General features: G+C 47.8%; 1 protein-coding gene across 4 annotated transcripts; it reads right to left on the bottom strand.

The window, feature by feature from the left end:
- Positions 1 to 14,173: 14,173 nt before the first annotated feature.
- SERTAD2 (SERTA domain containing 2) lies at positions 14,174 to 40,208 on the bottom strand. 4 transcript variants are annotated; one of them, XM_054177299.1, is made up of 3 exons: positions 40,125 to 40,208; positions 37,399 to 37,506; positions 14,174 to 15,517 (listed from the first exon to the last, which is right to left on the bottom strand). In XM_054177299.1, the coding sequence occupies exon 3, from the start codon at positions 15,511 to 15,513 to the stop codon at positions 14,572 to 14,574; it is 942 nt and encodes a 313-aa protein (XP_054033274.1). In that variant the 5' UTR covers positions 15,514 to 15,517; positions 37,399 to 37,506; positions 40,125 to 40,208; the 3' UTR covers positions 14,174 to 14,571. The 4 variants fall into 4 exon arrangements, with proteins under 4 accessions (XP_054033274.1, XP_054033275.1, XP_009899588.2 ...); XM_054177300.1 differs by lacking the exons at positions 37,399 to 37,506; positions 40,125 to 40,208 and adding exons at positions 34,724 to 34,811; positions 35,082 to 35,226; XM_009901286.2 differs by lacking the exons at positions 37,399 to 37,506; positions 40,125 to 40,208 and adding an exon at positions 34,044 to 34,363.
- Between the last annotated feature and the right edge of the window lie 20,740 nt (positions 40,209 to 60,948).

Raw genomic sequence — 60,948 nt, 5'->3', positions numbered from 1 at the left:
ATGGGATATTCCCATCTTGGGTGCTGCAGTGGTGGTCAGGGTACTTGCAGAATCTCAGCCTTTTGTCCTCTGCCCAAAAGAAAACCAGTAGCACCACATCATGTCTCCTGGAGGTTCTACCTGGTGTGATGTCCAGCAGCTGCTGTTCTCAAGGCCTTTGGTTCTCCAAGAGATCACTGAGTCTCTAAGTGCTGATGGATCCTGGGAGGGTGTTTGTGCTCATCTTGGGCTGGAGACCTCTGACAAGAGGAAAGCTCAGCTTCCAAGAGGTGGTGAGGGGAGACTTGGAGCCGGGGGATGCCTTAACTCCTCCAGTGCAGCACACAGCAGCAGTTTTAGGATAGGAGGTGTGGAACCAGGAGTAAGTGCAAGCCTGTCCGTCTGGAAGGGCAGGAGAGTGCTGGGAGCTCCCCACAGGTCATCTGCCCTCCTGGGATGGGACTGCAGGGGTCCTGATGTTCAGAACCTCATCTCTCCACACTCTTCTGCACAGGACCAAGCACTTGTATTCTTTCATTTAACTTAGACTAGCAAGCTGCTGTCTAAAACCTGGGTAGTTTGTGGGGTGCTGTGAGCTGGAGGGGGGATAAGATCCTGTCATCTTTGGATGAAGGACAGAAGTAATAGCTGGAGATACTAGAAGTAGAAGCAGGTGGTGGAGCTCCCTGGGCCTCTACCCTTAAGCGTGTGCAACATCCCCCTTCCAGCTCCTTTCATTTGGAGGGGAGTTGGAGATGGCTGGTTTCTCCCTGGTGTGAGAAAGGAGTGAAAGCTGAAGATGGTCAAACAAGACAGCCCTCATCTGCTGGAAAACACCATTGTCTAAGGACCAGAGGTGCCATGCTGCCCAGCTGCTCACCTCTGGTGCCACTGGACCAGCCATCCAAGCAGGAATTAAAGGTGCTTTTAAAAACAGAAATAAATCAGACCTGCCTGCAGCCTTGTGTAGGGCCTGCAGTATTCAGATGAACTTGTGATAAATGGGAGTGCTGGCTCATTAAATCTTGCTTTGCAGTTTGCCCTTGGGAAGGGCTATGGTTTCAGAGTGTAGTCATGATCTGAGATAGTCCTAATTCTAATCTCTTGGGTGGGTTTTTTTGTTTCTTTTTTTTCCCCTTCCAAGGATTTCTCTGGGTTCAAATCCACTTTCACTTGTGAGCTGAAAATTCTAGCAAACTCTGGCTGCCCATACTTGTATGTTTATGGACTAGGAAAACCAATTCTATGTTGTTTGCTGTTGGTCTAAAACCAACGCCTCAGTGTGACATTTGGAGTATCTGCTGGTTGCTCCATGGAGGAGCATGGTGGGATGTGAGCAGGTTGAGAGGTTCTCCTCCCGCTCTCCTCTGCCCTGGTGAGGCTGAATCTGGAATATTGTGCCCAGTTCTGGGGCCCTCAGTTCAAGAAGGGCCTCAGGGAACTGCTTGAAAGAGTCCAGCACAGAGCCACAAAGATGATTAAGGCAGTGGAACACCTCCCTGCTGAGGAAAGGCTGAGGGAGCTGGGGCTCTTTAGTGTGGAGAAGAGGAGCCTGAGAGGTGCCCTCATTCATGTTTGTAAATTTGTGAGGGTCAGTGCTGGGAGGACAGAGCCAGCTCTGATCAGGGATGCCTAATGATAGGACCAAGGGGCAATGGGTGCAAGCTGGAGCAGAGGAGGCTCCATGTGAACATAATGAAAAACTTTTTCACTGCCCAGAGAGGTTGTGGAATCATCTTCTCTAACTGCCAAGTCTGAGACTAAACTATGTCCCTCAGTGCTGCATCTCTGCATCTTTGAAACACCTCCAGGGATGAGTATTCAACCACCTCCCTGGAGAGCCTGTTCCAGTGGCTGAGAACCCTTCCAGTCAAGAAGTTTCTTCTGATACCCAACCCTTCCCTAGTGCAACTTGAGGCCATTTCCACTTGTTGCTAGAGAGGCGAGAAGGAGAACTTGCACAGGTAGGTACAACTACAGGGCACAAACAAGCAGACTCTTCTAAAGAGACAGATCAGGAAATGAGAATCTCACTGTGGTATGGGGTGAAATCCTGCAATTACATGAATTTGAGTGGAAAATCACAAACCTGCATAGAATAACAGAATAGTCTGGGTTGAAAGGGATCTCCAAAGGTCACCTAGTCCAACCCCCTCTGCAGTCAGCAGGGACATCCTCAACTAGATCAGGTTGCCCAGAACCCTGTCAAGCCTCACCTTGAATATCTCCAGGGATGGGGCCCCAACCACCTCCCTGGGCAATCTGTTCCACTGTTCCACCACCTTCATAGTAAAGAACTTGTTCTTAACATCCAATCTAAATCTGTTCTTCTCTAGTTTGAATCCATTGCCCCTCATCCTATCACCACAGGTCTCTCTCCATCCTTCTTGTAGGCCCCCTTAGGGTACTGGAAGGCTGCTATCAGGTCTCCCTGGAACCTCCTCTCCAGGTTGAACACCCCCAGCTTCCTCAGCCTATCCTTATAGCAGAGGTGCTCTAATCCCCTGATCATTTTCATATCCTAAGATTAGAAGTACCACTGCCTTTACAGAGTGCCCTGCTAATTGTTGCTTGCAGGAGAAAAGCAGCAACAGGCTGAAGAATTGGCTCACAAGAGCAGTTGCTGTACCATAATCTCCCAGTTCCTTTCTTGCCTTGCTAATAAGAAGTAAGACTAAATTAATTTTTACAGCGTTCCAAATCTGTGTCTCTGCGATTCAGAGGCTTAATAAGATTCTCCTGCTGAGCCAAGGAAAGCTTTAGTAGTGCTTTTTAGCTTAACTTTTTCTAGGTTTTAGTTTCAGGACATTTGTGCAGTGGCTGAGACCTTTGTTTTGGTTTAAAGCCTGTATTTCATCAGGATTTACTAATGTCTCTCAGTGACTGTGTAAATTGGTGGTGCTGGAGCTGGGCAAAACCTTGAGAAACAAAAACCAAACCCATCAAACAAACAAACAAACACAGGAAAGAACCCAGAATGAACTAAATTTTGTCCAAAATTAACTGTTTTATGAAATGTTTCTCTTTGCCAGAGCTTTTTGGGTTGTGCTTGGTTGGTTGATTTTTGTTGGGTATTATTTTGTGGGGGGTTTTTTGGGGGTTGTGGTGGGGTTTTTTTTAGAGGAAAGGGAAAAAGCCTTCTCTTTTGTTTCAGCATTTTCTGAATGAAAGGCTTTGTGACGTTTCTCCTGGAGGCAGCTAGCCATGGTTAGTGATGTTCAGTGCTAACTTTTGTCAGGGGCTGGGCATGAGCAGGCCAATGGCATCCTGAGCTGCATCCAAAGATGTGTGGCCAGCAGATCCAGAGAGGTGATTCTGCCACTCCACTCTACTCTGGTGAGACCTCACCTGGAGTACTGCATCCAGGTCTGGAGCCCTCAACACAGGAAGGACATAGACTTGATGGAGCAGGTCCAGAGGAGGGCCACAGGAATGAGACCTTCTCACTCTGTACAACTTCCTGAAAGGAGGTTAGAGTAAAGAGGGGCTCAATCTCTTCTTCCTAGTATCAAGTGATAGATCAAGAGCCAATGGACTCAAGTTGCACCAGGGGAGGTTTAGAGTCTGTCTTCTTCCCTGCTTCTCATTAATTTCACCCTCTGTACCTCCACTTCCCACAGGGGCCTGTTTTCTAGGCTCCAGTTTGATCTCTGAATGCCAGCTCCTGCCTGGAGGGAGTGGCTGTGTGGCTGTGTGTGCTGGGAGGAAGGTCGTGGCAGGAGCACACCGTGTGGGAGGGGAGGCAGGAATAAGAGTTTCTGGCAGGAGGGAGCAAGTTGGGACTTGCCACCTTTCCAAGCACATCCCCAGGGCCACATCAGAGAGCCATCTCTCCTGCCCAGGATGTTTTGCTCCCTTTCTCCCCCACTCCATTGCCAGGAATTAGAGTCCCAGGGGGTGTCTGTGATTTTGGGTGTGGGACTTCAAACTGGTTGAACCAACTCGTAGCAGATGATTCACTGGATGGATTTTGGCCCTCCCTTGTGTTCCCACAGCATCTGTCTGTGAGTGGTGCTGGGTGTCCTAGTGACCCCACAGCCATTGAGTTGAAGCTTTCTAATATCCCAGTTTGAGTGGCAGAGGGGAGGGTTATTTATTTATTGGTTTATTAGTTTTGTTGTTGCTGCATTAGAGGCTGAGAGACCTGGAGCTGTTTCGCTTGGAGAAAAGCAGACTGAGAGGGCATCTTCTCAATGCTCAGCAAGACCTAAAGGGTAAAGGTCAAGAGAGTGGGGCTGGACTCTTCTCAGTGGTGCGCAGTGCTGGGACAAAGGGACAGGAGGCACAAACTAGGACACAGCAGTCTGCACTTGAACTGAAGGAAAAGCTTCTTCCCTGTGAGGGTGCCAGAGCACCAGACAAGGCTGCCCAGAGAGGTTGTAGAATTTCCATCTCTGGAGACTCAAACCCCACCTGGATGTGTTCCTGTGCAACCAGCTCTAGGCATAACTGTGTTAGCTGGGGGTTGGACTAGATGAGCTCCAGAGGGCCCTCCAACCCCCACCATGCTGTGATTCTATGATGAGGCTTATTCACTTGGATTGGCCAAATGTAACCATCCAGCACTGGGTTTACAGTAATAAGCAGTGAGACTGGTGAGGCCACATAGTGTCTGGGGGAGTAATCTGTAGCTGGAGGGACAGAGGTGGTGTTTGGAACTTGGCTTAGAGCTGCTGCTTCTCCCTGCATTTCAGGCTGTTGCAAAGTGGTGGTGGTGGGGATCATCTAAACAAGGGTGGCTTCACTGCCAGCACTGCTTCTCCCAGAGATGCCACCTGCATCTGAGATGGCAAAAGGAGCAAACTGCAGGCACAGCTCTTCCCCTGCTCCCCTGAATTCATTTCTTTTCCAAGGTGGGAGCAACCTGGCTCCTACTGCAGCAAAATCCACTTTTCCCTCCCCAGCTGAGGCAGCTGTGAGTCAGTGTGCTTGTGGGGTTCATCAGCAGGAGGAACTGGTCTGAGGAATCATGACACTGGCATCGTTGGAACGCAGCCAGCTGGAATCTGTGCTGATGGTGCTTTGCTTTCTCCGTGCCTGACAGTGTTGGAGAGGAGGAGACAGAGCAGCTGCGGCTCGTGGAGGCCACTAAGGTCCACAGGTAACCCCCAAAGACTTTTGAGAACTTGGGGTTGGGCTGCTCCTATGTTGACCCCCACACTCCTCTGTGAATAAGGATAAAATCTTGCTACTGGAGCTTGTGTCTCTCTGGACTGCACTGAGCAGTCTCTGGGTGGGTTTTGGGTATTGCTGCTGCATACATTTGAATGAATTTCCTCCTGGGTCCAGACCCTGCTGTTGCTTTCATCCAGTGAAAGCTGTGGTCTCAGCTCACCAGACCTTCCTCAAACCAGCCTGGTGCAGCCTAAAGCTGTGTCCTTGTGGCCATATTCACTGAAGTCCATACCTGTAGCCTTGGGGGTAAGTGAGAGTTTTAGGGGCACCCTTGCTGGGTGGTCTGCTACTTTAAAAATGGAGTTGTGTACAAAATCACCAAAGGACAGGGATCAGCAGGGACTTCCAGAGACCATCTACTCCAACCCCCCTGCCCATGCAGCTTCACCCAGAGCAGGTTGCACAAGAATGCTTTGAGGTGGGTTTTGAAAGTCTTCAGAGAAGGAAACTCCACACCCTCTCTGAGCAGCCTGCTGCTGTCTACTCAACAGGCAGGGCTCGAAGCCCCTGCTCATACACAGCCCCACATTTCCTGGCTCCTGGTGATAAAATTCCTCTCTGGATTCTTCACAGTAAGGTCTCCCACTCCTCCTCTCCCTTTAACATAAGGTTCTGTTAGGAAGTTGAGCTTCATAAAGCCTTCCTACCAACATCCTGCCTGGGATCAGTAATGGTGTGACCAGCAGGACCAGGGTAGTGATTGTGCCCGTGGGCTTGGCACTGGTGATGCCACACCATGGGTCCTGGGTTCCGTTTTGGGGCCCTCACTCCAAGAAAGATGTTGAGGTGATGGAGCATGTCCAGAGAAGGACAAAGAAGATGGTGAAGGGTCTGGAGAAGTTGTCTTGTTCAGTCTGAAGAGGATGAGGTTGAGGGGGAGACCTTGCTCTCTACAGCTGCCTGAAAGGAGGTTGGAGCCAGGTGGGGCCTGGTCTCTTCTCCCTATTAACAAGTGATAGGAGGTGAGGAAAAGGCCTCAAATTGCCCCAGGGGAGGTTTAGGTTGGACATTAGAAGAAACTTCTTGGCTGAAAGGGTTGTTCTCCAAGTCTGGAACAGGCTCCTCAGGGAGGTGGTTGACTCCCCATGCCTGGAGATGTTTCTAAGAGGCAGAGATGTGGTGCTGAGGGACATGGCTTAGCTCCAGACTTGGTTGAGTTAGAGAATGGTTGGACTCAATGATCTTAAAGGTCTTTTCCAACCCAAATGATTATGTGATTTAGGAGGAAACCTTCGACTGAAGTAAGGTGCCACCTTGGCTGCAATAATAGGTGCAATGTTTCCAGCCTGAGGCAGGGGCAGGGCAGTGGTAGGTGACAGCATCAGAGCAGAGAGAAGGGGGCTTGGTACCTCTGTGCCACCCAGCCCAATGCAGCAACCCCCCAGCAGGCAGTGGGAGCTGGCTGACCACATCATCTCTGCCAAGTGGAGCAGGGAGGGCAAGGCTGATGCTGCTCTGCCCCAGTGTCCTCTTCCAGCAAACTTCCAGAGTTTCATGGTGCTTCCCTTTTTTTTCTCTCTCCTCCCTAATAAACACAGAGCTTGGCAGAGGCACAAACCCCATCTCATCCCTGCTCACAGCAGAAAGGGAGGCGCAAAGGCAGCGAGCACTGAGTGCTGGAGCCAAAACCATGCAAGGGAGAGAAAGCAGAGGGGGAGGAAGAGGAGGGGGAAGCCCAGTGAATAGGGGGAAAAGGAGAGGAAACTGGAGAGGAAATAGTCCGGAGAGAGCAGCAGGAGGTATGCGAGGCAGGGCCAGAAGAATGGAAGGAAATCCTTGCAGAAATGGGTGATTGGAAATCTGTTCCTTCTGTGCCCTGTGACGTGCCTGCTCCTGGCAGATGCTCTGGATCTGGCAGCCTTTGGGGAGGAATCGGCTTCTCTTTTGGAGATGTCTGTTATGAAAGGGACAGGGAAGGAGCACTAGAAAGAACCCTCCCTGCTCATGACCCTGGAGTACCTGGAGGTTTAGTCCCAGAGGATGAGTTTTGGAAGTGGGTGGGTATGCCCAGCCAACACAGGGCTCCTGTGGCCACAGCACACTGAGGTCTTACAGCTCCTTCCCCCTCCCTGGCTGTCTCCTTATCTGGAGAAGCAGGGGGTGGGAGGAAAAACCCATGATCTTGCTGGCCTGCTGCCAGTTGCTAAGGCAGCTTCTTCAAAAGGGAGAGGAGCTGGGGAGGGAGGGAACTGCCTGGAGAGGAGGCAGATGATGCAGGCAGGGACCAGGCAGAGAGAGGAGCCAGCAACCACCAGAGATGGAGGCAAGTGGGGCCATAGGCTCAGCAGGAGCAGAGACAAAGGAGCCCAGAGGAAGGAGGGGGTAAAATGGAAAGGGCTAAAGAGGTCACCAGGGAAAAGGCTCTACCATGGAGCTAGCGTCCCTCTGCAGACCTGAGCTGATGGCTTAGCTGTAGCTCAGAGCAGCTCTATCAAGTGTTGCCTCAGGCTGCAGGGGATGGTTCCCCCTCTCCCCCCTGCCCCCCCGATGGCTTTTCCCTTATGTGGTTTCTCTGATGAGGAGAAGACACATATGCCCTGGGAAGCCAGCTCTGCTGTACACACAGGGACAGGAACAGCACTTGCTCCTGTTGCCAGCACTTGGAGGAAGAAGTGTCCTGCTGAGCACGAGTCAGGTGTGCAGGTGAGAGGCAAGGAGCATGGTCCCTCCTAGGGGAGGTCACCAGGAACGCCATGGGACAAAGGTGCCTTTTGCTTTCTCCTTGGTGCTGTGTTTGCCCGCATGGCAGGTACCTGAGCAAGGACTGTGAAACCTGGCCACACCACCTCAGTAACTTTCCAGTTACTTGGGCCCAGAGAGGAGCTTAGTGCCTGTGGTTAGTTACGAAGTTGCTGCTTGTGGTGATGCCAAGCAGCTGCAAAGCTGATTGCAGACCTGGGCCAACTCTGAGCCATCACTCCCAGCAAGGAGCCACTGCTCAGCACTGCTGTAGCTCCTCTGCTGGGAAACCCAGGACACATTGGCCAAAAGAGGACTGTCCTTCAATCCTGAGGGCACCTCAGGTTCTTAAGTGCTTTAGCCCTCTGGTGTGGGGTCAGTGTGAGATACTTCAGATGTGAACCTCAGTCACGACAGGTCGGTGTCCAAACCTACTTTCTGTTGGCTGTGGAGAGATGTCTGGCAGCTGCTGGGGAGCCCTCCAGTTAGGGCAGACACTGGAGGGAGGTGCAGCTTACCAGCTGCCTGCACAGGGACCCTGCTTTAAAAGCCTAGTGCCGTGCTGAAGGGTTTGGAGTGGATGGAAGAGATAAGCAGGGCTCTAGCTGTAACCTCGATGTTTTGGGCTTGGAGGCCTCTCGTAGTGATGAGAGACATGAACTCTTTCAATGCTAGGTTGCAACACGAACCAGGCCAGCCTTGGGAGTGCAGCAGCAGCAGCATCTCCACTGGTCAGTGCATGAGCACTGGAAATGCCTGGGTGGGAGCTGGCAGTACATCAGGGCAGGGTGGGCACCGCTGTAGCCTGGCAGTGGAGCCACCGGGGGAAGCCACCACCCCACATTGTCCTGGGCATGTTTCACCGCTGAGCAGACAAACTCAATCCCTGGGCTGGCTTTAATCCTTCTCCTCCTTTCTTTGCATTTCTCTTGCCGTGTGTGCCTGCAAGTATTTGTCCCCGAGCGGCAGCTGGTGTGCAGGGCCCTGTGCCCTGGTTGCTGCTGGCAGCCGCAGGGGTAATGTGAGCCAGTTCACTGCAGCTCAGCTGCTCTGTGCAGCGTGGCATGCTGGGCAGAACTTGCTGCCTTTCTCGCTGGGCTTCTGGTTTGCTGTAAATCTAAAATGGAGCAGTGTTGTTTCTGTGGGTGCAGGAGGCTGGGAGGAAGGGCAGGAAGAGGGGTGACTCATTCCCTGCATGCTTCAGCCGGGGCCAGCCCGAGTGGCACTCCTGGCCTGCGCTCCCTGCTTCTTTGCCACAAAAGGCTGCAGCCAAAAAAAACAGGAGCCAGATCTCCCTCCTCACTGGCCCTGAAAGCAAACACCAGTCAGCAGGGGTGGGGGGAGGGAGAACAGGGCACTGATAAATGAAGCAGTGGATTAAGGTGTCAGCTGTTTCCTGCTGGGATTTAATGCCCTAAAGGACAGAGCATTTTATGTATTAAACCTGGCCAAATTCTGCTCTCAGCCAGCCTGCCAGCACCCCACTAAGCTGCGCACAGCGCACAGCCCCACTCCGAGCTGCGGCTCCCAGCACAGCAGGGCTCAGCATCCCTCAGCGCTCCCAGCACGGGAACAGGTGCAGAAGGACATGGCCAGTGAAGGAACCTCTCTACTTCGGGAATAAAAGCCCCAGGTCAGGAACAGAGCTCCCACAAGGTGACATTTCTCTTGTTCCATAGGGTGAGACTGGGCCGTCCTTCCCTCATCCCTCCCTGCCACCTCCTGCAGCAACCCAGACCCTCTGTTGCTGCCCCAAGGCATCTGTCTGCACCTTTAACCATCATCTTCTGTGAAGGCAAAAGAATCAAGCCAGAACTTCTTTTAACTGTTTATTGTATAATATAAAACTACAAAAGTAAGACTGCTCATTTCCATGTACATCTGTCCAATCGGGGGTTGATTACAGCCCATCCCTACAGGTGAATACAGTAATCTGGTTTCAGATGTATATGTCTGTAATATTGCATAGAAAAGGCACAGCTCTAAGGTCTGTGGGAGGGGAAAGGGAAATTCAGCCTTTTGTTTTTCTTGGAGGTTTTTTTTTTAGCTTTTTTTCCTCTTTTTTTAAAACTTATTCATTTATTTGACAATAACAAGCCCTGTTCAAACAACCATGCACTGAACATATCACACTATTTACACCTTTTCCAGAATCTTGGCCTTTGTAGGCACTAGGTATGGATTACACTCAGAACTAGACAGGCGTCGAGGTTGGGATTTTCAGCTGCGATGTGTGTTGTGTTTGGGGTTTTTTTTTTAAAGGTTCCAGAATCTGTTTATTTTCAGAGAGAAGTGCTTAAAAATGAACTACTTCCTTTTACAATGTTCAGTCTCATTCATTAATTAGAAGCACTGAAAGCAACTCGCACAGAAGCAGGGCACTGAAACCTGACTGGGGAGGGGAAGGAGGAAAAACCCAACCAAAATCCCCAAGCAAAATAAAAACAAATAAAACCCAACCCTGTAACAAGAACAAAAAGTTCACAAGATGCTGGAGTGAATTAAACCCTTTGTCAGACAGGACCCATTGCCATTGACTCCATTTAATGATGATACAAGTGTAAACTTTGGATTCAAAACATTGGTTTTTCAACAACCCAGGCTGTGACCACACAGCAGCCAGGGAAAAAACCAAAATCACCTTTGCGAGGTCCAAATCTGTTCTTACAGTGACTGCTTCAGACATTGGCTTCATTGCCTTGCTGTTGGCGCTGGCTGCAAGGAAGATGTCAGACTGAGGCGCTTTTATGTCACGCTGCTCAACGTTCTCCAGAGGAGATTCCCTTTCCTTTGCATACAGGGCTGTGCAGTCCCGCTGGGCTCCGGAGGGCACCGCTGGTGGCTGAGGCCGGGGCCGGTTGGACACACCGAGCCACACAGGTAGTTTGAACTTGAGCAACCAAACCCTCTGCCACTTGTGCAGAGTGTAGCCAGGACTTCTTGTCTGGCCTTACCCTCTGGCAACGAGGCAATGGCAGCTCTGGCACAGCTTCTGGGGCTGGAGGTAACATCCTGCAAGCTTCTTCAGCTCTCCAGCCCCAGGGACTTCAGCTGAGCTTCGTTTACCAGGCCAGCAGGATGGAGATGAAGGCATTTGCTGTTGCCTCCTGCTGCAGATTCCAGCAGAGTGCTGGGGGAGGCCCATCTTGAGATGCTGACAGGCTAGGAGCCTGATGAGGACTAATTTTGACCACAAAACTGTCCCTCATCCAAACCTTTTTTTTGCATATTTCAAACAACCAGACCCAGATTAGAAAAAGGGGGTGGGGAGCGGGAAGAGAAAGTCACATGAACCATGCATATCCTGATTGGAACTCAATTAATTTTCTCTGACTCTGGCTCCCATACCATTGTTCATACAGATTTACATTCCTACAAGAGAATACATTCCTACCATACATTCTGTACACGTTACAATCCAGATGTTGTTAGCTTCACAATAAAATAAATATATTTACAGAAGGGAAAAGGGGGGGGAAAAATAAATAATTTATGGAGGGGGGAGGGGGGAGAAATCACTTCAAATCCAAAGCTCTTCTGTTCTGCTCCCATCTTGTCACTTCATTGCACATTTGTATCAATCTCCACCCCTGCTGTAGTTCTCAGAGAAGTCCCCCACGTGGCTGCTGTTAGGACCGTGGCAAAGGTCACGCTACAGACAGCAAGTGACTATGAGGGGGGGGAGAGCCACAGCTGAGCCCTTCCCGCGGTAGCCTGCCGCCCTCACGGAGCAGCACCAGCCCTCCAAACCCTTTGCCTAGCCCCACAGTCAGGTATGGTTGTGTCCTCATGGACTCCCCAGGAGGACTGCCCTTCAGCACCAAGGATACACAGACATCTTCTGAGAGGTAATGTGGATTTAGACCTCTTCTCTTCTGAGGCCACACAAACCTCAGGCTGAGCTCGCTCACCAGTGAAGCTTTCCACAAAGCTGGCAGTGAGATGAAGTGTTGCCCAGCAGTTGGGATTTGTTTAAATGCATGAAGGAATCCCCAAAAAAAACCCCCTCAGCATCTCCAGCATACTGTAAGTCAGGTTTGACCATGGTGAGGCAACTGCTTACCAAGATGTTCAGGCAGCATGGTAGTTGTGCAGACACACAACCCCACATGGCCAACGTGTTGCCAGTCACTCCCAGGAGGGGCAGAGTCCATCAGGGCTGTTTTGTTTCACAAGAACCGAGGAGAGCAGCTGAGTGAGGTCTGGTTGCTGCTGAGTGCAAGACCACCTCACACCATCTCCTTCCTCGCCCCCTTGCTTCTGATGGTCCCTACACTTGGTCATGTTTTTCTTAGCCACAACAGTAACTTTTCATCTAGGTAAGGAAACAACTACAAATCTATCAGCATCCTGTTCCTGCACTGAGTTCAGGTTGGAAGAGAGACAGAAGCAAACCCACCCCCCCAGACCCAGCTTGCCCCAGCACACCCTGGTGATGAATTGCAGTTTCATCACTGCAGGTGACAGCTCCGGTTGGACAAGGACTTCCTTCACTGCTAAACGGTGTCCATGTGCACATCTATGTCACAGCTACCTACCTGTACACTAATAAATACATCTATGGCCTGCTTTAAAGTGCCACTTCAGAACAAAAAGCCGCCTCTTCGCAAAGGCAGGCAAGACCCAATTTCATCCATGAGAAGAAGGGAGCAGAACTGACTGAATATTGCCAAATGACATCAAACATAATTTAAAAAAAACAATCCCTTAAATAAATACAAAAAGTTACTCCTAAAGAAGCCATAGGGGCATGTCAACACTATAGGCTGCTCAAACAGCTAAAAGTACCATCGGAGAACTCAAATGCGGCGGTGATGGCAGCGAGAGGCATGGTGTGTTGCAAACGGTTTCCTCTTAAATTAAATGTACACCACAGAGGACCGAAACAAAGAAACGACGACGACAAAGCAATCGGTGCAGTAATGAGAGGACTCCTGGGGCGTTGGGGGGGCGGGGACGGGGGACCATGCATAGAAAAAGCTGTGTCTGTCTCTTGGTTGTAAAACAGGTCCATAAAGTGTAAAGCAGGTAAGAGGGTCGGCACGAGAACCCGACCCTAGGCGAGGTGCCGAGCAGTGGAACACGACTGGGTTCCAGTTTCGACAGCAATGGATATTGAAGCGAGTCCATCCAGTGCAGGTAAGAGATGCTTCACTGCAGTTAATACTGAAGTTGCCTTTTTTTTTTCAGCACTTAGCACAGTGAGGTGGGGAAGAGGGAAGGAGGAATGCTCCAAGAAAGGGCACGTGGATGCTGTCGGCACCAGTCCTCTGCCCGCTCCGCGGGTGTGCACCTGGCCCTTAGGAAGATCACTGCCAGATGTTGGTTCTCAGTGGGCAATAGGCACCTTCCCCCTAAAAAACCATTCCCCGCAGCTTCAGGGGAGGAAGTGCTGATTTGTCGCCGTGCTAAGGCGCTCCGTGTCACACAGGAGGGATATCCCCAGTGAGGGGACACCATCCCAGCGCCGGGGCAGGGAGGCTGCAGCTGCAGTGGTGGTGGCGGCGGCGCTCAGGGACCTCTTCAGGTGAAGTTCCACAACTGTTTCCTGCCAACTGCTTCACGCAGATGTTGGAAAAGGACATGGCTCTAAGTTTCAGGAATCACAGTAGTGTGCAGTGGGTAACAGCAGGGAGCAAACACTTGTGAAACTCCGACAGAAGTAGCTCCCAGCCCTTTCTTAAAGCACTTTTTGTTTGCATTCGGGGAAACCGGCCGCAGGCTTATTTGATCCAATTCTTTGCACCATACAGATATAAAACATTACAGCTCTGTATAAAAGTACAAGTGGCTCTTGTACACTGGAGTTACGCAGAAACTACAGGAGCAAATCCTATCAAAGTAGCTTTTTTTTCTCTCTGTGTGTATAAACAGCATTTGTTTGGGTGTTGGTTGTTGGGGTTAATAATTATTATCTTTTGTTTGTTTGCCTTTTTCTTTTTCCTTTTTTTTTTAAGCTTTTTTCCCCCTTTTTTAAGAAAACCCAAATCTCATAAACTGCAGAATCTGTACAAAAATAGAAAATAAATTTGGGCAGCAGATTTTTTGTTTTGTTTTTTGTTTGTTTTTTCCCTAACCAGCCATGTAAATGCGACACACTTAAAAGAGGAGCAGGTTAATGGCTCCCAGCAAGGCTGAGTTGCTAAGTCAGCCTAAGCAGGGCTAAAATGGTACTGAGATTATCTAAATAATAATAATTCTTTCTCTTCTTTTTAACCTCTTGCAATAAAACTTATAGAAAAAATAGACAAATATGCACATGCAATTTACAGCTTTCCCCAACATAATCCTTGTGCTTAGCTCTGACAATTTTTTTTCTTTTAAATATTTTTCCTTTTTTTTTTCATCTTTTTTGTTTTTCTTTTTTTGTTGTTTGTTTGTGGTTGGTTGGTTGTTTTTTGGTAATAACATTGTTTTACAATATCCTTTTTCCCATAGCAGGATTTTTTTCGGTCTTCCTTGAGGAACCACTTTAACAAAGTAAGAAATAAAAATTAAAATCCATCAGAAGTGGTCATAAGTGGATGAAGGCACTCCAACTCTGCTTGAAGCAAAAAACTAGTGTGGGATCCTTTTTCTCTTCCAAAGAAAGGCAAGCAAAGGATGCATGCACAGTGCTGCTGTGAAACCGGCACTGGGAAGGGACTATGGAACACTACCAAGTGTGGAATATACTGAGGACTTCAAATGAACATTAAACAAAACAAAACAACCCAAAAGTTGCTATATCTCTACGTTCTAAGACCCAACGAGCACCTCCATGATGTGATCCAGTTCTGTGAGGTCCATTTTGAAAGGCTGATTTGGAGTTACTGGTTGGCTGCTGTAGGGAGCAAGGGTTTTGAGGAGCTCGTCCGCCGAGACGGGAGCCATTTTTGAGGCAGCCCCCGTGGCAGACGTGCAGGGGTCAAAATCGTACATGGACGTGTCAATGTCAGCAAACAGGATGTCATCCAGGGTCAAGTCTGTGAGGAACCCTGTGGAAGTCGTGATCTCGAAGTTGCCAGGTAGCGAGTCCATGAGTTTTGATTCAGCTGTTCTGCTCTCCGGGAAGCCCTCAGGCTTTTGAAGGTTGGACTCACCAGGGTCCTCCTTAGAGTCCTGGGCTCCCGTGTCAGCTGCTACTGCCTCTGCGGAGGTAGGTGCTGGACAAAGCTCCTCGATCTCGTCCAAGGCTGAGGAGAAGCTGTCCTTTACTGCTTGGAGAGCAGGAGGGGCCAGTTTTGTGGGCCCATCAGGCTGGACAGCCGGGGAAGTGCAAAAAGTGTCGTCCTCCAGCAACGAGGCTGGGGTGAGGCAGGACTCCAGGGGCGTAGTGCTTACGAAGTCGGTGGTGAGGAGGGGCTGGGAGAGATGGCTGAATGCTGGCTGGGCCTCGCGGAAGTTGTCGCTGAGGGGGTCGGCAGGCTGTGATGCGGTCACGAACACGGGCCTCAAGCTGCCTTCTTGTTTCAGTTCTTCCTGGATCCGCCTTAACATGTTGTTAATTAAAACTGTCTTTTGCAAGCTGGGCTCGGTTAATGGCCTGTGGTTATACAGCTTCATAAGGGAAATGTTGAAGATAGTCTGACGCTGTAAGGTGTAAGACACCTTAGAGGGACCATCAGTGGGAGACACCACTTTGCCTTCCAACCCATCTTCATGCTCCTCAAACTTCCGCTTTCCTCCTTTCCCCAACATATATCTGAAAGGAAAGAGAAGAGACATCAATGAAGCCAACAAAGCTTACAGCCTCCTCTCCCCACCTGAATCACTACCCCAAGTCCCCCTGCTCCCTTGCACAGACATGAGGGTGGACAGATTGGCCACGCTTGTCCCTTCCTCACATATCCCATGTGTTGCCTATAGCAGAGAGCTGTCATTGAAAACATCTGGTTGGAAGAGACCTCGAAGATCATCCAGTCCAACCTTTGACCCAGTTTAGTGACAATCCTAAACCATGTCCCTAAGCGCCAGGTCCACACACTGGCTTAAACACCTCCAGGGTGTCCATGCAAGTCTCTTGTGGCCCACAGTGGCCTGATGAGGACACAGAAGCCACCTGAAAGAAGTGCTCTGGCTCAGGGTGTTTAAGCACAGCTGTGCAGGGATTCAAACAGCATCTGTAATCCTCAAGCTCTTGTACACCTGACAGCAAATTTCACTCCTGCCTACATTAAGCACATGGTCCTCAATGATCTGTGCAAATGTGCACAAGCTACAAGTATTACAGAATCATAGAATCATTAAGGCTGGTGAAGATCTCCAAGATCAAGTCCAACCAAGAGCTCAACACCACCATGCCCACTAAACCATGTCCCCAGGTGCGATGTCCACATGGTTTCTGCACAGCTCCAGGGATGGTGACTCCACCTGGTCAACCTCCAAGACCATTCTCTACACTACACTCTGCAGCCAGAGCCCTCAATCCTGACAGTGCCTGGGTCCCAATTTGTGGACAGGAGCACCTGCCTCAAAGCTCTGAAGCTTTGGAGTCTCCTGAAGCACAGTGCACACCCCTCCAGGAACCGGGTCACCAGGAGGCACCCCTAGTCCCTCGCTCCAAATCCACATGGCAGTACAGGGCCCTGCGCATCCCTTAATACCGCAGGGGACACACTGTGTCCCCACCTGGGCATGAAGCTGGGGTGGGATGCACTCTGATCTCCCCACTCTTCTGGGAAGGAGCATTTTCACATGGTGGTGTTTGAAGCTCTTTCCTTATCTTTCAGCTGACTAAGGCAATGGCAGCAGCCTCTGCTTCCACTGGAAAGGCACTCAGAAGCTTGCTAGCCACAACCAGAAGAGCATCCTAACTCATTTCTGAGCTCAGAGTAAGTTGGGCTGTTCAATCCCCAGCACTGTCTCTCCCAGGAAGTTTCGGGGCACTTGGAGGTGCTCCTCTGCACAGTGTAGTCCCAGCCTCATTTTAATGCCACCTGAAGATCCCCCCAAATGCAAAGGCATGAAGGAATTAGAACACTCTGCCCCACACCTCCACCCATCTTCTGTGAGCCAGGGTTTGGTGTCTTGAGATACCTGCCATTGCCTGGGTGAAACAGGATGGTCCCTGTCACAAGCACTTCCTTCAGTGCTTGTGGGGTAGCAGGCTCTCTCCCCTGCTCCTTGCACCCACCCTATTTACCAGACAAGGTCGTTTATCACATCAAAGTCTAACCCAGAGTCAGAATTTTTTTGGTTGGAAAATATCTCTAAGATCATCAAGTCCAACTGTCAACCTAACATCACCATGGCCATCAAACCACATCCCAAAGTGCCATGTCCACACATTTCTTGCACACCTCCAGGGATGGTGACTCCACCACCTCCCTGGGCAGCCTGTTCCAATGCCTGACCACTCTCCGAGGAAAGAAATTTTTCCTAATATCCAACCTAAACCTCCCCTAGTGCAATTTCAGGCCATTTCCTCTTGTTCTATCACCTGATACTAGGGAGAAGAGACCAACTCTCACCTCACTCCAGCCTCCTTTCAGGGAGCTGCAGAGCTCAGCCTTCTCTTCTCCAGACTAAACAACCCCAGTTCCCTCAGCCGCTCCTCACCAGACCTGTTCTCCAGACCCTGCACCGGACAGGTTCAGGCACCTCAATGTCTTTCCTGTAGTGAGGGGTCCAAAGAGAAGGAACAGAGGCTGTTACTGTTCCTCACTTGCCTGTGCCATGGGCCAAAAAGAAGTCTTGTGGAGATGGGTATTGGACCATGGGTGCTTCAGAGCAGCACCTTATGCTTGGCCTGCCTCTGTGTCTCCGGGCAAACATTTGGGAACTGTCTCTCTTTCTCCCAGGCAGAGGGGTGAGGTGCTGAACACTAACCCAGTTGCCTTTGTAATAGGATCCCAGCCAGCTCCCCGTTCACCCCTGCACCCCTCTCTCCCTTTGACAAAACGCAGCAGGAAGGAATCTGCCTCCTTTTTAAAACTAAATGTGGAGAATGCTTCCCAGTCCCAGCTACCCAGAGGGAAGTTCAGAAGACACAGACACTTTTAACCCCAAACTTGACTCCTCTCACACAAGCTTTGTGGTGCAGCTATCATCTAGGAGACAAACCTTGCCTTCCTTATTGGGATGCAATTCCCAGTTCATCCATCAACATCCCTGCCTGTGAAATGACTGCACCAGGCAGATCTAACAGCAGTTTGATCACCATCCACCTGTTCCACAGACAGATAGCCTAGCTAAGGACTTGCAAACAGCCCCAGCAGCAGCTGGCAGAACATTCTAAAGCCCTTGCGGGGGGGGGGGGGGGGGCAAAAGAAGTCAACATTTCCATGCAAAAAGCAAAGAGCTCTGGAGCATTTGCTAGACATTAAATCCAAACCCAGATTGGGTGAAGGGAGCCTCTTCTGGTTAAAAATAAGTCCCAAATCCAGATCATTTTCTAGCATATTATGCAATTAAAAAAGGGTGGGGGGAGGAACGAGCTGAGCAGAGCTCAGAACGAGTAGGCTGCCATCCAAGCTTCTTGGCCAGCTCCCAACGATCCCCACGCCTGGAATCTCGGCTGAACAAAACCTCTGAAATTTAGCACTGCTGCCGAAGCCTGTTTTTTCTCCACTCCCGAATGTCACTGGCATGGACTACTCCAGAGCACTGCACGTGGTTTGGGGTGGGGGGGGGTGGTGGCCATTGCTGTTCCAAGGTTGATGATGGACACGCTTTCTTCTACCTTGGACAGGCAGAGCAAGAAAGGGAGGAGTGGGCCAGCAAGAACCAAACCCCCTGCCCAGCCCAGCGCATTTGCAAAGCAACGATGAGTTAGGAGGAGAGCTAGCAGCTTTCCAGCCCTTCCTGCTACCTCCTCCCGCTGAAAAAAGGCAGACTCTGTTCCAAAGACATACCAATGCTCCTTCCACAATGCTCTATTTAGAGGAGACTCTTTTAATGGCTTAGGGAATAGGAGAGTTCTGAAGTTTGCCACGCTCTGCCAGGAACGTATAAAAATACAGCGCAAAACAAACCTTTTTCCCCTGACAAAGGCAACAGCCCACTCGGGTGGCCACACTCCTTTCTCTTTGCTTTAGTATTAATCATTGTTGTCAGGAGATGCCAGCCAGCGTTTCGGATGGACCCAGCTGAGCCTATTTGCACCCAAGACTGAGGTGCTGCTGGCTCAGGTGGTTTTGAAGCTGACCAGCAAGAGCTGTGGGATTCACAGCGAGTAAAGGCAACGATCATTTCGCTACGTCATTTTCCAGGAAGCTCAGAAACGATTCAAGGTTTCCTGTACGTGTGACTGTCAAGCTTTCACATCTCACTCCATCTTCACGCAGCCTGCTTGAAAGCTTGTCCTTTTAAAAGATAAAGTAATTCAGGCAACTCCCAATTTCACTGACTAGCTTTTCAGCATGGTTTTTGGATTCCTTTTCCTCAGCATCGCTCTCTGAAGCACCTTTAACCATTAAAGGGCAGAGCAGGATGCCAGCCTAAGCTGGGGGGGTTTATTCCCCCAGAGAGGGAGCTCAGAGGAGCACTACTAGACTCAGCTTTACCAAGTTTTATTTTATCCCCTTCTCTTCTGGCATACAAATGGGAATTGTAAACACATTTTCCTACAGTTTCCATAAATCACTTTATTCACTCTAAGCGAGGCAAGGAGGCAGACTAACTGATAGAGCTGCTGAAAACAGACATGCTTTCAGGCTTCCGAGCCCTCCTCTGGATGTCCATAAAGCAATTTTGTAGTTTCTGACTATCAAAGCTTAAGACCACATTGCCTGTTTGTTCTCTACAGTTCAAACCATCTCTTCCCTTTTCTACAGTTCAAACCATCTCATCCCTTCCCTGGTCCCCCTTTTCCTCCAGCTACATGCCTACAATAAAGAAAACATTAAAAAGAAAACACCAACATTTGATCTGGTTCTCTTCTGCTAATCTCAAAAACTTTGCTCCCTGACTTTTCAGATGAAGCTCCTGCTAGGAAAATGACAACACCAAACTCAGAGATCATCCACACCCTTCCAAGTGTCAGAAGACAGAGTTGGCCTCATACGGCCATAATGGCGACACCTTGTCAATAGCAACCCACCAAAAACACAAGACTTGACAGGCAGCAAAGGATCACATGCATGGATGATCTTCCATGCTGCTCTCTACAGTTCAAACCACCTCTTCCCTTCTTTCAAACCATCTCATCCCTGCCCTGGTCCCCCCCTTCCTCCAGCTACATGCCTACAACAACGAAAAAAAGGGAAAAAACACAACAAACAAAACAAAACCACAAAAAAACCAAACACCAGCATTTGATCTGGTTCAGTTCTGTTAATCTCAAAAACTCTGCTCCCAGTCCTTGCAGATGAAGCTCCCGCTAGGAAAATGAAAACATCAAACTCAGAGATCAGGTTGGTGAAGGATCAGTGCAAAATGAGATACACCCACACGCTCCCAAGTGTCAGAAGACAGACTCGGCCTCATATGGCTATAATGGGGACAGCTTGTCAATAGTGACCCAAAACACAGGACCTGACAGGCAGCAAAGGGTCACATGCATGGATGATCTTCCACGCAGCTATTTTGGCTGAGCAGCCACCCCAGCCAGATGTATCTCCGCTGCATTTCCACCCATCTGCCAGCAAACATGACTTTGGGGCCAAGAGTTAAGCGCTGAGACGGGATGTCACGTTACTTTAATACAAGGGTGTTGCAGGGTTCTGGTCTGCAAGGCGAGTTTCAAGCTTACTTTGGTATGTGGAATCAGCAACCTGAAAAAACAGGCAATAGGAAAACTGTATTTATCCAGGGATGGAGGCAGGGGGAGTTACTTGGAGATCTCCAATATTATCCACCAGTTGGCTCCAGCTCTGGAAGACCCAGACCCAGAAGCTGAACCACTGCTGCTGAGAAGGATCCAACTTGCCTTTTTTTTTTTGCCCATTTAGGGCGATTGCACTTGCCTCAGAGCCAGAGCAGCCCCAGCGTTGTTTGGGAGTTGTTTTTCTTATCTTAACTGACATACAAAAGTAACATTTTATTTTTTGTCATCTGCATGTCATTCAGCTTCCTTCAATTGGCTCTGCAGCTCTGCAGCCCGAGCTGGGGAAAAATGCAGCTGGGGTTCTGTAGAAGAGATCTCAGCCTGGAGCGGGTGGCTCTCTGGAGTTAACCATCATCTACTAAGGTCACAAAACCTCATGCAATGCCTGACTATGCCTGAGCCCACCTAGTGATGAACCTTTTGCTCTCCAGAGGATGGAGGTACACACACAGCAAAGGAGCATTGTACTCAGATGCTCTACCTTGTCACTGCTCAAACTCTCTCTGAAGGCTTTCCTGCCTGGGAGTTTGGCATAGGGAAGGTACTAGATCAGTAAAAGCAGAGGGGGAAAGCGGTTTGGCTATCACACCAATAATACAAACGCCCTTTAATGTTAATTCTCAAAGGCTTCTAACAGTTTGGGTTAAAATGCTGCTGACTACTGAGGGCTTTTCTTGGAAATCAAACCTTGGAAATCAGAACCCACTAGTCCCTCCCCACTCATCAAGGCAGACAGGAAGGTAAAAACAAGAAAGAGGAACTGAACACCAAAAAGGAGAGTGGAAAAGGATGTTTAAGAAGTCACATTTCCACTCACACAGTTGTGACACCCTATCAGTGGGGCTAGAAAATGAACAGCTTCCTACAGCCAGATTCGCTTCTGGAACACAGGCCGAGGCACTCCCAAGAAGGTAAAAGCATCAAACCCCAGAGCCCAAAGACAACCATTCATCCCCATGTAGACAAATACCAAAAGACAGAGGTGAACAGCAAAGGTTATGCAAAAAGGGGAGTTTAAAGCAGGACCAGTTGCTTTCTGAAATTAAAACCACAGGGGAAAAAATAATAGGAAGAAAAAAGCAACTCAGGGGAATTAAAATAAAATGCTATTTCACAGACACACATGCACAGAAAACAACCAGCAACAAAAAACAAACAGAAAAGCTCCCCCCCACAACTGCTGAGAGAGTACTGCATTTGCACATTTCATTCCCAAAATTTTCCAAACCTCAGGTGTGCATGAACCTCACCAAGTGGTTCTGGGAGACTCTCTCCAGCAAATTACGCAAGGGCTTTCTGTATCATTTCTGGCACAGGAAATATTATTTGCCTCTCCTCCTCCTCCATCCCTCACTCCTCATCCTTGAGGGTTGCATTGGCTGCGTCCTGGCCCAAAGGTAGTCAATGAGTGTTTTGTTGCCGACTTCAGCAGAACCAGGATTTGGCATTGATAGCTGCAGGACCAAAATAAAAAGGCCTTTTGTGCCAATGGGTTCAACTGGCAAGGTGAGGGCTACAGCCTCTGGGCTAGCAGGGGCAGGCTGGGCTGCCATAAGGCATGTCAACGCTGCCAGATACAGCCTGAGGGATCACCTCAACTTGTAACCAGTCCCCGCAACTTCAAAGCGTCTGTCCCCTGCAGCCTGGGAGGCAAAACTCTCTCCTTAGCTCTGTTTTCACATCCCCAAGGCCATGGCAGGGAGAGCAGCCACACCTCAAGACCCCTCAGCAGCGGGACCACAGGTTCAGCCACCACAGAACTATGCTGCTTGTCCTGCAGCAAACCTGCCCTGGGCAGCTGGGAGCCAGCCTGCCCTCTTGAGAGCACAGGCATCCTCCTCCCATTCAAAGCTGGGAAAGAAGAGAGACAGAGAAGGGGAATGCTGGTACAAATCTGGCACCCTCTCCCAGCCTCGATAAAAACAAGCTGAGCAGCCCAGGTGTCAAGGTTTAAGTGCAAGGCTGGAGTGAATAAGCAGCACGGACTAGCAGAGGTGACAGGCACAGCACGCTGAAAACCACTACATCCCTCTTTGAAGAGTTCATCTGTTGACACTGGGGTCTTGAAATCCTGGCACAGCAGCATCCCTGTGAGCCAGTACAGCGTGTACCACACAGTAACACACGGCCACGCTCAGCCTGCTGCAGCTGGCTCACCACTTACACACTGAGGGCTTGTGGGGTTTGCTTTGTTTGTTTGTTTTGGGGCTTTTTTGCAAGGCTGCTTAATGCAGATTGTACTTGTTGGAGCGTAATGCATCCATGCTGCCTGGCTAGAGAGAGGACTCCTGCCCATCTCTGCCTGGGAAGAACTGCCTCTTGTCACACCGCTTAGGAAACAAACCCCCTCAGCCCCAGACCAGAGGTACAGGGAAGAGCGGGGCTGGGCTTTCATGCTCCCCAGCCCCAGTGCTCAGCCATTCGCTGTCTGCAAGGTTCATTTCTCCCAACACATTTTGCATGAATTCTGACTGTGGTGAGTAGTTCTGGTTTGCTTTTTTAAACTGGATGAGATTTACTAAACACTTTACCAAACTCTCTGATTCAGTGCTGTATCAAAAAAATCAGCCTCCTGGGTAGCTCTGCTTCCAGAATAGAGGGAATTTGGTTTATGTTTGCACGCCTTGGCTGCAAGGCTGCCAGTGCCAGCAGCAACTGTAAGAGGCAAGTATTTCTCAAGTACTTTATAGGCACCTAGCCCTTGCCATCTCTGGGATGGATGAACCAGGGCTCTTCCAGAAGAAGCAGAGGCAAGCAAAGCTGCTCAGCACCTCACTCCTGCATTTAGTAGGAAAGACTTTGAAGGGTGATGGAGCACTACTAGAACAGGCAACCCAGAGAGGTGGTCAAGTCTCTCTAGAGACATTCAAAACCCACCTGGATGTGTTCCTGTGTGACCTTCTATAGGTGAACCTGCCTTGGCAACAGGGCTTAGACTCTATGATTACCAGAGGTCCCTTCCACCCCGTACCATTCTGTGACAGCTTCCCTCTCCCTACAGCAACATAAGCCTTAGTCACCCTGCTTTAAGCACCCGTGAGCATAGATTGGCAGAACACAGTTAACAAGCCAAGGGCCAGAAGGCTTTTCAAGATCAAAATAATCATCATCAAATAATTCAATAATAAATTTTATTTCAAAATAAAAACAAATCATAGTGAGTGACTTCCAGGGGCTAATCAATGCAGGAATTAGTCAGGGACTGGGCAAGGAAACCTCCTGGCAAACAGGAGACAACACCAGAGGAAGCTCACTCATTTGAACAGGATCTGGAGTCACGAAGCTCTTGTGGGGGTTGTCTCTGGTACTCTGAGCCTAGAGTCCCCAGGTCCCCGAAGTCATATCCACATTAATCAGAAAGCAAGGTAAAGCCTTCCCTAGCAAATAAGCAAGGCAATTATAAAGCCAGTCAATAGCCTCACGCCAGCCAACGTGCTCCAGCGATATTTTGAAACTGTAATCTGATCCTACTGTTTCCATCCCCGTGCCTTGCCTGCTCTCCCTTGTTGCATACTGTACTATTTGAGGCCCAGAGGGCAAGGCAAGCTTCTCGCTGTTTGTTAATAATCAGAAACCACGTTTGGAGCAAGAGCTCTCTCTACACAGTACCACCCACAAGACTTTTCTTGGTACTTCCTTCAACTTGCAGCCCATCAAAGCCCCAGGAGAAGGCTATCAGGAAAACAAAAGCGAGTAAAAGCAACCAAAAGACTACAAACTCCACTTCTGCCTCCAGTTTCCAGCTCCTTTTTACCATGCTTTAAAAAAAAAGGCAAAGCCACAGTCGAAGGCAATCTCCGACTCTGCAGTGTGTTAAGTCTTGCAGGAAACACATGCTTCTACTAAATTGGAAACAGTGTCTAATGCTGCCAGCGTGCTGAACCTCGCATGTTCCCTTGCGAGAAGTGAAGCCTTTCTTAATGCCGTTTGTTTACTGGGGGGGTGGGGCTTTTGGGGGGTGGGTTTTGTTTTGTTTTGTTTTTTGGTGGTGGTTTGGGCTTTGTTGTTGCTTTGGGTTTTATTTAGCTAACTGCACACAGCAAAGAGACTATGTCTGATAAAGCTGGAGTGGACTGCTGTAAATATAGCTTAGCATAAATTACTGCTTCATTAAGTAATTGTTTGGGAAAAGGCGAGCAGGCTTTCTCGCCTATAACTGTGTCATTAAGGGTGTTTATAATATTAGGAATTCTATCAGGGTAGGAGAACTTAATGCAAGTTTAAATCAGACCAGCACTTGTTAGCTTGTTAAACCATTAAAGACTACCCTGGCAGAATCAGAAGGTGAACAAGACTGTACAAGTTCTCTGTGTGTGGAAGATTTTAAGGCCAGGCTGGATGTGGCTCTGAGCAACCTGCTCCAGTGTGAGGTGCCCCTGCCCACAGCAGGGGGGTTGGAACTAGATGATCCTTGAGGTCCCCTCCAACCCTGACAATTCTGTGAGTCTATGATTAAAGCTAGCTGGGTTATTTCAAACCTGCTGTGAGGCTGGAATCAGAAGCAAAAGCTCTGAACAACTCTGACAACTTCTTTTCAGTGTGAAGCAAGAGGGGGGACAGAGCTTTGTAGCATAGTGAGGCTAGAAAACATTTACTCAAAATAGGGTTTATTCACGTAACAAGGAGTCTTTACAGGAAGAAAAAGAACAGGTTTGGATTAACTTCTATCTCAAAGGTCTCACAAAGCCAGAATGTTGATTCTCACATGCTTTCCTTCAGACAGGATCTTCCACCAGCATCTGTCCAGCAGCACCCAGCAGCTGCAAATAAGAGCCCAGCCTGCCCTTTTATGGCCTTGTCCTTAACTGGAAGTTATATGAAACACGCCTTCTACAAGTGCTAACGCCACCTCAGCCCTTTGCAGGCCTGCTGCAGAAGCAGCCCCAGTGACCACCAGCCCCAGCAGTACCTGCTTTGAGCCAGACTGAGGTGGAAGATTCCCCTCTTCTCACTCCTGGGAGCTGTTTTGTCAGGGTTAATCACAGGGGAGGTTGAGGTTTTGGCAAGATGGCCAAGTTGCCCTCTCCTTGGGTCACCTCTGTGCCAAATCCCCTTCCCCCGGCTGGCTGCATGCAGCATCTGGTTAATTCCATTCTATCTTCTCACAACAGCACCCATGCTGCTCACCACACAGCAGCCTCCTCGCTGGAGACCAGCTTGACTGAGACTATGTGCTTCAAAGCACCGGGCTAAGGTTATTCTGAAGTTCGTGTCTCCCCATGGCAGCATTAAGGAGGCACCAGGCCTGCGTACACAGGGGCCTGAGTAACTGCTGCCAATATCGAAAGCTCGAGGACTAGGAGCTGCATTACACACCTGGGCATCAGGAGCAGGAAATCAGAGCTGCAGTAAATGAAAAGAGGCACAGCACTAGGCCAGATCCTCTGGCTTTACTACATGATTAACCAATTTCTCAGCAGACTCTGCTTGTTGTCACTCAAAAAATATGCAGGGGTTTCCATCTACAAGCCTCCTTGGGATCAGCCAAGTAGCTCCCCCTGTAGCTCCACATCACAGTTTCTTTTCCCAAGTCCAGCACTCTGGGCCTCCTTACATGGGAGCAAGAGATGCTGGGACCATGGCCGATGAAATCTCCCTGCCAGTGGGCAAGGAGCCACAGCGGAGCCAGTGCACACAGCTCTGTACTGGCAGAACTAGAGCCACAATATCTTCAAGCAGTGGAAAAACAGCAATTAAGACAGCTGTGTACTGCTTCAAGGCCAAATCTAGCCAAGGGCTGACTGCCTTCCATTTCTTCCCAACTCAGCCAAGGGCTGACTGCCTTCCATTTCTTCCCAACTCAGCCAAGGGCTGACTGCCTTCCATTTCTTCCCACTGCAGGGCCTGCAGGCATCAGCACAGTGAAATCAGTGGCTGAAAAGAAGCACCTGACCTGTAAATTCAGTTCAGAACAATCTGAAAGAGCCAGCACGGCCACCAGAAAGTAACACAGGCTGGCAAACACACTCTCTCGCCACTGCTACGACAACATGCTGGTCAGGCTTTGAGGGAGCATGATGAAACAGCGAGGCTGGCTGTACCTCCCTCCTCCCCTGCAACCTCTCTCTGAACAATAGATTATGGCAACACGGTGCTGCCTGGTACAATATAGCGGCACACACACGTATCATGGTCTAGCCGATTATTTTTAGCATGGGTAGGGACTGGGTATTGCAGCCCCATCCTCACAGGGTGTGTGCCATTCCTGCAAAGGGTAATGAGAGCTGTGAGCGCATCCAAGAGAGACGAGGAGACCTCTTTGTGTATAATGAGAGAGTTTCTCCTCGTGTGTGTATAATGACTCGGACGGAATCCTCGCTCCCAAGCCCATCGCAGCATCTTCTCCCCGACGATACTGTGCTTTCCCCCTTGCTGCAAGACCCTTAATAAACACACCGGGGGGGGGGGGGGTGTTGGAAATACCCACACTACTGTGGAAATAACTGAACAGTGTGCCAAAAAGTAGGTTATTGCTCTGAAAACAGTGTTGAATAAATTATCACAGACAAACTGAAAAGCAGCAACTGGGGGGGGAGGAGGAGAGGGGACAAAACCCTAAGCCTTTAACAAAATATATACTGTAAAATGCAACATACATCCCAGCTACGGCAAGTCATTTTAGTTCCTGGCCTGCAGATTGTATTTGGCAACCAGTTTCTCACTACTGAGAGTTAAAAGAGGAGAAAAGAAAGGAGTTTCCCTGGGGTTTGGTTTGCTGGAGGGGGGGGGGGGGGGGGGGGGGTGTGTTGTTATTGTTTGGGGGTTGTTTTTTCCCAAAGCACAAGAGTTGTTTTCAACATTTTTGCTCTGCAAACAAGTATATTCTGTGAAAAAGCACCCACTCACCCCTGAGTTTCTCTTAAAGAGGTAGAGAAGCTGTTGGGAGGTTTCTCCACCACCAGAGTGAACAAAACAAAACACGAGCAAATAAGCCCACAAACAAACGAAAAACCCAACAAGACAAAACACAAAGGTAGTTAGAAGTTTGGCATGGAAGTTTGCTGAGACAGTGCGAAGTGATGGTAACTGTTGGCCTCTCAGTCCAGCACACTGAAGCTCTTGCATTTGTTGAAATAGAGAGTGTGTTTTCGCACCCTACAAAGGAGCCTGCTGAAAACTGATAAAGGGAACTTTGGCCAGCCTTGAACTATCCTCAACCTGCAACAGCTACAAGTTAGAGATGAAAGAGATCCCATTTTTCATGACACCTGCTTGATTTCACAATAATAATAAAAAAACCCTAACACACCAAAGCTATACCCTTTAAAACAGTCACCATGGGATCCACCCAAATTTACATGCAGTAATTTAAACATTCTCCAATCAATCATTCGAATCTATATGGGGACACCTTTTTAATAGCCTATCTTAACAACACCTGCATTAAACCTGTATTTCAAAGCAGACTTTAGTGCAGGTCTGTTAACACAGAACAAACTTAACCACAAATGTAGGGAATTAGGTTTCCAACATCAGTATTCTACAGTCTTAAGAGGGATTGTTTCAGTCTTCACATTTACAAGAAAATGCCTGAATTTTGCTTTAAAGGCATTGAATTTAGAAGGACATTCGGTCGGATGGATTTAACTTGTGAATCGTAATTCAAAAGTAATTCCCACTTGTAGGACAGAGAAGAGCAAGAACCACCTGCAGGTGGTTATTTGGTGGGCTGGAGAAGCTTCATTAGGAGTTCCTGCCTGGGCTCCAGTGAACAGAAAGCATGGAGTATTTTGATTATTTTCTTTGTGTGCTGTTTCTGCTACAGAATCGTTCAAAAAGTATGACCCCAGCTCTACAGCCACACTGAAAACAGCAATCTGGTTTAAATCAAGACCTGCACGTGTTACAGCAGCTTTTCTCACGAGAGCCAACCTGCTGGTTTTAGGTCAAGCTTTAAGCTGGTCTTGCTCCTACATAATTTTGCACCTTATTCACAACTTGGAAATCAGGTGTGCAAAACACAGGAGAGGAGATCAGGAACTGACACTAATCATCTTCAATTTCATATTCAGTCAGGCACAACCCATTCACCTCAGCCAAGATCGTGTTACACTGATTTTCCCCACCACTGAGAAAACCAACAACCAAGCACATCAAGAGCACATATGTAACACGTATAGTTCCCCTGACAGCCAGGGGAAGCACAGCAGCAACAGGAAGCTTCCCTGCGTGTTACACACACAGAAAACATTCTCCCTCTTCTACTCATTCGCAAACTATTTGTGGAATACTTTAGCTAGGGGAGGAAAGGGAAACTGTTGTTCTATTAGAGAAGCCAATTTTGCCAAACAGATGGTGGAGAAAGGTAAGGGAGATCATGAGCTAGAGCACAGGAGGGTAACCTAAGCAGGCTATTGTACCCGTGGGACAGTCAGCATGCAAGTACTCTGACCGCAGCGCAGACTAACAACGGCCCTCCTCCTACAGAGGGACACGCGAAGGAACAAGAGGCAACCGGCAACAAATCATTTGATGCCAAAAACGCTTAGACAGAGCAGCTTCACTCACACAGACACACAGAGCAAAATGTTGCCACTGGCTCAAAACAACACTGCAGTTTGCAGATGCACAGCAGCCTTCTATCTGGACGAAATGTGTATTTTTGAAGTATGCAAATGATGTGCCTGCACGTGTACGTGCGCCTACCGAACGCTGCTCCCAGGAGTGACAGAGTGCCTGTAAAAACATGTGAAAAGGCAAAGGAGTTTGTGGAGGCACCGGAAAATGATGATGTACTTCTGACTTAGGTTCTAAAACTTCATTTTGCAGCTACCTGAAGTTAAGACAAAGCTGCCTTGAGGCATCTCAAACTAGTCAGACCTGCTGTAGCAGTTGCGTAGTCTGCTTCAAATATGCCCTCCACGCTCCTTTCAACCTCCACCCCAACATATATCCGCATAGTTTACCACCAATCACAGGTGGCTCTTTCTATAGCACAGTTCACTCAGCCTTATTGCCTACCTGGCACAGCAGGAGAGTTTTTTAAAGACTAATGTTACAGGCTACCAGAAGAAATTGTCAGAAAGCAAACAGTAATTGTCATGTTTCCATTAAAGGTGAGTGTGGCTCAAACGGCACAAGGGTTTCCCAGGAGGAAGGAAAAAGCTGGGATCAAGAAAACAGCTTTGTTTGCTACAGATCATTTGAGCAAGTTTAAGGACAAGTTTAGATCTTTCCACCAACTCAGGGTTCCTTTGAAAAGGGAACTTCTTTCTTCTGCTGCTTCCACACACTGCCCAGTTCTAAAAATAACATTAAAGGAAAACAACCCACATCGCCACTTTTCTCTTTGTGTTCTACTATATTAAGCATACGATTTTTATTCTAACTTCACTGGGAAGTTGCTAGATGAAATCCCATAAATCTTACTGGTGTGAAAGCTAAGTAAACAGGCTTTGACTCCTAATAATTACACAGACTAAGACTCGTGCCATTTGACACAACTTAAAACTCAATTTTGGAGCAGTATTAATGAGAACTTCCTCTTTAAGTCCACTGCTCCTCAAAACACCGATCACGTTCTACAGGTTGGGAACCTCAGAGGTGACATGGCACCACTTAGGGTTTTATGTACCAAGCAGAGCAGAGTGCTGAACGTGGCCCCTTACTTAGAAGCATAACGGTTTGAATTTGTCTAACGCAGGACTCTTGAGTGCGGTTTTAACCTTGCTGCAGCAGACCAAATCCACAGTCACACTGATGCAGTGGTGGCTGCTCTCCCACCTGAGCCAGCTGAGCTTCCACCCTCAAAGAAACACTTGAAAAACAAAAGCTCACTCTCTGGTGATGTGACACCTTCTTCAGTCAGTCCTTGCAAACCATATTGCTCCTCATCACAACTTTAAAGCTATTTCTGAAGACCAATGAGACTGTACCACCAGCTGCCCAATACCCCCTGGAGACCACCCTAGCTCTCTCCCTTGGAAATGCCCCTCAAATCAGCTTTTCCCCATGCAGGAATTCCCCTTTGCACCAGAGGAATCTCCCAGATGCAGTTCTAGCACATCTTCACAGCTCCTCATGGCCTTTGCAATGACACTGAGCATCTGACAACACTGGGAGTCACCACCAGTGAAGCAAACATTGGTGTGCAGCTTCTGTTCGGCACAACAATGCACCACTTGATACTGGCACAACCATAAGAGAGAGGTCAGGGACTCTGCTGTGAGCAGTACTGTACAGCCACAGGACAAACAGGCCTATTTCTTCCACCAAGCCTCTGTTGCCTCCCAGCCACACATTTGCTTTGGACTCTTGTTTTGCTCGACTGCACCCCACAGCAAAGTTAGGGCTTTTGCTCCAGACTTGTGCTGAACAGCCAGCATTGCTATCTTATTTTTTGTTATAGGGTCTGCACTGGCAATGCTGAGCACAAAAACTGCCCTTGTTTATTAAAGAGTTAAGGAACCGACACATGTTGAGGGTCTCTCTCCATTTACAGAAAGCAGGTGCTTCTTGGTGGCAGCACCATTTCTCTGACTGATGCAGCTCAGAAATAAAACAAGTGGCAGCAAACATGCAATTACATTCCCAGGAAGAAAATTAGAACCATTCTCAGAGTGGCAAATTCCATTTTCTCCAAACTATTAATTATCAAAAGATTCCCCTATGTTCAAGATATGTGCCCACTGCCAACCTGCTTACATTGAAGCTGGACTTTGCTCTCTATTTGAACACTCCTGATCTTTGGACTTGGTAGCTGGAAGCTGCCATTTCTGGCACTTGTGTGCATGTGCACGTTAAGAAACCACTGCAACTGGGGCTCAAGAGCCAGCTGGTTTCACCTATAAAGCCGAGTTAAAAGAAGATGTCTCTTTTGCTACCCAGCCCTTGTAAAAAGTAGATCACCAGAAGACTGCTTACACTTTCAAAGTACTGCATTCTCCTTGCTTGACAGATTACACTCTAAGATGTTACATAAAAACAAAAATAGTCACAAGCATTTTGGATCACCTGTCCAGCATTAGCACTGCTGGAGATGAACTGTGCCAGGAGTGTTTTACATCCAAAAACAGTCAGAGAGTTCCTAAAAACAAAATATCCCTCCCCCTACCCAATGCATTATTTAGGGGAAAAATAAAAGCAGCTTGTGTAAATTATGGCAAAATCTTTCCAACTAGATATTGCCTAAGATCTGCTGTACTTCATGGAAACTAAAAACTTCATCATATTAAGACATTCTCTCAAGCTCCTTGATGCCTCTCAGGCAGACAATTCGAGTGCTTGGATTATTTGCTTTATTATTTCCATCAAAACATCGAGAAACTATCATTATTTCATCTTCCCCATTAAAGAGAGCAGGTGTACAAAGGAATACAATTACAATTCTCAATAAATCAGTCCTTACAGATGTATTTAAGGCTCTTTAAAAACTGCTTCATCTACGGACAAAACCTTAAATATCTACAGCTACCAACTTTCTTCTTGTTTTTAAATCAGCTTCAGAGAAAAAAGAGATCAGCTTGACATGAAAAACCACATAGATGCACGAAGTCCCCTTTCATTTGTTAGCTGTCTAATTCAGTTCCTGCAGAAAAGGAGGGAGTGGGTTTTGCTACCAACTCAAATGGAAGTAGAATCAGTCACCAAAGGAGGAAGACCTACAGCTGTTCGGTTAAATGCTGCAGTACTTGCCCGGACAATGGAACGTTTCCCTAGGACACATTCTCAGATACCTGTCCGGCAGCACAAACTGCTAATCCTCCTCCTTCCTATCTCTACCACCACCACTACTCATTGTGTTACATCAGATTCCAGAGATACCATCCGATGATGTAAAAATGCATGCATTGTTACTTCAAGCAGAAAGGGATACTGTCAATTTACCCTGCTTAGTCAAATGCTTTGCTTCATTTCTACAGCAATATAAGGACAAGCAGCAGAAACTCCTAAGAAAATACTAATCCCTACAGTTCGCCATACCATGTGAAAGCTTCCTGTGCACTTGGATGAAAACTGAAGTGCCTCTGTGACTCTGGTACCCCAGGACAAGCCTGAGGTGCAGGTGAATCCCCGCGCACACCCCAAAAAACCCCAAACCAACAACAACAAAAATCAGAACAAAAAGTTAGGAAGTGTCATTTGAACTCAGGCAAATAAAACCTGCTTACTCCATTTGAAAGACCCAAGCACAAAACTGATGTTAGGGGGTGGCCAAGCCCTCTACAGCACGTTCTAGGGTGGCCAAATCTAGCACCCACTGACAGCAGTGAGCGCCACCCTGCTGACTTCATCAGGCACTAGCTGAAAAAAAGCCTGCACTTCCCTGATCCCGAGAGTTTTCGACTTGGCTGAACAGAGTGCCACATGCAAACAGCTCTGGCGTGCTGTGGTGAAGTTTGGGGAAAGGGGCTGACAGCCCCCCCAGCTCCCCAGGACAGGAGATGAAATGGGCAGATAGATCCATTTTACTTTACACCGACAGCTAACCCATAACTATAAATCAGACACCAAGGGTTCCAGGGGACAGCACAGAAACCCCTCGATAGATTTCCAAAACAAAAGTGGTCCTAGATTTTCCATCTGTGCTTCACAAAACATAAACACTGACAGCAGGTAACTGCACTCCTATTTTCATGCTTAAGCGCAACTTCTCTTTCAGGCTCCTGACATGAATAAATCAGCAAACGCTCTAAAGCGAAGTCACATCGCAAAGGGATTCCCCCCACCTCTACACCACCCCCACCCCCCAAGCATTCTCCCACCTTGAAAGATATCCCAAGAAACACGTTTCTTTGCGATTGGTTCCAAAAGATGAACATCCTACCCACCCCCGCCACACACACACCGCCGCGACACCGATGCCTGTTTCTGTGCGCTTGGCGCTGCTCCCAAGGAAGACCCAAGTGCTCAGGGAAGCCACACTAATCCCCTGCCCTAGCACCAACCCCTGCAAAGGTTCAGCCAGGCGGGTCCTGCCCAGCCATATGTCAGCTTTACTCCAGCCCAGTGAAAGTCCCCCCCCAGGCCCTCTGGAGCTCTCCTGGCACTATGGAAAGCACTTTGAGGGTTCTCCCGAAGCCCCTGCTAGCTGGGGAAAGGGAGCAAGGCTCGTCTCCTCCTAGCTCAAGGGGTTCCCCGTCGCACACCCTTCACTTACCAGAGTAAAGCCGGGTTCTGGCAGTTGGACGGAGCGCGGCCCTTAAGACCACAGCAGCCCCCCATAAAAGAAGTCTATTCCAACTACACTCAGGCACCTGCTTCGGCCCAGGATCCCCCTGCGTCGCCGGGGTGCGGGGCGGACGGTATTTTAAGAGCAACTCTCTCCTCTGCTCATCTCAGCACGATCCCCCCCCCCTACCACCACCCCCAGGAGAAGAGGAGGAGGACACCCGCCCAAATTTAAAGGTAGAGCTCAAAGAAGCCCCGATGACTCGCAAAGCGGGGGTGGGTGTCGCGGCCCCCCCCCGCTCCCCTGCCGCCGCACGCCGCTGCCACCACCCCGGCTCCCAGCCCCACTCACCACATGCAGCTCCACCTGAAAACTAACGCATGGAGCCGGAGAGGGGTAAGGGGGGAAGGTCGCAAACTCCCGCCCTAAAGCAGCTCCATATGTCGCTCCCGCGCCGCTCCGGGGAGGGGCTGGCTGGGATGCGGAGGAGGAAGAGGTCGAGGAGGAGGAGAAGGAAGCAGCAGGCGCAGGCGGCGTGAGGATTTAAGCCTCCGCTCTGCCCTGGCGGCTGCGATCACGCAGCATTATACAATGGAGGAGGAAAAGAGGGAGGAGGCACCGGCCCCGGCTCCCAGCACTTGCCGACAGCACTGACGACAGGGGCGGCTCCGACGAGCTCCTCGCCCTCAGGCCCGCGTCAAGGCTCCGCCTCAGTCCCGGCCTTTCCCCACCCTCCCCCTCCTCCCCGCCGCTCCTCCTCCTCCTCCTCCTCTCACCGCGGCTTCCCGCGCAGCCCATGCGTGTCTCTGCTCCAAGTAGGCGGCACGGCCCCCACAGCGCAGCCCCCACCGCCAGCACCGTGGGTGCCCCGGGGAGCGCTGTGCCCCGGGGCGGGGAACAAAGGCCGGTGCCAAGGCGCCCCAACCGCAAATATGACAAGTATCCCGGCCATCCGCTGCGGGGGGACGGGGCGCGCCTCCCGAACCCTCACCCGTCCTCCCGTCGAGGCCGGAGCAAACCCCGCAGCTCACCTGGGAGGCCCCCTTCCGTAGGATCTTCGCTGTTAATCTGGGCACAAAAATGAGGCCACACGGAGATCACAGAATGACAGAATCGTTTCTGTTGGAAAATAAGATAATCGCTTCTAACCGTTCTCCAACTCTGCCAAGTCTAGGGCTAAACCATGTCCCTCAGCACCACAGCTCTGCCTCTTCGAAACGCCTCCAGGGATGGGAATTCAACCACGTCCCCGGGGAGCCCGTTCCAGTCAGAGAAGCCTTTCAGTCAAGAAGTTTCTTTTAATACCCAACCTAACCCTCCCCTGGGGCAACTCGAGGCCCTTTCTTCCGTCCTATCACTTGTTACTAGGGTGAAGAGACCGACGCCCACCTGGCTCCAGGCTCCTTTCAGGAAGCTGTTGAGAGCAATGAGGTCTCCCCTCAGCCTCCTTTGCTCCAGGCTAAACAGCCCCAGTTCCCCCAGCTACTCCTCACATGACTTGTTCTCCAGACTCTTCAGACGTTTGAGTGCAGGAAGACCTGGGGGAAGGGGTGGGGAGTGCTCAGAACCAGGCACTATCTGGAAAAAAAGACAATTGTTTTAAATTCCCTCAATGATTGTGTTCAAAAAGGACGGTAATCCCATCTGGGATTGTAAAAGGCAATTCAAACACCTCACACGTTTGGCCGCAGCCCCGGCTCATTTATGTTCCACTAAACCAGTTGTACTTCAGGACAATCAAGTTTTAAGACCTAACATAAAGGTGATTATTAGCCGTTAATATCACGACTTGCTTAGGTATTATGCTCAAAACGGTATGTAATCATTTGTGAGGAATGGAGCTGATGGTCTCGTTAGAAAATGAAGTTTCATTTTCAGCTAGAAAACAAAAAAGAAGGGATACTTGCTGAGGGTACAGCTCTTTAAACTGGAAACTGGATTTGTCAAAAATCCACAAGGGAAAAAAAACAACCAAACAAACAAAAAACCCAATAACCAAACAATTAAAATTGGCAGTCTGCTACATCACAAGGAGATAAAGTGATGATTTTATGAGTTCTTAAAATTGTAACTGAGAAGACCCCATCTAGTTGAAATTTAAACACCAAGGCTGGGTTTCAGATGATACTCTGCTGAAATTACTAAAGTGGGATGAAAAGGGCATCAGATCTAAAAAACCACCAGTTCTGCAGGCCTCAGCACATCCTTCTTCTTCCACCCATGCTATCAGCCATTTCTTTGAGGAGATGCACGTGCTCCCATCCTCTGTCTGCAGTACAGTGGTAGCCCTGGACCAGATCTGCAAAGCAGTTCACAAAGTGCTTGCTGAATTTTGTGGAGTGACTTGCAAATTGCTTGCGCGCTGGCAAAAATTAAAAGCAGAACTTCCCCTGGCTGGATACTCGCCAGCAGCAAGGCACTGAGATTTGGTCCTTCTATTTAGGGAAGTCTAACGGTTGGACTTGATATTAAAAGTCTTTTCCAGCTGAAGCAAATCTCCGAGTCTGTGATTCTTCTTGAAATCTCAGGAATCATTAAATAAATGAATAAATCACTACATAAAAGATTCATCTTCTTCAGAGCCCGGACGGACTGGTACTGGCTCAGTGGGCTTCAGCCTACTCAAAAGCCAGACAGCGGATTTGTAATACTTGTACATTTTTGACTGGGGTGGCTCTTTCCTAGATCCACTGAATTTCAGTACCACAGTCTGCCCTCCTTTACACCAGATTTGTAACACAGCAGGATCTGGCCTTGCGTAATGACACTGCGGATGCATGCAGCCAAGTGGTGCCTGCCTTCCTGAGCTCAAAGTCCGCAGCAGGTTTACAGTCCCTGTGCCTGGGTGTGTGCGCACTATCACCAGCACTGTAGGCAGAACCACAAACATTTGCTAAATAAGCAGCTGGGCTCCAGTCCGAGAGCCACGGCCCTGATCTTGCCATGTTATGCTCAGCTGCAAAAGGCCTGAGACAGTATTGTCTGGGTTTTAACTGCTTCGTACTTTGTGAGGTTGCTTCACTTTTATGCTAGCACAGGAGAAAACTCACCGCCCCTTCTGTGCCCTGCTGTAACTCCCCTGGGCTTTTCTTGGCAGCAGTTTATAGTCAGGCTGTAGTTTACATTGTTCCTCCCAACACAACTAGCACAATCTGCATCTACATTCAGAAGCATTCTCTACCAAACATAAGCCACAATATGAATCAACAGGAGCAGAGCTCCATCCAACACTTCATGCATAGCAGAGGCTTCACCATGGCAGGACGGGATTAAGTTAAATGAGGTGAATAATCCTACTGCCACACTGCTCCTCACATTGCCTTGTGCCTGATTTAAGGAGACCTTTCTGGCCAAAAAACTCCATTCTGCAGCTCCAGAGCAACATGACCAGAAAAGTGTCTGCAAGGCCCAAACACAGTTTACCCAAACTTGTCAGCAAGCGCTGAGAACCAGCCTGCTGTGAAAGGAAGCGTGGCCAGGAGCCTGCAGGAGTTAGGGGTGGGGAAAAGTCTGAGCATCTGCAAGGAGGAGCCACCCAAAACACATCCCATTTTGGAACGGGGCATGCAAGGCCTTCCTACAAAGCAGCAGCACAGATGTAACTGTGCAGTCCTAGTATTGATACTACCCCTCCAACTGCTCACCCCTGAAGACAGCATGCTAAACGAGAAGGAACCAACCCCATTTCTTCAGTAGTAGTACCAACCTGATGTGGGCCACCTGCACGGTCTAAGCGCGGCCTTGTCTCTGAGCAAGGATGGTCACAGCTTGCCTGACTGAGGCCAGGCTTCCCGTAGATCATTCAAAACCCCTCCTGTGTTAAAGATAAACACACAAACAAACAGAAATCAAAGACACGAAAGGTGAGGAGTGGGGAGACAGGCACTGGACTTCATAGGGTAATTCATCAGAAATACTACAGACTGCCAGGCAAGCTCTGCCTATCAACACATGTGCTAAGGAGGAAAACGCAGCAACATTTAGTGTGTGGAATGTTGGCATCCCTCATGGTTCTCAAAAAAAGAGGCTGTGAACTGCTTCCTATGTTTCTAATCACATCCTTGGCCTTTTCCTTTCTAATTGCAGCATAGGTTAATGCTGTGAGATGTCATCCAGAGAGTCCTGCATACAGGGAAGAACAAGCCGATGTATCAGTGCAGGCTGGGACCCAACCTGCTAGAGAGCAGCTCTAGGGAAAAGGACCTGGGAGTGCTGGTAGACAACAGGCTAACTATGAATCAGCAGTGTGCCCTCAGGGTCAAGAAGGCCAGTGAGTAACATCCGGAGATGCTTGAAGAGTGTGGCCAGTACATCGAGAGGGAGGTTCTTCTCTCCCTCTACTCTGCCCTGGTGAGGCCTCATCTGGAATATTGCATCCAGTTCTGGGCTCCCCAGTTCAAGAAGGGTAAGGAACTATTGGAGAAAGTCTAGCAGAGAGTCTCCAATGTGATGAGGAGGCTGGAACATCCACCTTATGAGGAAAGGCTGAGAGGGCTGGGACTGGTTAGTTCGGAGATGAGGAGACTGAATGGGGAGGTCCCATTAATGCTGATCAATAGCTGAAGAGCAAGTGTCAGGAGAATGGAGCCAGACTCTTCTCAGTGGTGTCCCATGCCAGGAGAAGGGGCAGTGGACACTAACTGAAGACAAGAGGTTCCACAGAAACATCAGGAAAAATTCTTCCCTTTGAGGGTGGCAGAACACTGGGACAGGCTGCCCGAAGAGCTTGTGGAGTCTCCATCTCTGGAGGCATTCTGAAGCCACTTGGACGTGTTCCTGTGTGATTTACTCTGGGTGATCCTCCTCTAGCTGGGGGGTTGGACTACATGGTCTTCAGAGGTCCCTTCCAGCCCCTACCATTCTGTCATTCTGAGATCTTCCTTCTCTCTTTGGATGCTTTTGCTTTAGTGCATGCTTGAGCTGGCAGGCAAATACCTAATACTACCCCCAGAGCAGACAACTTTCTGCAAATAAAGACCCCATTGGCCCTGATAACTAGGGAAAAGCTGAACAAAGGATCTGCCTATGGCCAAGGATGCTCATTCTGCTAGAGCAACACTCCCCACCAAGCAACACGAGTCTCATGAGTAAAGGGCAAGCATGCTACAAGCAAATGAAACCCTGTTAAGACCTTGGGTTATCTCTGTTGAGGCCAGCTCAGGCCGGGGGTCAACACTGACCTTGCAGAGCGGGGCCCTTATCAAGCAAGGCTCAGCCACAACTAAAAGCAAGCCCCTCAAAAAATGTGGATGCTGCATTACTGCAGTCTGCACACCCATACAGCAGCAGGGAGAGAGCTGCACCTCGGAGCTGAGCTGCTTTCCTTGAGATTTCAATTGCTTTTTTGCCTTTTTTTTCCCTGGTGCCACTCTTGCACTGTAACAAGGCTGCCCTGCACGGCCCAAGGCACAGAGGAGCTGGTTAAAACTGAAGGAAGGAATGCTACCCTGCTTCTCACTCCAATTTTAGCTCTTTTTTTTTTTTTCCCCTGTTCATTTTCTGCTTTAGTTCATGTTTTTCTCCTTTAATGTTTCTGTGGCAGTAGGAGAAACACTGTTCCCCAGAATGCATAATATGCTTAATTATCATTCTCTCTTAGTTCTCCAGGAAAAAAAAAAAAAAGGAAAAAGAAAAAAAGGAGAAAAAAAAATAAAAACCCAACAAAAAACCTAGAGGAGAAATCAGTTTAATTAATGAGTATGACCCAATGCAGCCTTGGTTCTAATGCAGTATCATACATTATATGTCCAGTTGGGCAGTTGATCTCACTTGGGTGAAATGAAGAGAGATGCCAAAAACCCCATGGAGCTCACAAATCAATATTCTGAGAGTAACTAATCCCCTTTTGTGGAGTTATTCTAAGCCTTCCTACAGATTTTGATTCCAACGTCTGTTCCCAAATCCTGCTTTTGGCTTCAGTGGCACAGGATAGGGCCCCTCCAGTCTAGTAATAGAAAGCTGTTGCTTGGCAGTTCCAAGGGTTGTGCCACATGGTAAATTCATTAAGTAATTAAGAAAAAACCCCAAACCCTTAATGTCACGATAGCTCTCAAACAGTCAGACCCAGTGAAAATCCCCAGTGTGTGTCAAGGGCAAGGGGTGGCCTGGTTTCACCTGAAAGTAAGACTTGGTGATGCAGATGCTTTTCAAAAGGACTGCTCTTCACATAGTAAATTATTAAGGAAATCTTACGGAACAGGATTATCAAGAAAGAGGGGAAAAAACCAACAACAACAACAAAAAAGCAAAACAACAGCGCAGCATGCATTAGCTGCCTTAGTCAGAGGAGGTTTTGCTGCATTCCTCACACATGGAGATGACTCCCTCCCTCTGTAATTCCCTGTGCACTCCCAGTCCTCTGGAGACTGCTGGTGTGCATCATCCTCACTCCTGCTGAAACACTGTCCTCTGCCAGAGGTTTGGGCTGCCTACCATTGCGGTGGATCTCTTCACAGCTTTTTGCCTTTTCTTAAGCATCCACGTTCCTTCCCCAATCCCACTCAGGCTCTGCCACCTGCAAGACGTGCTTCACTTCTGACCCAAGCCAGATTGTTCACACCGACACCATCTGTACAGCACTTGGGCTCCCCTTTCCACTCGAGACACAGTGCCTTTTGCTTTGCATTGAGTGGAGTTTTCAACAAATTTCAGGCTGCTTTTCTTCTCCTTTCAGTGCTCACTCTGCTGTCTCCATCAAAAGCACAAGTCATTCTTTTCTGGAACACTTGGTTACTCTTTTGAAGAGAGGCTGTGCTGATGTCCTGATATCCATCCCCTGCTGGGGCCAGTGGGTTTAGAGAAAAAATAAATCTGGAGATAAACCCAAAGGCTCTGTTTTACCACTAAGGAGGGAATACTTTTAATAATAACAATAAAAAAAATAAAAACACACCACCAGAAATGGTAGGGGAAAACAGGAAGATGGCCAGTTTGCAGGCTTAATTAACCACTGGTGTAAACAGATGTCATTGCGATCAAGCCAGAAGACTTTGGCCACCCACTAGTCTAGCACAAACCCAATATAAGCCTGGAAAATCTTAACATGGGGCTGTCAAACACGTGAGCCACACATGCTTCCATACAAAGGTGATCATCTCCCTTATGCTGATGCTACCTGCTCCTGGGTTACCAGGGGAGAGCAGCTCTACTGACTTGGCTTTACTGGGTGCATTGCACATATCCCAACCCTTTCTGAAGCAGAGCACCCCGCGTGGAGCCATACATTTCAGGAGTGCGGATGTCCCTCACACTCTTCTCAAGCACTCTTGAAACCTGGAAGAGGCCTGGCTGCATAGGTGAGTTGAAAAGTGTTTAGCAGTGCTTAACCCTGCTGAGATGACAAAGGCATGATGGACCAAAAAGGGCCACCAGCAGGGTGATTGTAGGCTGCTAGAAATGGATGCTCCTGTTCAGATTTGTCACGTTACAGCACTGTACAGTGGGTAGCAACATGTTTGGAGGCTGGGAGGGCAACACCAAAATGGTGGTGTGGCTACAGAGTTGATGTTACAGAGTACTGTAATGTTATATGGGAGCTCAAACCATGTCACTGGGGTTTAATGGCTCCACACTCAGATTCCTTACCAGAAAAAAACACCAAACTGAACAACACACAACTTTCAATCCTTATTTATGTAAAGACATGGGTTAATATACTGACATCAAAATGAATGCAACCACCTCTAACTGCTTCTGCTGACTGGGATATGACCTGCAGAGCATATTAAAGCTTCTAAACCATCTGTGAGGCTTGGGCATTTTGTTTCTGCAGCTTCTGAGAGCCACTGGATCCAAAGGATGCTTATCAAATAGGAGAGAGGCATTTTCAAGGCAATTTGCAATGATAAATCCTTCCTTTGACTGCCCCAGGTGCAAAATTCCTTACAGGGGCTGTTTATCTGTACTCCAGACAGAGGTTTCTGAGGGTCTAATTTAAAGTGAACAGTGAGTGACACATCCCTTCTTTAAAAGAAACCCAAAAGAACATAATACCAAATGAAAGAAAACCCCCAAAGAACCAACATAAAAACCAATCGACAAACCCCAATAAACCAGAACTTGAATCTGCAGGGCCAAATTTAGAAGAGGGAAAGGGGGGGGGGAAAACCTAGCACAAGAACATCAAATGTGGCATAAACTCCCACTGCCATTCTGTTCCACTACAAGTAAATTAAGATCACACAAAACTGAACTCATTGAGGCAGTGCAGTGAATTCACAACTCTTTCTGTTTCAACCCTTCATAAAATGGGCAAATTCTTAGATTATGGCCAAGAGTCAGCAGAAGCTCGTCCTCTATCTGCAGGTTAAAGTGGCTGTGGGTGAAGTATGTATTATCTAAAAGCACCCCTGTAACAGTCAGCAAGGCAGCTTTCTGAAGAAAAAGGGAACCGCACAAATTAACATGGGTTCTCCTCTACCCTGTTTTATGTTCTCTCCCTTTAAAGAAAGCTCTTCATTCACAGTGACCATTAGACAAAGGCTAAGAGAGGTTGACACATGATCAGCATATCCCCAAGCAAAGATGAAACCCTCAATCACTGCAAACCCACACAGTATTTAGGATCTGGAAGAAAATGGCCTCAAGTTACACCAGGGGAGGTTTAGGTTGGAGATTAGAAGAAACTTGTTCACTGAAAGGGTTTTCAAACTCTGGAAAAGACTCCACAAGGAGGTGGTTGAAACCCCATCCCCGGAGGGGTTTAAAAGAGGCAGAGACGTGGTGCTGAGGGACATGGTTTAAAGCCAGACTTGATGGAGTTAGATAATGGTTGGACCTGATGATCTTAAAGGTCTTTTACAACCAAAATGATTCTATCATTCTACCTATCAGCAGAACAAAGGAAAAAGCTAAGAGGCCACCATTCATCATCACAGTCTATTTTCCCTTCATTTCACACCTCTGATAATCTCTTCCTTCCTCCCACAGTGACTTTGGGGTGCTAATGTTTTTGAAATGTGCCAGAGGGTCTGGAAGAGGGAGGAGGCTGCTCTCCTGTCTGGTCACTTCCATATCACATAAGGTGTCAAAATTTGCAAGCAAAAAGACAACAACAACAACAAAGATGTATGGCAGAGAGCTAGGGAAGCAGATGAGCTTCATGAGGCACACTGCTCTCCCCAAAACCAGAAGTGGCTTTCTGAGACTGCAGAGACCTGGTAGGAGTACAGAGAGGAACAAGCCAAGGGAAAGGCACAGACCCAAGAAACAAGGGGAGGAAGAGTTGCATCCCCATTGCTACTGAGTGCAGGGCATTCTCTGGTTTGATCCATAATCTCTCTGCTGCTTCTCCCAGTCGTGAACTTTCCCAGGACAGAGAGACAGACAATGAGGAGCTCCTTCTCAGCTCTGTCACTCTGTTAAACTCGTTAAGATTTTAAAAAGAAATTCCTGCTCATCACTCCCAAACCTCTCTTTCACAGAGGGGTTTGCTTTCTTACAGAGAGAGGTTCAGCTTTCCAAAACAGCTGCTATTAGGTAAGAAGGTAAGGTGCGAATGACTGTCCCAGGACCTGCCTCCGAGCACAGCCAGCAGCCAAGTACTTCACAGAAAGACACCCATCTGTTTGCTGGGCACCCTCTGCAAGAGGCTGACAGCCAGGGGCCTGCCAAGGCAAGGAAGGGTCAATTGTCTATCTTCTGTACCTCATGCCCCAGAGCATTTTCTAATCATCTACACCCAGGGGACATTCCTAGTGTGATTCCTGCTAAGATAAAAAGTAAACAGAAACCCCAGTTGCTTTGCTTGCTTACCTATCCCTAGAGTCCAGTACTGTTAACCTGCTGGTTAAACCTTTCCTTTTTTTTTTCCCAATCTGCTCTTCTGCCAACTTTCCATCACTCTTAACTGGATGTTAAGCGCCTGCCATAAGAGCAAAAGAAGTTAAACAGATGTCAGTGCTGATAATTTGATTCCACACACATACCCAAATACTATTCCCATGCAGGTCAGCTGACAGAACCCTCTTTTAGCTGGCAGAGGAAACTCATCTGAGCAGCCAGGAAAGTGCAAGTGCCCACCCCTGCTCCAGTTGTGGGGTTTGCAGAAAGAGCTGTCCCCCAGCAGCTGGTGGGGAGCTAACACCGGTGCTTGACTCTTACCAGCACAAAGGGAGGTCTGGCATTTGATGTTTGTTTTGGTTTTAAAACCAGGACAGCCTAAACCAAAACACCTCTGTTAGAGAAACATTGTCTTCCGTGAGATGTTCGAGTGAAAGACCTCAGACTCCCAACATATTTTTGCTAGCTGTCACAGCTGATGTGGGTGAAATCATGAGAAGGAAATGCATTTGTTGTTTTGAACCGATTTTTCTTTCTTTCTTTTCTTTTTTCTTTCTTTTCCTTTCATTTAGCAAAGATTCCCCTTAAATAAATGGAAGCAGGGAGATCTTGAAATAAGCCCTAGGAAGTTTTAATCACACTTTTTCTTCTTGTGAGAGAGCCATCACTCAGTAGCTAGGTGGTTCTAAATAAAGAACTCTAGTCAACAACAGGAAATAACTCCCACAGAAAAAAAGGGCAGAATACAAACTCTCAGCAACTCTCGTACATAGCTCACAACGGCCTTTTGTCCCACACACATTAAGTCTAAAATCTTTACTTTTCAGACCATGCTCTTGCTCTAAGCAACTAAAACTATTTTTCTTGTTGCAAGTATGGATTCCTTCCTTGCCTTTCTCCCAAAGCAGTCACATTTAGGAGCTGGAGAATCAAAAGAGATTCCAAATTTCATTTCCTAGGGACATTCTAGGAATGTCCTATGATAACCAGGGTATTCAAAAGTTACTCTTGGTGGGGTTTTGCTCTTTTTCACCCCCCTTATTTTTATCAGGGAGAGGTGCACTGCTGTGTCCTCAGCTGCAAAATGTTTACATCCTTCTGAACTTCAAAAACCACTTGGTGTTCAGGAAGTACAGAGCACCTGGTCTGTGGGGAGGGGGATTAAGAAGCCGCCACACATCTCTAGCCACCTTTTAAAAACTTAGGCTAGTGTCTAGAATCATCAGCTTTTAAATTATACAAGATGTCAAGAGCCCAGTACCTGCCAAAATTACCACCAAAGCGATCTTCTCCTGCACACAGGCTTCCCAAATTCAGCACAGGAGCCTGGCTCCGGGATCTGACAGGGCCCTAACACAAGTGCCACAGATGAGAAAAACTGCCTGCACTTTGCAGAGGAAACCACAACCCCAGGATTTCTGGAGATTCAGATGAACCCATCTGGGTTCCAGTATCCTGGCCTGGATCAGGAACAGTGTGTGACAAGCACAACCCGGCGGGTACTGGTTCTCAGCAGTGGGGAGGCCATGCCTGGAGTACTAGGTTCAGTTTGGGGGCTCTCAGTAAAAGAAAGACTCCTGGAGTCTTTCTGAAAAAAGAAAGACTCCTGGAGATAGAGTCCTGGAGTAGGTCCAGAGAAGGGCAACAAAGCTGATGAACAGCCTGGAGAACAAATCTTGTGAGGAGCATCTGAGGGAACTGGGGTCGCTTAGTTTACAGAAAAGGAGGCTGAGGAGAGAACTTCTCACTCTCTACAGCTCCCTGAAAAGAGGCTGGAGCCAGGTGGGGGCTGGTGTCTTCTCCCTATTAGCAAGTGATAGGAGGAGAGCAAAAGGCCTCAGGGCCTGCCCCAGGGGAGGTTTAGACATTAGAAGAAACTTCTTGGCTGAAAGGGTTGCTCTCAAAGTCTGGAACAGGCTCCTCAGGGAGGTGGTTGAATCCCCATGCCTGGAAATGTTTCTAAGAGGCAGATATGTGGTGCTGAGGGACATGGCTTAGCACCAGAATTGGTTGAGTTAGAGAATGCTCTTAAAGGTCTTTCCCAACTGCAATGATTCTATAAGCCTATAAAACTCCAATTAACAAGAAACTTAGCCATACCAGTAGTGGATGGATGAGAAAGTAAGGCAATGTAAACAAGAAGAGAGGAGAGGGAGAGTCAAACAAACCCCAAACCCACAACACCCCCCTCCCAAAATACCACACAAGAGAGTGTTTTGGTTAAATTTTAGGCTATGAAATAGCATCCAAAGCTGCTGTCAGAGTAGCCTGTCTAGCCTGTAATGCTCACAACATCTACACCAAGAGTTCTGTAGTCTTTTAACAGGTCTTTCAGGAAAACCAGCATTAATAATCTGTTGGGTTTGTTGGATTTTTGGTTTGCTTTCTTTAATTCCTGAAAGTTTTCACTTACGGTGTGATGTTGTCAACAACAGGTGCCATTTGGAAACACATCTCAATCCTACCAGTTTCCAGTTTATGCTGAGCAAAGATAATCCCAGGTGTTAGGAAAGGGGATAAATTTCTCTTTTCATGCTCAAAGAAGCTTAACCTGCAATCCTTCCCAAGAGAGGTAAGATGTGCCCCTCAGTGGAGAAGTTCAAGTCTAAAACATGCATTTGCAGGCCCAGCCAGATCCTCTCATCTCAATTAGAATCATAGAATCATTTTGGTTGAAAAAGATCTCCAAGATCATCAAGTCCACCCATCAACCCAACACCACTATGGCCATTAAACCATGTCCCAAAGTCCACATGTGTTTTGAACACCTCCAGGGATGGTGACTCCCATCATCTCCCTGGGCAGCCTGTTCCAAACCCTCCCTTGGCACAATTTCAGGTCATTTTCTCTCATCCTATTACCTGATACTAGGGAGAAGAGACCCATCTGGCTCCAACCTCCTTTCAGGGAGAGCAATGAGGTTTCCCCTCAGCCTTCTCTTCTCCAGACTAAACAACCCCAGCTCCCTCAGCTGCTCCTCACCAGACCTGTTCTCCACACCCTTCACCAGCTTTGCTGTCCTTCCCTGGATCCTCTCCAGTACCTCAATGTCTTTCTTGTAGTGAAGAGCCCAAACTTGAACACAGGATTCAAGGTGAGGCCTCACTAGAGCTGAAGTCCAGGGGCAAAAGCGCTTCCCTGGTCCTGCTGGCCACACTACTGCTGATCCAGGCTAGGATACTGTTGACCTTCTCAGCCACCTGGGCACGCTGCTGGCTCATGTTCAGACAACTGTCAACCAGCACCCCCAGGTTTTTCTCTGCTGGGCAGCTTTCCAGTCACTCTGCCTCAGCTCTGGAGTGGTCATGGGGTTGTCGTGACCCAAAGGCAGGACTTGGACACTTTGGCCTTACTGAATCTCATCCAACTGACCTTGGCACACTGAGCCAGCCTGTCCAGCTCCCTCTGAAAAGCCTACTGCCCTCAAGCAGATCAACACTCTCACACAATTTATTTCCATCTGCAAACATATTGAGGGTGCCCCAATCCCTTCATCCAGATCATTGATAAAGATATCAAAGAGAAATGGCCTCAGCACTGAGCCCTGGGGAACACCAGTGGTGACCGGCCGCCAATTGGATTTATCTTCACTCACCACCACTCTCTGGGTGCAGCCACCCAGCCAGTTTGTAACCCAGCAAAGCAGCCACCCATCCAAACCTCAAGCAGACACTTTCTGCAAGAGGATGCTGTGGGAAATGGTGTCAAAGGCCTTACTAAAGCTCAGGTAAAAAACATCCATAGCCTTTCCCTCATCCACTAAGCAGGTCACCTTGTTGTAGAAGAACATCAGGTTTGTCAAGCAAGACCTGCCTTTCATGAACCCGTGCTGACTGCAACAGACACACCACAGTCTATAAGGAACAGGTGAGGATTATCACCATACAAAACTGGCATTATCAGACCAGAAGACAGAATCTCATCAATAATCCACAAACAGGTCCCTTTGTTTTGATGGAAAAGTTTTGCTGAAGAAGTAGCAGGGTTAGGACTAGAGGAAAGTAAAATGCAGACTGCAGAACTGAGGCCAACATGCAAAAATGCACAGCCAAAACTCCCTGAAAGAATAACCTGGCTGACTCCATATGGCTTCAAAAAAGCGTGGGTTTGGTGTGCCAGGGAGGAGAGAATTTGAAGATGGCTGCTGCTTGCTAGCTTCCATGGAGAGGTCTCTGCAGGAGATGAGAGAGCTTCTTTAGGAATGTTGTTATCATCTGTGGCAAATATCTTCTGGAATACAAAGATGTATGTAACAGATTTTATGGCCAGATGATTCCAGCATCTCTAAATCACCTAGTATGGCTGTGTCACTTTACAAGCCAACTGTAACACCCATTTCCATTTTGGAAAGAAGTCTCATTCAAATTACACAGCTGTAAGAATCAAGGTTACAGATCCTGACTGGATTTTTGGAACTGGAAAATGCAAAGCAGCTCGGTGTGTATGCACTGGTGTGTGTTTGTGTGCACATGAACTACCAGAAGTATATAGGAAATCGAATTAGCTTCCTCACACAAAATGAACACACAGGCTGAAACAACTCCATGCTCAAATATAGCTCAGAATGAGCCTTGGTGATTACATCACAAAGTCCTCAAAAGTGGGTTCAAACCTGAACTTGCAATTTTTGCAGCCTGCCTTTTCTGGTTTAGAAAACAGATGTCGATGCCAAGTGGTCCAAACTCCATGTGAACTTTCAGAGAGGAAGAAAAATCAATGTAGCAAAATATCCCAGAGCAGCTCTGTCATCCTTTCTCAGCTCTCACCCATTAGGTTAAATACTACAAGGATTTCACTGGGACCAGTACACTCTAGAAGATGTAGTCTCTGTCTTTTTCTCTCGCTGAATGATATTTCTGCCCACATGCACTGACACATACAGCGTCTAACAAGGCTGTGATTCATTTTCAGTTCTAGTCATGCTCACAAGTGATGTAGCACACTCGCTGTGCCTTCAGGATCTGCGTAATTTAGCTTCATTTTCTCTGCCCCCACCCTGCATTAAGTGAAGTTCCGACAAAGCCAAGTCATCTCCCACCAACTCACTCTCCCACATGCTTGGGGGATGTGTACAGCAGGATTTTTAATTTTTTAATTCTTTTTTTTTTTTTAAAGAGAGAGAAGGGGATGAGAGCTTGAGAGATATCATGAATTGTTAGAAAACTTCCTAACATCTACAGAGAGTGAATAATAACAATAAGGGGATGTCTACTACTAGATCACTGAAGAAGTTGGATCAACCATGAATCATCTCCCCCCAACATGATAAAAGCTGTGATATGTCTCGCATTGTGCATAATCATGCATATTCATGCTAAGAAATATGACTTTATATCTGAATCCCTGATTTACAAAGGCAGACATCTCAGCCTCTCCCACAGCTGCCTCACAGTGACCACTCACTTGTCCCCTCCCCTGCTGCAGTGATTTTGACCAAGCACGAATGTCTGTGAAATGCCCCAGCAGTTAACATCCCAGCTGCTAACCTCTCATGTCCACTAGCTACCATCCATCATGAATTACATGTGGTGGCTTTGTGATAACAAATGACAAGCTACTTTCGGGCTAAACTCCATGTATTTCAGGCACAGAGGCCATGCCTGAACAAAGTGAGAGATGGGCAAATTTTATTATCTTGCTGGCATTCAAAATTCATCAGACACAGAAGTGCATCATAAAGTACTTCTTCAGTTCCTTGGAAGAACAAAGATGTTTTAACATGTAATTTACAAGGTGTTCATACCCCTATCACACTAATGTTTCTAGCTCTCTGCACCTTCAACTTGGAACTACGTTTTGATGGAACAGAAATCTTGATTTTCAAAAGAAAAGTCAGCTGCATTTCTTCAAACATCCCCAGACAAAACAGAGTCACTACAGACTCTTTCAAGCAGATCTTAATGGTCTGCATGATTTCCTTAAACCTTAACCAATGCTAAAAGGGAAAGAAGAATAAGCACCAGAAGTTAAAGGGTATTCAACATTGCCACCGTAATACTGAGAGGATCACTGTCATCATGGAGCTACAGCAAGCTAAGAGAATAGAATAGAATAAACCAGGCTGGAAGAGACCTTCGAGATCAATCCCCCTGCTAGAACAGGATCACCCAGAGTACATCATGCAGGAATACGTCCAGGCAGATCTGGAACACCTCCAGACATGGAGACTCCACAGACTCCACAACCTCTCTGGGCAACCTGTCCCAGTGCTCTGCTACCCTCAAAGGGAAAAGCTTTTTTCCTTAAGTGGAACCTCCTATGTTGCAGTTTGTGTCCACTGCCCCTTGTCCTGGCACTGGACACCACTGAGAAGAGTCTGGCTCCATCCTCCTGACACTCACCCTTTAGCTACTGATCAGCATTGAGAAGATTCTCCCCTCAGTCTCCTCCAGACTAAACAGACCCAGCTCCCTCAGCCTTTCCTCCTAAGGTAGATGTTCCAGACCCCTCATCATCTTAGTGGCTTTCTGATGGACTTTCTCCAGTAGTTCCTTGTCCTACTTAAACTGGGAAGCCCAAAACTGGACACAGTATTCTAGTTGATATCTCAGCAGAGCAAGACAGAGAAGGACATAGGTTCCTTCTTCCTCTACATGTAAGGCTCCGCACCATATAAGACACACACTGCCCTAGCTAAGCAGCAGTTCCCACTGCTAACCTCCATTCACAACCAACATGAGCAGTTCAGAGCAGAGATTAAATTCACTACTTGATGTAGGGGCCTATCTCCTCCTCCTCCTCCTCCTCAAATGCTCACTCAGCTCACTTACTAGCATGTCCCCAGTTCAGCACACTTAACCATCCTGTAAAGGCACAGCCCAAGAGGACACCATAGTACTGGGACACCCCAGGCTCGTACCCTTGTTGGACGTGGAGTTCCTCTCTCTGATTTCCTCCCAACATCCTCTTTTCTGCCAGATGAGCTTAGGCAGATCGGAAGCTGAAGAACTACTTTTGCTCATGGTCATTTGTTCCTGCTCTCTGCTCCTCCTCCTCAGCTCTCAACTCTGTCAAAGAAATGGAGGAGTGACCACAGTCAGGGAAGGGTTGATTTACATTTCTGATGTATATCACACATGACTGGGAAGGAACTGGATCACTCCATGAGGCTTATTATCATGAAGGACTCTAGGAGCTCTGAAACATTTGAAGAGGGATAGTTCTTGGGGGTAGATACTTTGCTGAGAGTTAACAGGTCAGGCCATGAAAGCAGCAGCCTCATTTCAGCAGATGTGCTGCTGCCTTATTTTGCAAACTGAAGGAATGAAGCACAGGGAAACTATGGGATGGTTTCCTGTGGAAATGGAAGTCGAGCCCGTGTATTTGGACTCCCAAAGCACTCAACACAAGTCCAGCCTTCCTTATCCACAAAATCACATATAAACATCCTCAGGGCAGGGCCTGCACCTCTCATTTGCTTTATGTCTGTAGCTTCCAATCTTTCCTGGTTTGCAGATCCCTTCACGCTTTCCAGTAGGGTTGCGTATTTAAAGCTGCTGACAACAGGCTTGCTTTCCCTGGCTTTCCTTGCACATCTTGCACGTAGCCTGTGGGCCCTAGTGAGCCAAAAACTATGGTCTGTTCTCTACAGCCTTTGCTGCAGATTCCTTCCCCCTGTACTGATCCCGACGCACTGCAAGAATCAGCAGCAGGCATTTTCCAAGTAGCCCTAACTGGCATCTAGTTGCCCTTATTCAACAAAAGCACGGAGCTTCCCTCTCGTTTCAGCATTTTCCATATGAAGGTATGGGAGCTGTTGATCTCCCAGATGAAAATGCATAATGCTGTCAGCCCTGCCTAAGGGCTGTTATTTAATTTACTTGAGGAGGTAAGTGAAAGCCCCTTCATGCAAATGCTTACAATGTGATCTGGAAAACAGCAGGCATAATTAGATAAAATGGCAGCAAAGCCCACTAGGGAAATAATGTTAATTCATGAGGATTTTACTCTCCACCTCCCTCTCAAGAAGGTTCGAAGCCAAGGAGAGAGAGAGAAAAAAAAAAAGGTAAAAAAAAAAATCCGAATGTACCTCAATGATTTCTCTCCTGGTGAAGTAGAAAAACAAGGTAGCAACCAGTGGGGTCATCAAAAAGATGCCTCAGCATGGCACCTCTGGCAGGCGCTGCTCCTCTGTGATGAGGCACCGAAAGCAAAAATTGCTCTGTCACTGTCATGAGTTGTTCTGAGACATAAGCCAACATCCCTAAACTTCACATCACCTCCTAACCAAGGCCTAACCAGGCAAGGGAGAACATTTATCACATGATAACATCATCACTGCAACCCCCTACCCCAAGAAATTATAAAACCAGAGCTCTTTAGCAAGTCTTGAGAAGGGTTCTGGCATTTCCAACCCCCTCCCAAATTCTTTCCCTCAAAAATAGCCAGGAAAGGGTTCTGACCGAACCATGCCACAGAGGCACTGGTAAAGGATAACACCAGGGCACAACAGTATGGAGCAGCAACAGCAGTGAAGCTCTCAAGCAGCAGCAATGCTCTCCCAGTGGCCTCGGGAAGCTGTAGCTTTGTATTTCCTCCCAGCTAGGAACCAGCCAGCAAGTCACCTCCTGATCTGACCTGCCACTACCAAAATGGATTCCAATTAGCCAACTGACTCACAGCTATTAGGAAAGAGAGACATGTTTTGTTGTTGAGTAATTACTCCTCACTAAATGGCTTACATCGCGAGTTGATTAGGTCACAACACACTGTGAACCAACTGATGTAACAGAGATATCTTTAACCTGATAAATTAAGGCATAGGTTCTCAATATAGAAAGCTTAATTGAAGCCATGCATGGAGAACTTACCAAAGGCATCTAGACACAGAATTGGAACATTCACAAACAATGGCTGAGGCTGAAAGGCAGTCAGTACATATCCAACTTGCTTATTGGGGGGGGAAGGAGAAAAAAGAGCTGGTTTGTTTGCTTACTGTGAGGATAGTAAATGACTCAAAGTGAACAAAGTAGTTTGACTACTACTAGGAGGATGTAGTAAAGTGGGTGTTGGTCTCTTCTCCTTAGTAACCAGGGATATTAGGAGAGGAAATAGCCTCAAGTTGCACTAGGGAAGGCTTAGATTGGATATTAAAAGAAAGTTCTTCACTGAAAGGGTTCTCAACCACTGGAACAGACTCCCCAGGAAGGCATTTGAACCCCCATCCCTGGAGGTGTTTCAAAGAGGCAGAGATGTGGTGCTGAGGGACATGGCTGAGCACCAGACTTTGAGGAGTTAGATAATGGTTGGACTTGATGGTCTTAAAGGTCTTTTACAACCAAAATGATTCTATGACATGAGCAGTTAAACATGTAATGACAATATTCAGGTGGTAAGTATGAAAGAAGAGAGATTTTGGTTGCTGTTTATTTTCTGTGTTTTTGTTTTGTTGTGGGTTTTGTGGTTTGGGGTTGGTTGGGGTTTTTTGGTGGTGATTGGTTGGGGTTTTTGTTTGGTTGTTGGTTGTTGTTGATTTTTGTTTGGTTTGGGTTTTTTGTACTTTTGTTGTTACTGTCATTTTGTTGTCGCCCCTCCAAATGCTTTTCTCCAACTAACAGAGCAAAAACTTCTTCTTCTACTCAAGGTTTCACTTGTTAAAGCAATCAGAAATAAAGTTCACACAAAGCCCAAATAACCACATGGTAAGTGTGCCACAGCAAGGGTTCCCGAAACACAGCCCACAAAGCCCCCCCTAGAAGAATCTTGAACCACAGTCAGCCTGGGTTGTACTGTACATAAGCTCAATCACATTTTCTCTCACTTCACAAAATCCCAACCTTTAGAGTGTCCTGCCACAAAAGAAAACTTCAGCTGCCTGGAGAACAGCAGCTCCACTGCCATTCCTATCAAGTTCCATCCATCCTAGTACACTGGCTTACTTAAAATCAAGCCCAATTCCCCAAGCCCATAAATACCAATGACTTCCTGATTTTGGGACTTGCCCATCTATTAAAAAGGAAACCGTTTGCTTTACAGACCGTGGCCCTAATCTTTCAAACAGTTATGCCTGTGCTTAGTAGGAGCATGCGAGCACTTCAGTCCAATGTAAGCATGTGTTGAAGCCAGGCCAATATTTCCTGTTGCAGTTAAAAACACATTATACAGTTAGGAGGGGAAAAATATGACTGTGACACAAAACCAGCCCTTCTCTCCCCATTTCAGGGTGGAAGGCGTCAGGGAAGCACTCGCAACGCAAATATCCGTGACAAGGGTCTGAGCAGAAGCGAGCACCGCAAACAGCTTTATACCCTGTTGGCTTTCTAAGTCAGGAAACCAACTGGGTGTCATTTAATCTCCCAGATTAAAATCACTTAGTGAATATTGTATTGTTTGCCTGTTCTCGCTGTCATTTCAGCGCTCGGGGCCTCGCCGGAGCTCTGCTGCCGGCTAACTCGCCACTAATGAAACCTCGCGCAGGAGCAGCTGCCGGAATCTGTGTCAAACTGCATCTGGCACCCATCTATCTTCCAGCCATCTAAATTCACCTCTGAAATCACACAAAGCAGCCGCAGAGCTCCCTGCAGCCACTCCAGCACGCCACTCATTGTCTCATCAAGCCTGTTAAGCAATTTAAAGCAATTTCTTCTTATTTTTTGTCTTCTTTTTTATTTCGCCCTGCATTTTACAGCAGCAGCTTTCTCCAGAGAAGTGAAGAAGTTAAAACCCGTGGGGAGGGGGGAGGGGGAGAAGGGAAAAAGTGCCCTTTTTAAAAAAAAAAAAAAAAAAAAGAAAAAAGCCTGTCAAGCTCTCAGTAGACTATCATTAAACCACTTTTGGCTGAAACTGTATGTTTAGGGGTTTTCCAATGGAGACACTCTGGTGCCTGCAGCACTCAGACAGGGAGGGGAGGCTGCTATACAATTGTTGAATTGTTGTCATGGCTATTAAATATGCTGTAGCACAAATACCCAACAGGGCTGAAGGTTTGCAGTGTATTGGCTCTGGAGAGGTATCAAAAATACTGGAATTAACTAGCAGATAACTGACTTATACAAGCACTGAATAAAAGATTAAGTCAAAAGATTTAAAAGGTTTATTAACTTCACTCCAAGCCCTTCCCTCCTTCCTCCCCCTCGTCCCTCCCTTGGGGCTTAAAGTACCCTGTAAATTCAAAATATTTGACATTTACTATAGTGTTAATTTGACCAAGTCTCCTCTAATATTTGGGGTAAAACCGTCTCTTCTCCCTTTGCAATTTCAGCAGAGCACTGGAGTTTTACTCCACCACCTCACCAGGCTGACAAGCAGCAGTTTGAGAGCGTGGCCCAGTAAAGCCATGAATTGCTGACTGAAACAGGTTAATGAGAGCCAGGCCAGTGATTGAAACTGAAACTTCTCATTTCTCTCAAGAAAAGGATTCATTGTCAAGATAAAGTGGAGTCTATTAAGAAACTTTAAGTTGCCTGTTGCAGGCACAGCTCTAGGGCCCTGCAGGGACAGATACCATCCTCTCCACACCAAAGCTCAGCCAGCTGCTGGGAAGAAGCATTCAAGAACATGGTGTGCAGAGGGCCCAGGATGAAGTTGTATATTCAGCCAAACAGGTCATGAGCCCAGTCCCAGTGACAACCAGCCTTATGGCATGAAGGACTCTATGTGAGTGTGCCAGGCCAACCGTGAGGGCAAATTCAGGAGGCGTTTCCTAGACTGAATGCTGCAAACTGGGGAAGGAACAGGAGAAACAGGATCTGTCAACCCATCTAATTAGGGTGCACAGACTGACACAAATCTCTCCAGGCTATAGGGCCCTCATTTCTTGCCTCAATCCAAACCAGACTGAACATTTGCTGGATTTTGTTGCATTTCTGTGACAATCTGTTCCCAGTGCGTCTCAGGAAGAAGCGCAAGGCACGTGTCCTAAGACAGCATTTGCACGCTCCCAGATACCTCCATCTCTGCTGCTAGCTGCATTGCATCCATCCCCTTTGCATCTAAACTGTTGCAGCAACTGGTCAAGTTTACTCCATGTTCACACCCTTGGGAAAAAAATGAAATCATGCTCCTCTCCTGCAAGCTTCCCAAAGGAACCATGTAGACCAGAAATCATGTTCTTGTACAAGTCTGGCTGCCAGCATTGCTCCTCACAATTACCCTCTGAGTAAAAAGAGATTTATCATGGAATCACAGAATCATTTGGGTTGGAAAATACCTTTAAGATCATCAAGTCCAACCATTCTCTAAGTCTACTAAGTCTGGTGCTAAACCAGCTCCCTCCCAGAACCACCTCTCTGCCTCTTTGAAACACCTCCAGGGATGGGGATTCAACCACATCCCTGGGGAGCCTGTTCCAGTCTTTGACAACCCTTTCAGTGAAGGAGTTTCTTTTAATATCCAAACTAACCCTTCCCTGGTGCAATTTGAGGCCATTTCCTCTTGTCCTATCACTTGTTATTAGGGAGAAGAGACCAACACCATTTGTTTACAGCCTGGGTAGGGTCACATTATAAAGGTGCCTAAAACAAAATCACTGTCACTGAGAGAGGCTGAGTGGCTATGCCAGGTGGCTCTCTCCTGTCCACAAATGAGTTCTGCAGTAGGGCTTATGATAGTCCCAGTCCCCTGGCGACAAGGAATAGCACCATAGCTCAACAACTCATTTTTTGCAGGCCAACCTCTGGACAGCAATGGAACAGGTCAGTATAAAGGTGACAAAGCTCTGTATACACTATTACAAATCATCCCAACCAGCCGGCAGAAAATCTGTGCACTGATGGAGTTACCTTTCTTTTTGGTTTGGTTTTGTTTGTTTGATTGGGTTTTTAATGTGTAACCAGAGTTTACGTCACCTCTGAATGCCCATATGGCAGGTATCACAAGGAGCCCTCGCGCATCCCGCTCTCCCAGAAAGCCAGGCCTGCTATCCCAGCACGTCACACCGACAAATGACTCAGGCGATGCCTGTGGTCCAGGTGCTGCTGCATTGACCTATTTCTGGGCTACAGATCTTTGGGTTGAGAAATATGTGCAATGCCTAGTGAACGGGGAGGGGGAAAGGGCCATGAGGAGAAGCAAATCAGGAATGAATCTCAGATCCCACGTATTAACTTTCTGTTTTCAGAGGGAAGGAAGAAGACAAAATGAAGGTACAGTGGCACAGCCTCAGGACATCAACATCAATCTGGAGTGGAAGACAAGACAGGAAGGCATCCTCACTTGTGGGAACTGAAAACTTCTGCTGCTTAGAGCACCAATGTCCCCAAAATCTGGTTTCCTTAGCAGCACAAGGCATGGTGAAGGAGAACTACTTCAAAGGCAGGCAGGCAATTCAATTCCCTCCTCCCCCACTCCCAAGGAGCCCATTCATTCAAAACCTATCTGCTTCCCCCTCTGACCTTTCACAGCCAGTACCTGCCCCAGCACCACTACCAGGTGGCTGAGGTTCTAGTCATGTACAAGCTGTCCTGTAGCTGGGGCAGGTGTATTCTCTGCTCATTCACTAGCTGCAGTGTTTATTCAATCATTCCTCTCTCACATAACAACATGCAATCAAATGAGCTCTGTAGCAACAGGGTAGATTTTCACAGCCAAGACTCCTTTTTGCAGGATTTTCTCTGGCATAGGCTGAAGTATAATATTTAAAGTGATTCTTCTGACCCAGAAGGAAGCCAGAACTGTCACACACATAAAAACAGTATCTCAAAACTTACAGCACTGTACTCAGGTTGTAATCCAGAGGACACCCCATAGAGGTTGTGAAGGGAAGCAAAAGAGGTTGATTTGCACAGGACACACCACCCCTTTAATTAAAGGAGACTGTCAGATGATCTGCATGCACTTTTCCTGAAATCTTTGGGACCTTCCAACTCTCCCAACTCAATGATCTCTTCAGGCACAGGGAATTCTCTGTGGATAAGCTGTCCTGGCACTTCAGTCTGCACACACAACCCCTCCAGAGATGCAGTGGGGTTGAACTATGTGGCACCTGCATGCTGCCTATCCAGAAAAACATACAAACAAAATACCCCTCTTCAGAATACCCTATTCCCTCTATTGGTGATGGAAATCTCCCCAGGTCTGCTTTCCAGGAACTCCTGGAAAAGCAGGCAACCCTTTATGCCTACACACTTTATTATTTAAACAAGAATTTCCCTCAAATAATAAAGAGAAGGGTGTTTTGTTATGGGGAAACCCAGAAAGGTGAATAGACCTAAGTTGTGTGTCAGGTGCTGTGTTCATTTAGTGAGGTTTTCTGTAGTGTAATAGCTTTCAAAACAAGGCAGCCATGAATTCCCTTCTTCAGTATCTATAGATCAGGGCTGGAGAGAGAATCACAGGATCACAGAATTAACCAGGTTGGGAAAGACTTTAGAGATCATCAAGTCCAACCTATCACCCAACACGATCTAATCAACTAAACCATGGCACTAAGTGCCTCATCCAGGATGGTTTATAAACACTTCCAGGGATGATGACTCCACCACCTCCCTGGGCAGCCCATTCCAATGGCCAATCTCTCTTTCTGTGAAGCATTTCTTCCTAACATCCAGCCTAAACCTCCCCTGGCGCAGCTTGAGACTGTGGTCTCACATTCTGTCACTGTTTGCCTAGGAGAAGAGACCAACCCCCACTTGGCTACAACCACCCTTCAGATAGTTGTACATGGCAATAAGGCCTCCCCTGAACCTCCCCTTCTCCAGGCTAACCAACTCCAGCTTCCTCAGCCCCTCCTTATAGGGCTTGTGCTCCAGGCCCCTCACCAGCTTTGTTGCCCTTCTCTGGACACGTTTGAGCAACTCAACATCTTTCTTAAACTGAGGGGCCCAGAAGAAACAGTCCCAGAGTATGGCATGCATCAATCTGAGCAATTGCTCCCAGCAAGTCATGCAGGTTAACAGCCATGCATCCTGTCAACAAAAAAGGGGGCCATCTCAAAGAGAGCACAGAAAAACAAGCTGACAGCTCCACCAACTAGCCATGGTTATCTGTTTAAAGAGGGGAAGAAAGGCAGCTACACCTTCCTCCACCCTCCCCCAGGAGACACTGTCCACAGCAAGCAGAGAGACCGAGTACCACTTTTAGGAGTTCCAATAGTAGAAAGACCACCAGGCACAGGGACAAAAACATTTAGCAAGGCAGTCCTCATGTCCTGACCTCACTCTTCCTCAAGCTGTGCAACCAAGCTGGGTGAAAGCTCTGTCACACAGGCAAAGGGGCAGTGGCGCAGCTGGTACCTTTAATGCTGTGCTTCAGCCGTACCTCAAATTGTAGGAGTCACCAGAGGGAAGGTACAGAGACCAGAGCATGAAACAGCATGCACAGAGCAATGAAAGAAAGCACCTGAATGGAGAGGGAAATAAAGGCTAGAAATTGGGCAGGAGGCTTGCAGATAAAAACACAAGTAGATAAAGTATTATTTTCTAAGATAAAAGAAAAAATATGCATGCACAACTGCAAAGTGGCACAGGAAAAGCAAGAAGGTGGAGAGGGAAAGATAAAGGGAAAAGGGGGATCTACACCTGACTAGGACAACAGGAAACAGTTTTGGCATTTCACTTCACCCCCCTTCATTTAGACTCAAAAAAACCAAGGACTGATGTGTGAGGCCAAGAGGTCTGGGGGTAGCGAATTTTGTCAAACTAGAAGCAAAACATGAGCCGTTTTGGATGAGAGGTTTAAGCAGAATAAAATCAAGAGGAGGGAAAGATGTTTGGAAACTTGTGTAGAGAAGATAACAGCAGGATTTAGCAGCCATAAGGAATAGGAAGGGGGATGGTTAAGGAGAGAGGAGTTAAAAACAACAGAACTGCAAGCTATGTTTCATAGCACTAATTCAGCAAAGAAACAGCCTCAAATGGATGTAAACAATGGACTATTCATTAGGGGTTTCATTCCAGGCAGCCCAGCAAACTATTGTCTACAAGTTTTAAATACTCCCTTCACACACACACACAAACACTAAATTACAGAAGTGATGAAACCTCAGGTAATCCCAAAAATGTGCCTCAAAAGTCACTGCCCTCAAGTGCACACCACACTCAGCAGGCTCTTCCCATCATCTGCCAGCACGCGGAGGAAAAGAAACAATTTGGGCCCCAACGCAGCACTTCTTGAGGGGCCTGGAAGTAAAAACCACTCTGCAAACATCTGAACAACACACGGTGCTGGGGAAGCTCAAAACACAGTTCTGCTCTGGCTTGTTCCTGTGCATCTCTCCCTCACATTTGAAGTAGGAGGTGGCTGCTCCATGTGTCCTCTTCCAGTGGGCACACCAGTACCAGTGATCTTCGCAGAGCAAGAACTAGTTGAACTCCCACAGCTATGTCCTACCTGTCCCTGTGCCATCTCTGGCACAGCTAATCAGTCTCCTTAGTGCCATGGTTTGCTGTCGCAGCGCCTGAGATGTTGAAGCTAATGGGGAGCAAAAGCTGGCCTGCAGAGCCTGCGGCTCAGGCTCAGGGCTAAGGAAAGACTCTGCTGTGCTTAGGCAGCTCATAGTGGCTGATGCTTCCTAAGCAGGGTTTTAACCTTGTAAGCCAAGTGCTGCTGGGGAAGAAATCACCAAGGAGTAGCACAGAAGAAATGTGATGGTGCTGTTTCCATTTGGCTGCGATGAGGTAAGCCTTGCACATCTGGGGCCAGACTGCAAGCTACAGCAGCCAGCCTGGAACTCACGCACAGCCTTGCTGGACTAAAGGAATGGCAGTAACTAAAAGCACAGGTAAATGAGCTCTGTGAAGCCTTTTTTTTTTAAAGCTGTTTCACTCCAAGCATCCTTTCCACCTTGCAACAGGAGCCTCCTACACTGAGAGAAGATGATGCATGCTTGCATGTCATACTACCCATCTGACACCTGTACCTGAAGGGGGCCACAGGAAAGCTGGGGAGAGACTTTTTGCAAAGGCTTTAAGCTTGAGGAGGGGAGTTTTAGACTAGATATTAGAATGAAATTATTTACAGGGAGGGTGGTGAGACACTGGAACAGGTTGCCCAGGGAGGTTGTGGATGCCCCCTTCCCTGGAGGTGTTTGAGGCCAGGCTGGACAGATCCTTGAGCAACCTGGTCCAGTGAAAGGTGTCCCTGCCCATGGCTACATTTTCAGTTGCAGAAAGTAAAGATGCACATTTCCTTCCAAAATTACAGTAAGAAGTAGCTTGGACAGCTAGAAAACATTTAGCATCTGTATTTGCTAATCTGAGCTTTCTCTTGTTAGAGCTCTCCAGTAATGTACCTTGTTGGGCACCAGGGTGCATGACATGGCATGTCAGTACCATCCACAGAGCCTGCTCTTGCTCTCAAAGGTGACTTTGCTCTTTGGGTTGCCCTAGTGCAAGCACTCACTGCCTCCAGTCCATAGCCCCTTAGAGAGAAGGGCCTTGTGCTTCCCAGTAAAGGGCTAGCAACCATGGAAGGCATTTACAGGGCAAGATGGAAGCAAAGGCAGGCTCCTTAAGCATCCTATTGCTACACCCATATGAAGGCACCTGCATAAAGGACCTTTCATTGTGCATCCTTCCAGTATTCATGGGCAGAGGCCATA

Source organism: Dryobates pubescens, chromosome 39, assembly GCF_014839835.1.
Source record: "Dryobates pubescens isolate bDryPub1 chromosome 39, bDryPub1.pri, whole genome shotgun sequence".
Taxonomy (NCBI): domain Eukaryota; kingdom Metazoa; phylum Chordata; class Aves; order Piciformes; family Picidae; genus Dryobates; species Dryobates pubescens.
The sequence above is the reverse complement of the archived record's forward strand: the minus strand, read 5'-3'. Positions and strand labels throughout refer to the sequence as shown.

Bases quoted from the DNA above. Each gene is read 5' to 3' on its own strand.
- SERTAD2 (XM_054177299.1), bottom strand. From the start codon at position 15,513: ATGTTGGGGAAAGGAGGAAAGCGGAAGTTTGAGGAGCATGAAGATGGG.